Genomic DNA, 62,383 nt, shown 5'->3' with positions numbered 1-62,383 from the left:
CCGGGGTGGGTGGGTGGAACTCCAGGACCCATCATCCACCAGCCCGCATCAGGTTGGGGAAAGTGAGGGACGGGGGAGAGCCAGCTAGTAGCAGAACCTCCCCGGACAGGAGCAGTCTACCTTAGGGCCAAAGTTTTGGGGTCGTTTCCTGCCCGCTGGCCGGGCATTCGCTTGGGCACGGCCGATGGCCGAAGCCTTCCCGGCGGGGTGGGAGCTCCAGGACCCATTATCCCCAGTCGTATCAGCTGGGGGAAAGTATGGGGCGGGGGAGAGCCAGTTAGCGGCAGAGCCTCCCCGGACAGGAGCAGTCTACCTTGGCAGGCTACCTTCCAGCCAGCCTGGCTCTGCCCGTCCTCGTTCATGGCCCATGTCCGGAGAGAGGCTTCCCGGTGGAGTGGGACTGCAGACTCCATCGTCCGCAGCCCGCTTCAAAGTTCCAGCTGGGGGGGAAACCGTGGGGCGGGGCGGGGGAAAGCCAGCCCGAGGGCAGCCGCAGCCACGGATTCCCGGCTACGAGAGGAAACCCTTGGCGTAGAGCCTCCCCGGATAAGCGCAGTCTATCCTGCAATCTTATCTACGTGCCAGTTGATGCTCTGCGTCCCGGGGCCGCTTCTTGCCCCCTCCCGCTAGCCGGGCACCGCTGGGGGTCGGACTCCAGCCCCCATCATCCCCGGCCATCTATCAAGGCTCCAGCTGCTGGAAACTGCGAGGCGGGGGAGAGGGACTCCGGGCAGCGAGAGAACACCCTCCGTAGAGCCTCCCTGGATAAGCACAGTCTATCTTCTCCCTGCCCTGCCTGTCCCCGGGGCGCTCCCTGCCCCCCTCCCCTTTGGCCGGGCACAAAGAGAACTGGGAGAACTGGGATTTTGGCCACATTTCCCTGCCGGCTTCCTGGAGGTGGGTGGGACTCCAAGCCTCATCATCCCCAGCAGCCACCCAGGTTGCCCCTCGGGGGAAAAACAACGCTTAGCTGAGATCCGGGCAGTCACCCCCCCCCCACCCCTCGGAGAGCAGCTCTACCCCCTTTTTCCCTGCCGGCTTCTCGGAGAGGTGGGACTCCAGCTCCCATCATTCCCGGCCCGTACGATTGGATAAGCTGTAGGCGTCAAGGCTCCGGTCCTGGGCAGAGATTCCCAGGGTCGGGAAGGGGTTGCGTGGGGGGGGTCTCCAAAGGGGCTTTTCCCCCTTTTGCCTGGCTGCTTCCCGGATGGGTGGGACTCCAAGTCCCATCGTTCCCAGCCGGCATGCAGGCTGCACTCCGGGAAAGCTCTCGCCCCCTCCCCATTTGCAATCAGCCCCCTCCCCATCTGCAATCACCCCTCTCGCCCCCTCCCCATTTGCAATCAGCCCCCTCCCCATTTGCAATCAGCCCCCTCCCCACTTGCAATCACCCCCTTGCCCCCTCCCCACTTGCAATCAGCCCCCTCGCCCCCTCCCCACTTGTAATCAGCCCCCTCGCCCCCTCCCCACTTGCAATCAGCCCCCCTCACCCCCACCCCATTTGCAATCAGCCCCCTCCCCATCTGTAATCACCCCTCTCGCCCCCTCCCCATTTGCAATCAGCCCCCTCCCCACTTGCAATCAGCCCCCTCGCCCCCTCCCCACTTGCAATCAGCCCCCCTCACCCCCACCCCATTTGCAATCAGCCCCCTCCCCATCTGCAATCACCCCTCTCGCCCCCTCCCCATTTGCAATCAGCCCCCTCCCCATTTGCAATCAGCCCCCTCCCCACTTGCAATCACCCCCTTGCCCCCTCCCCACTTGCAATCAGCCCCCTCGCCCACTCCCCACTTGTAATCAGCCCCCTCGCCCCCTCCCCACTTGCAATCAGCCCCCCTCACCCCCACCCCATTTGCAATCAGCCCCCTCCCCATCTGTAATCACCCCTCTCGCCCCCTCCCCATTTGCAATCAGCCCCCTCCCCACTTGCAATCAGCCCCCTCGCCCCCTCCCCACTTGCAATCAGCCCCCCTCACCCCCACCCCATTTGCAATCAGCCCCCTCCCCATCTGCAATCACCCCTCTAGCCCCCTCCCCATTTGCAATCAGCCCCCTCCCCATTTGCAATCAGCCCCCCTCGCCCCCTCCCCATTTGCAATCAGCCCCCTCCCCACTTGCAATTACCCCCTAGCCCCCTCCCCACTTGCAATCACCCCCTCCCCACTTGCAATTACCCCTTAGCCCCCTCCCCACTTGCAATCACCCCCTCGCCCCCTCCCCATTTGCAATCAGCCCCCTCCCCATTTGCAATTAGCCCCCCTCGCCCCCTCCCCATTTGCAATCAGCCCCCTCCCCACTTGTAATCACCCCCTCGCCCCTCCCCACTTGCAATCACCCTCTAGCCCCCTCCCCATTTGCAAACACCCTACCATACTTAGAGGGCCAACCTCGACCCCCTTAATTGGGGGGGCTGAGCCCACCCTGTTCAATTCCCCCGCAGCACGTCTGGAGAGAGAGACCCAGGCCCATTGGAGGAGGGGGGGGTCGCCAGAGGTCCCCCAGCCTCCTTTCCCCCCTCCCTCCCTATTCCTCCTTTCCTTCCCCCTCCCACTCCCGCCTCTCCAGTCTTAAAAATGTCTGTGCCTCGCTTCCCGCTGGCCCCCATCGGAGGTAGCGTGGCCGAGCGGTCTAAGGCGCTGGATTTAGGCTCCAGTCCCTCCGGGGGCGTGGGTTCGAATCCCACCGCTGCCAGATGGTTTTCTTCCCCGAGGCTTTTGTTAGCGCGGAAGAGGCTTCTCCGGACACGGGAAAGAAAGAAGCGGGTCGGTCTCCACGGGTGAACACGTTTCGAAACGCCCCCCACACGTGTCTTTTTTACGGGAATCCAAGCGTGCAAAATCACCCTTATGTAGAACTTTTCGCAATATATTTTCCCAACCGGCGTTGGTGGTATAGTGGTGAGCATAGCTGCCTTCCAAGCAGTTGACCCGGGTTCGATTCCCGGCCAACGCAGCCTTCTTTTAATCCCCACCTCCTTTTTGCAATTAATTTTTCTTTGCAGAAAATATATATATATAGATATAGATATATTTCCCCCCCCCCCCCGCCCCAATTCTTCCCCTCCCCATCCGGCAGCGCGAGAGACGCCCCCTGCTGGCCTGTGGAATCCGAGCGAAAAAAAAACCATATTTTTCCGGGAAGCAACGTTCCCAAGCCAGGAAAAGGGGAAGGCAAATGCCCAAGAAATGGAAATAATTCTAATTATTTCTTGGCTTCTATTGCCGGCTAATTGAAGGGCGTGCAATAAGGTGGAGAAAAGTGTGCAGCCTTCTTTGGAAGAGGGATTTTCGGTTTTGTGGGACTGGCCTACCTCGCAGGGGTGTCGTGCCGCAGGATTTGCTGCACGGGGAGGATGGGAAGGGAAGGACCCCCGCTGGAAAGGTGCATAATAATAATAATAATAATAATAATAATAATAATAATAATAATAATAATAATAATAATAATAATAATAATAACCCCTCCGAGGAGCTCTACCTTGTCGTGGTGGAGGGGCTTGCGTGCTCTAGTGATCCTAAGGTGCAACCATATCCTGAACAGGTGCAACCATATCAGACAGACCTTAGGTGAAGGGCCAGACAAAATCTGCTCCACAACCCATTCAAACATGGTGAATACAGAAAAAATGAAATTTATGCCGGCTGAACCGTCGCCCGGATTAACAAGGGTTCCGTTGGATGCTATGGCTCCTGGGCATTCTATGCAAAATGAGTTACAGGGCTCAACTCCCTCTGCTAGGCAACCAGGGCATGGAGCTGACAAGCTACTGGAAGAAAAACCCCAAAAAGCGAAAAATCTGGACCAGGGAAGAAAACACCTCTATTATGAAAGCTTACTATCAGTCTGAGCCAGCAAAACATGGATTTCAAAAAAGAATGTATCAGATTTGGAAGATGAACCATACGGACTGTGACACCAGTGAACAAAGGTTAATGGACCAACGACGTGTAATCCTAAACCACAAATTTTTCACTACAGAAGAATTAATAGCAATAGAAGAGAAAGCAATTCATGGTCTGAGTACAACAACAAGGAGGAGTAACATCAAGAATGATTCCCAGACTCAAAAGCAAATTGAGGAAGAAAGGGAAGAAGAGGATACTGAAATGGATGAAGATAAAGAACAAGGAAGCACTAAAGAACAAACACCAACAGATAGTGCTCAATTAGCTGGAAAAATAAAGCACCAAATGGAAGATGATGAAAGAACACGTTTGCCAAAGCTGAACCAAGTGAACCGGAAAGAATTGAGAAATGTACTAAAAAAGGTCAATGAGGCTGTGCAAACTATTCGAACCACTACATTAGCCGAAACAAACCAACTGATGTATGCAGCAGCTGTCATAACCACCAAAGAACTGGGGTTGAAAATACAAAAGAACCAAAGAGGGAAGAAGGGGAAGCCTAAGTGGAAAATTCGGTTAGAATTGAAGATCAAAAAAGTACGTGGAGATTTGAGCAACTTGAAGAACCTAAGGCAAGGTCAGCTAAAGAACAAGCAGGTCAAAAGCAGCCTGGAAGCAAGATACGATCTGAGGAATAAGAAGATTGCAGTAGTAATTGAAGAGCTGAAGCAGAAGGTTGTTGCCATCGCTGAAAAGATTAAAAGGTATGAAAACCGAGTAACTCAGTTCAAGGAAAACTCACAGTTCAGAGCAAATCAGCACCAGTTTTATAAGAATTTAGAAAATGGAAACGGAGTAACAACAAATGAAAAGCCTGATAAAGAGAAAGCTCTGAAATTCTGGAAGAATTTGTGGGAAAACAACAAGAAGCACAACAGAAATGCAAAATGGATCAAACAGGTTGAGGACTCTATTAAAATGCATAAAATGGAACACGTGAAAATAACAAAAGCAATGGTGCAAAGACAGTCAAGAAAAGTGAAGAACTGGAGTGCACCTGGACCGGATGAGCTGCATGGCTTCTGGTTAAAGGCACTTACAAGTCTGCACAAAAGATTGGCAACCCAGATGAACCAGATCCTAAAAACACCTGAAAATGATGGATGGATGACAACTGGGAGGACATTTTTGATCCAAAAAGATAAAGAAAAAGGAAAGGACCCTGGAAACTATAGGCCAATCACCTGCTTGCCAACAACATACAAGCTTCTTACTGGTATCATTGCAAACCAAATCTATGGATACCTGGAAAGAAATTCTTGCTTCCTGTAGAACAGAAAGGATGCTGCAAAAACTCAAGAGGAACAAAGGATCAATTGCTGATCGACAAGCTAATCCTAAAGAACTCAAAGAAAAGACGAACCAACCTGTTCATGGCTTGGATAGACTATAAGAAAGCATTTGATTCAGTTCCCCATAGCTGGATCAAGAAATGCCTGGAAATATTAGGCATCAGCAGCAACATACAAAAATTCATGGAATCTTCAATGAACCTCTGGAAAACAAAACTTATGGCTAATGAAGAAGAACTGGGTGAAGTTGAAATTAAACGAGGCATTTTCCAGGGCGATTCCCTTTCACCCCTACTTTTTATACTCTCAATGCTACCACTGACAATCATTTTGAAGAAGATGAACTGTGGATACGAACTTGCAAAGAAAGGACTGAAAATCTCGCACTTGATGTACATGGATGATTTGAAGCTGTTTGGTAAAACAAAAGCTGAACTGAATTTATTAATTGAAAACACAAAAGAATTCAGCCAAGACATTGGTATGCAGTTTGGAATTGACAAATGTGCAACAATAGCAACCAAAGCAGGCAAGATCATAGAAGAGGATGGAATAGAACTAGAGAATGAAGAAATGATAAAGGCAGTAAAATCAGAAGAAGGCTACAAGTACTTGGGGATTTTAGAAGCCTCTGACTTAATGCATAATAAAGTCAAGGAATTAACTTCAGCCAAGTACATTCGACGAATTCGTAAGATATTAATGTCCAAACTGAGTGGAGGAAACATCATAAAAGCCATAAATACCTGGGTTATACCTGTGATTAGATACTCTGCAGGAATAATTGACTGGACCCAGATGGAGTTAGACAATTTGGACAGAAAAACAAGGAAGCTTATGACAATGAATCATGCCTTACACCCTAAAAGTGATGTTGACCGATTATATTTACCAAGAGCAGAGGGTGGTCGAGGACTCCTACAAGTAAAGCAGACTGTGGAAGAAGAAAAATGCAGCTTGAATGATTACATCCAGAAAAGTGAAGAACCAATGATTAAGGAAGTAAATAAAGGAGGCCTTTTAAAGACAACTAAAACAAAAGCAGAATATAAGAAAGAAGTAATTGAGCAGCGAGCTGAAAATTGGAAACACAAAGCTCTGCATGGCCAATACTTGAAAAGTATTGAAGGCAAAGCTGACCAGAAACTAACTTGGAACTGGTTAAGATCAGGAGTACTGAAAAAAGAAACAGAAAGCTTTATTTTGGTAGCTCAAGAACAAGCCCTAGCCACAAACTGCATGAAGGCAAAAATTCAACATGTTACCACCAACAGCAAATGCCGCCTCTGCAATGAGAAAGATGAGACAGTCGACCACCTGATCAGTGGGTGCAGCAAAATTTCACAAATTGACTACCTCCAACGCCATGACCGCGTTGCTAAGATCATTCACTGGAAATTGTGCCAGAAGTTTGGATTTGAGTACAGCAAAAACCACTGGGAACATCAGGTTGAGAAAGTTTTAGAGAATGAGAAACTCAAGATCTTGTGGGACTTTAGGATTCAGACTGACAGGCACTTGGTCCACAACACACCTGACATAACAAGAGTTGAAAAGAAAAAAGTATGGTTCATTGACATTGCAATACCTGGTGATGCACGGATTGAAGATAAGCAGCAAGCAAAAATCACAAAGTACCGGGACTTGCACATTGAAGTTGAGCGACTGTGGAAAAAGAAGTCGTGTGTTGTCCCGATTGCAATTGGAGCCCTCGGATCAATACCCAAAGGGCTACCCCGCTATTTAGAAATCCTAAATTTGCCGGACTTGAACATTTTGACTCTACAAAAAACCACCTTACTCGGAACAGCTTACATCCTCCGACGATACCTTAACAGTTCCTAGGTCCTTAGTTAGGACTCGAGCTGCTGAGCTATTAACCAGCCTCAAAGGCTGTGAATCTCACTAAAGATTAACCAATAAATAATAATAATATATTAATCATTTAAATCATCGTCTTCTTTTAAAGACCCCATAATTCCTTGCAGAGTGGAGTCTGGGCAACTGAATGGAGCTGAGTGTTTTAATGGCCGGATGCCTTTCTTATCACCAATGAGGAGTTTTGTTCAGCAGCTATATTCTCATTGCGCCCAGAGAGAGAGAAATATCTGCCTCTACCTACCTCACATTAATCATTTTAATGACCGTTCACAATTATGGTTACCGTTACAGTGACTGACAACCCTTTTTCACACTTAGTGACCGTTGCAGCAGCATCCGCGTGAGTCACACGATCCAAATTCGGGCACTTGGCAACGGGTTCATAATTAGGACGGTCGCAGTGTCAGGCGATTTCCCCCTTCTGCGGCCTTCGGACGAGCCAAGTCAGAAGAGGAAGCCAAGAATCGCTTAACAACCTCGTCGCTAACTGAACAAAACTGCGGTCGTTGGCTTAAACAACCGCTGTGGCAAGAGAGGTCGTAAAACGAGGCAAGAGTGAACAAATTCACTTCACGAAGGTCTCGCTTAGTAACAGAAACATTGGGCTCAATTGTGGTCGTAAGTCGAGGACTACCTGTACCTTGGGGGGGGGAAGGGGTCAACTGCTCCTGCCTCTGGAGGGTTGATCTTCTCAGCTCTTGCAAAAGTTGCTTCTCTGTGTAGACAAATCCATTCAGTTGGCGCTGCACACAGACCCAAGAATCTCCTGCAGTGTTTTTCGACAACTTGAAGACGGGTGGACTTCAACTCCCAGAATCCCCCAGGCAAGCATGCTGGGAGAAGGGGCGGGGTTAGGGCGGGACTTCCTTTTTCTTTTGCCCATTGGGTTCCTTGAAATACAGGAAGTCCTTAAACTTCACTATTCACTTAGGGACGGTTCAAAGTTACAATGACACTGAAAAATGTGACTTAGGATAAGTCCTCGCACTTATGACCGTCAGAGCTTTTCCAGCAATTTGGCTGTTTAGCAACATGTCCTGGGATCACATGGTCACTATTTGCAACCCAGCCATTTCTCAATGAGCGAAGTCAATAAGAGAAGGTGGATACATGATGCCTCGCTTAACGACCGTGGCAAAAAAGGTTGTAAAATCAGGTCATGCGATGCGTCATTTAATGACTGCTCTGCTTAACAAAGAATTTTTCGGTACCGGTGTTCGAGGCAGCCTGATTTGCACCCGTGACAGTCAGATGATTTAATGAGCCTGGTGGGCTTGCGGCCTTAATTTTACGACTCTGGGAATGACCCCAGGAAGTGAAACTGACCACAAAGGGTGCAAAAATGATGAAAACAGAACAGAACGGGAAATGAAAATGGCGGTGTTCGCCACCCATGGCAACTGTTAAGACGAGTGGGGAACAATGGGCCTTTTGTGACTCATGGACTTCAACTCCCAGAATTCCCGAGCCAACATGGGGAACGGTGGCCCCTTTATGACTCGTGGACTTCAACTCCCAGAATTCCTGAGCCAACATGGGGAACGGTGGCCCCTTTATGACTCGTGGACTTCAACTCCCAGAATTCCTGAGCCAGCTGGCTCAGGAATTCTGGGAGTTGAAGTCCACAAGTCATAAAAGGGACCATCATACCCCACCTGTTTTAAGAAGTCTGGACTTCAAGTCCCAGAATTCCCCAGCCAGTTTTCACAAACTTCCTGACTATAAGGGGGGGGCAGTGCCCCCCCCAGGGACAATCTATAACACAAGGGCCACCCGGGATACTTGTCACCCCCCCCCCCCAAAAAAAACTCTTGCAATCCTGAGGTCCCCAGTTCTGATCATACTGGAGCCAGCCCATTACAGTCGTAAAACAGGTCAATCGTGTCACCAATCGGATTTCCCTCCCCTTTTTGAGGCTGTTGTTAAGCGAACGTCATGGTCGTTAAGCGAACCAATGCTTCGTTATGCAGTATTACTGAAAAATGGAAGCGGCAGCTAGTTTTAGACAAAATTGTTGTAAAACGTGACAGGACCGCAAGCGGTAAATGCGACTCTTGTCCAATGCCTGGAGTGTGTGTCACATGACGACAAAGGCACACATACCCCCGAAACCGTTGGAAGTTCGGGTCTGGGTTAAGTCCCCCTTTTTTGAAGTCGGTCGTAACTTTGAACGGTCAGTAAGTGAGCGGTCGTTAAGTCGAGGGCCGCCTGTTTTTTTGAAAGAGAAAAACACACACACACCCTCCCCATTTGCACAATTTCAAACTTCGGAACGGACACTCACGAAGTCAACGGTTAGTAGAAAAGTTTTTATTTTTATTTATTTTTTTTTGTCCAGAAAATTACCAATTTTGCAGAGGGGGCGGGAGGGGGAAAAAAAGCAAGAATCTCAAACGCTCAACGAAAGAATGTCGCTGTGACAGCCTTGTTTCGCTTCCTTCTTCCCTCCATCGCCGGGAGGTGGGTTGACTACCATCCCGCTGCTGCATCAAAGCCTCTCAGCCCCCCCCTCCCGCCCTCTGAACCCCCCCCCCCCCCACTAGCGGGAAAGAAGCAAAAAGAACCAGGAAAAAAAATCTGGAATTTTTTTTTTTTTTTTTTTAAACATGCTATGCAGGACTCAAAAGAAAACTCAGAGCCGAAACCAGGCTTACAACCCCCCCCCGAGTTAAAAACAAGGTCAGTGTGAGAGTTTTGGGGGGCTCGGACGCCCCTCCCGCTCCCCACGAGTGGAAGTGAAGACACACAACGCAGCAAAGTCAAGAAACCTATAGTTTTTTTCCAACATAAATAAATCCCAACCGGATACAACAGAGAACCAAGCTTGGCCCATGGGGGAAAAATGGGGGGATGGGGGGGGGTTCCAGCAGGAATTGGGGTAACAAGCCCCTCCCTCCCTAAAACAGGTACAGGTTGTGCGGGTTTATTAGGAAATCTACGCAATCGTTTTACAAGGTTGGCTGTTTTTTTTTTTTTTTTTTCCTTTCTTGAAAGGGTTAAGAAACAGGCAGAAAAGAACAGTCGGAAGAATCGTCTCCAAAAGCAGGACCACCGAGAGGGGGCGCTGAATTAAGACACCCCCCCTCATGGCCGCCTCTATAAAAATCTTGAGTTTTCCTTTGGCAACTGGGCAGGTCAGCCGTTCCCTCCCCTCACCCCCAAGGACTCTCGAGTGTTCTGCCCTGCCGCCCCAAAATGTCCAGATTTCCCAACAAATCGTCGTCACCCTGCCGTCGCGCCCCAACTCCTCTCCGGCCGGACAGGAGCCCCTTCAGTTCTCTTCGTCGCTGTCGTCTGGACTGATGGCCGGGCTGGTGAGGCTGTAGGTCGGCGACGTGGGGCTGTAGCCGGGAGAGGTCGGGGAGTAGGTGGAGCCTTTGGGGGAGGTGGGCGAGTAGGTGGGCGAGGTCGGGCTGTACTTGGGGGAGGTGGGCGAGTAGGTGGGCGAAGTCGGGCTGTACTTGGGCGACGTCGGGGTGTAGACGGGCGACGTCGGCGAGTAGGTGGGGCTCGTCGGGCTGTATTTCGGCGTGGTCGGGCTGTAGGTGGGCGAAGTCGGGCTGTACTTGGGGCTGGTCGGGCTGTACTTGGGGCTAGTTGGGGTGTATTCTGGAGAGCTGGGGCTGTAGGACGGGCTGGTCGGGGTGTACTTGGGGCTGGTCGGGCTGTAGCTGGGCGAGCTGGGGCTGTAACTAGGCGACGACGGGGTGTAAGTGGGGGACTGTGGGGTGTAGCGGGGGCTGGAGGGGGAGTAGCTGGGCGAGGTGGGACTGTAGGAAGGGCTGGTCGGGGAGTAACTGGGAGATGTCGGGCTGTAGTTTGGAGACGTCGGGGTGTAATTAGGAGAAGTCGGGCTGTAGCTGGGCGAAGTCGGGCTGTAGCTCGGAGAAGTTGGGGTGTAGTTTGGAGAGGTTGGGCTGTAATTAGGGCTGGTGGGGCTGTAGCTAGGGGAGGTTGGGCTGTAGCTGGGAGAAGTCGGGCTGTAGCTGGGCGACGTTGGGCTGTAGCTAGGACTGGTTGGGCTGTAGCTGGGCGATGTCGGGCTGTAGCTAGGACTGGTTGGGCTGTAGCTGGGCGACGTTGGGCTGTAGCTGGGTGACGTTGGGCTGTAGCTGGGGCTGGTTGGAGAATAACTAGGCGACGTCGGGCTGTAGCTGGGGCTGGTCGGGCTGTAGCTGGGCGACGTTGGGCTGTAGCTGGGTGACGTCGGAGAGTAACTCGGGGAGGTGGGGCTGTAGCTGGGGCTGGTGGGGCTGTAATTCGGACTAGTTGGAGAGTACGAAGGAGAGGTAGGGCTGTAGGAAGGAGAGGTGGGGCTGTAGCTGGGGCTTTGCGGGGTGTACACCCCGGGCGAGCGTGGCTCGTAGGCGGGAGAGGTTGGGGAGTAGCTGGGAGACATGGCGCCCCCTGGAAAAGCAGAAGGAAAGCGACGTTAAGCCAGGATTCCACATCTTGAGGACGGCATCGGGAAGGAGAGCGGGACTGGGGTAGCCACGTACCTGGAGACGGAATATAAGGGCTGGAAGGTCCCGGAGAGCCGGGGGAGCCTGGGGTGGGCGACCAGGCAGGGGAATACCCGGGGCTGTAACCGCTGGCATCGGAAGCCGCACTGGGGGAGAAACTGGCGGCCCCGGGGGTCATTCCGCTCCCTGCAAAGAGGAGGGAAGAAAAGATGCAGTTGAGAGAGAAACCAGCCCCCTCATTTCCCTCTCATTTCTTTATTCCTTCCTTCCTCTCCCTTTTTCTCCTCCCTCCCTCCCTCTCCCCTTCCTTCCTTCCCCCTCTCTTCCCTTCCTTTTCTTTCTCCCTTCCCCTTTAATGAAAACCGCCCGCATTCTTCTTCTCCCTTTGCTCTGAACATCCTACAATGCTGATGTTGGCAGCCGGGAAGCCCCCTAGGGCCGACCCACCTCGGGCGAAACGGGGGTGGGGTGGGGGCTGCATATTTGAAGTGCCCTGTAGATGAAGTGCTGCTCTCAAACTTCAACACCCACAATGGAATTCTCCGCTGAGGAAGCCAAGATTTTTTTTTTAAAAAAAAACAACTCGGCGTGCCGAGTTTCGCCGAACCCGTTTTTTTTATTACAAACGGACCTACAGAAATCAGAGAAATTTCCCCCCCCCCCCCGAGGCGTATTTCCGTAATAAAAAAGAAGTTGGGATTTGGGATCAGGTTCTCCCTGGATCCAATCGATTCTGCCCTTGATTGTTTTTACAGAGCCCATCTGTAACAAACCACCATCGACGTAAACCGCTAAGCCAGGAAGGAGCAGTTTCTCTGCTGGAGGCCCGATACTTACCCACACTGGGTGACCAGGCGCCGTAGGCTGGCGTGGCACCTTGGTTCCACGGGGTTGTGGCCGGGGACACCCCGCCCATGGGGCTGGGCGCAGAGCCGAAGAACATGCCGGTAGCTGTAAGGGAAGGAAAGGAGGAGGGTGAGCTGGACCAGCGTATCCCCTGAGGAAGATGCTCGAGCGGTAAATAGGTTGGGTGCCAAAGATGCATCTCGGCTGGCCCCACATTTGTCTTCCAGATGTGGGGTGGAGGACAACCTGGGCCTTCCCTAAACCAGGGCCCTCCACCTGGGTCAAACCTGATGCTGAGAAACAGATTACAGTTAGTCCTCGACTTACAACAGTTCATTTAGTGACCATTTGAAGTTACAACGGCGCTGAAAAAAAGTGAGTTAGGACCGTTTTTGAGTTACAACCGTTGCAGCGTGTTCCTGTGATCAAAATTCAGACACCTGGCAACTGACTCTTATTTACGACGGCTGGGGTCACGTGATCCCCTTTTTTGCGACCTTCCGACAAGCAAAGTCAAGGGGGGGGGAAGCCGGATTCACTTAAGCACCCTGTGGCTAATTTAAACCACTGCAGTGATTCACTTAACAAATGTGGCAAGGAAGGTCGTAAAAGGGGACTTAACAAAAATGTCTCATTTAACAGCAGCAACGTTGGGCTCAATTGTGGTCGTAGGTTCGAGGACTGCCTCTGTACGGGTCAAGCCCGATTTGCAACCATTCGTTTAGTGGCCATTCCAAGTTCCACAGCTGCTGGGAAAAAAAGTGATTTTATGACCTGCTCTCGCACTTATGACCGTGGCAGCAATCCCTACGCTCACATGGTCAAAACATTTGTGGCCTTCCCAGCCGGCTTCCAACAAGCAACGTCCATGAGATTCGATTCAACAACCATGGGATTCACTTAACAACAGTGAATCATTTGGTTAATGTCTGGGGCAAAAAGGACTATCAAATTGGATGTAACTCACTTAACAACCGCTTTGCTTAACAACGGAAATTCTGGTTGTAGATTGAGGACTACCTGGATGGCTAGGGAATTCTCGGGAGTTGAAAGTGGGAACTCAATTCTCCCACCCACCCACCCACAATCCGAATGATAGGATTCCCAGCTCTTGCAATACGTGGGTGCCCCCTCCAGCCCCTCTCCTCCTCTTTCCCGGACCCCCAAGAGAGGCAACCAAGACTTACGGCCCCCGACGCCCAGCCCGGTGATGTTGGTGGGAATCTCCATGCCAAATTTGCATTTTTCAGCGTCCAAAAGCAGGTCGAAGCAACCGGTGCCCGCAGGGGCCAGCTGCCCCAGCATGATGTTCTCCGAGACCCCTTTCATGGGGTCGCTCTCGCCGTGGGCGGCCGCCTCCATCAAGACATCGACCTGGGGAAGGCAAGAAGAGCCCCGCGGGTGGGCTTTGAGCCATGGGAGCATGCCGGACCAAAACTCCCTTCCTCGGTCCCAGCTCGCAAATTTTTGGAGAGCAACTGTCGCAGTTGGGAGGGAAGGGTCAAACGAGGAATTAGCCTGGACTCACTATATCACAGTAGAAACACAAGAGGGCTAAATCTCAACCCTGTCGAATACCCTTAGAGGAGGGGTGTCGAATTCGATTTCATTGAGGGCCACGTCAGGGTTGTGTTTGACCTGGCTGGAGGGGTGGCATGACAGGCGTGGGCAGAGTGGATGTGGGTAACTCGACGTCGCTCGTGTCGGGGGCACCTGTGGTGGCCAAATGCTAAGGCAGGACTTCCCACAGACCCTCCCTCACTCTTCCATGATAATCTCCTTCCTTCCTTCTTTTTCCTCCCCTCTTCCTTCTGCTTTCTTCTCCCTTCTCCTTTCCTCCCTTCTATCTATCTATCTATCTATCTATCTATCTATCTATCTATCTATCTATTTATTGGTTCGATTTATATATGCCGCCCTTCTCTGGAGAATCAAGGCGGCTTACAATGCGTTAAGCAATAGCCTTCATACTTTTTGTATATACCTGCTTAGTAGGGCTTTCGGCCCCCCCTAAGCGGTGTCCTTTTTTATACAAAGTCAGTTTATTGCCCCCACAAACCGGGTCCTCATTTTACCTACCTCAGAAGGATGGAAGGCTGAGTCAACCTTGAGCCTGGTGAGATTTGAACTCGCAGTAATTGTAGGCAGCTGGCAGCTAAGTGCTACTTAACAGCACTTTAGTCCGCTGCACCACCAAGGCTTTTTCTCCCCCCTTTCTCCTTTCCTGTCCCTTCTTGCATGCTCAAATGCAAAAGGAGAAATGTTTCTCCTTGTTTGAATTTGTTTTTGCCCGCAAAAATGGAGCTCGGGGATGGGGGGGGGCATGCGGGCAGTCCCCTGAGCTCCGTTTTTGCTGGCAGAGGGCTGCAGGAGGCCCGAAAATGGAACCCGGGAAGGCTGCCCGCTCCGTTTTCGCTGGCAAGAGGCACCGCGGGCCACTCCTTTGCTGTTTTCAGGGCCTAAGCACCCCGCGGTACGGATACGGCCCCGCGGGCCTTGAAAGTTTGACACCCCCTGTCTTAGAGCCTTCTCTGGTCTTTCCAGGCAGGAGATGCGACTCTGGGATGATTCCTGTATCGTAGGCAGAAAGCAATAAAGTAGAGGGTTCGAACTCTACGCAGGCGGATCTGGTCATTCAAACTCACCGTCTCTTCGAAGGAGCATTTCATGAGCGGCCCCGTGTCCTGGCGGTTGACGCCGTGACGCGTGATGGCCATCAAGTGCCCGCGGCAGGTCATGGTGTCGCAGAGCAGGGCCAAGTGGCGGTAGTTGACGTAGGAGCCGTCGAAGGAGATGACGTGGTACAGCTCCCGTTCCAGGGCCTTCCTCACCGCCTCAATTCCCAGCACCTGTTTTAACGAGGGAAGACGGATTTTCAGGGTCGCCTGGCGCTCTACAGGAAAACACCCCCATTATCCCAACCCCAAGGAAACGCCTTGCCCGCTCGGGGCTCACCGTGAAAATCTCCACGATGTCGTTGGAGGTGGTGCGCACGGGGTCCACGTCTTTCTCGCTCAGCACGCGCATGAGGCTCACGCCGTCCGTTTCCAGGATCCACTCCTGGAGGGCTTTGAACTCGCCGTCTTCCGTGATTATGATTTTCTTCTTGTTGTCGGTCTGGGGCAGGTGCATGTACACCTGAGGGAGGAGGAGAAGGCGGCTGGTGAATTAACAAGGCCAGCAACCCTGGTGGGATGGGGGAAAAGATAGGGATTTTGGGGGGGAAGGGGAAGCCGCCGTTAGGAGAGGCCTCCCGCCCTCACCTTGCTGATTTGCTCAATGCCTTGAAGGGTCATGTCCGTCAGCATGTTGGATTCGATGCAGCGCAGGAAAACGTCGTCGTCCATCTTGTCCACCACCTCTTCCTCCTAAGCCACCAGAGAAGAAAGGCCGTTTTCTCATGGACTACACATCCAGTACAAGAAGGCAGGGGGGGGGGGGTCTCCAACTTTGGCAATTCTGGGAGTCGAAGTCCACAAGTCGTATAGTTGCCAAGGTGGAAGGCCCCTGGTGTAAGGGCTGCGACAACCCCAGTGTAGGGCAGAAGACCAGCAGAGCGCATCCATGAACCCCAATTAGCACGTGGACAGACTCAACCACAGTTTCAGCTGTGTAACTGACAGTATCCCAGACCGAGCCAAGTCCAAACACACTAGGGAATTCATGGAACTGGGACAAATTAGCCATCAACAGGCACACAGGGATAAACCAGGTTTACACATCATTCCAAAGAGACAATAAAATCTACAGCATGTAATGTAAGAACTGTAACGGTCACTCTGTAGGACAATCAGGCAGAAGGTTAGCAAAGCACATCCATGAACACCAACTAGAAGACACAACGAAGACACTCGCACAACGCACATGGGCAGACTCCACCATAATTTCTACTGTGAGCATGCTAGACCAAACAAAATCCAAAAACCCCTAGGGAATTCCTGGAACTCAGACAAATCAGCCATCAACAGACACACAGGGATAAACCACGTTTACACACCATTCAAAAGAGACAATAAAGTCTACAGCATGTAATGTAAGGACTGTAACAGCCACACTGTAGGACAAATCAGGCAGAAGATTAGCAAAGCACATTCATGTACACCAGTTGGAGGACACAATGAAGACACCACACATAGACAACCTGGAAACCTGGTTCCAGACTATGTAGGTCTGTTGGCACTGCCATGGACAGTGGAATCAAGGCTGCCTTTGACTCAAGACCATCTGCCCCAAGATGACCTGGAAGTCACGAATGCCCACCCACCCATCTGAAATGTGTGAGCTGGCCAAGGCTACTCTGAGGAGGTATCTGCTTCCTTCAGCCTGGCAATCGTACCCGCTTCCCGTCAACTCCAATCCCCAGAGGTTTAATGATAAGAGGACTGCCTTCCCCACCTCCTGCATCTTGTTCTCGTCGCTGTTCATGATTCGAATGCGCAGCACCAGCTTCTCAGCGTTGTCGTCGTTGAAGATGCAGTTGAGGTCATCTCCAAAGCCTACGGGAGGAGAAGGGTTGTTCATGGGCTGCCGGTTGACCAGGGGAGGCAAAGGACAGAGCGAACTCCGGCCATCCACCCAACCCCATCTCACCGGCATTGATCTTCTCGGCGATCTGTTCCATGGTGAGCTTTCGGTCCGTCATGTGTTTGCGGTCTAACTCCACCCTCAGCAGCCAAGGGGAGATGCGGGTGACGTCGAAGTCGGGCATCTCATAGTAAACGTTCACCCATTCCTGGTCCTCAGCCACCACAGTGTTCTGAGGGTTGGGGTCGTAGTAGATGGCCGTGTTGGCCGTCACCTTGCGAAGGGTGGTATGCTCCAAGCGGCAAAGGATGTCCTGGGATGGAGACACGGGAAGACGGTGAGGCTGGAGAGTCAAACCTTGGAAGCTACTTTCTTGGGGAGGTCTACAACGGACGTGTGGCCACCCATTTCCAGTTGGCTCTCAAGAGATCATCATCATCTTCTTCTTTTAATGACTCCATAATCCCTTGCAGGGTGGAATCCGGGCAACTAAATGGAGCCGAGTGTTTACTGGCCGGATGCCTTTCCAGTCACCAATGCGGAGTTTATTCCACCCCCACCCCCCAGAAGATATATTCTCATTGTGGCCACAGAGAAATATCTGCCTCTACCTAGGATCGAACTCACAGCTTGCTGATTGTGAGGCGAGAGCTTCATCTTGATGGAGGGAGAAAATGTGGAGGGCCCAACCCACCATCTTCAGGCTAAGAGTTGGGAGAGAGACCTCCAGGATGGGGGTGCAGGAACCTTCTGAGATTCCCTCATACTCCACAGCCAAGGCCAACTTCACTCCCATCCCTTCTTCCCTCTCCTCACCTTGGCCCTCTCAGCGTCCCGGGCGGACTGTCCCAGGAGGAAGACGGTCAGAGAAGGGGTCTTGGGTTTTTTGGAAATGTTGATCAGTTCCTTCAGCCGAGGCACCCCCAGGGTCACGTTTTTGGCAGAGACCCCAGCATAGTGGAAAGTGTTGAGGGTCATCTGGGTGGCAGGTTCTCCCAGGGACTGGGCGGCCAAGGCCCCCACCATCTCACCAGGATGGGCCTGTGGAAAACACATGACAGCTAGGAATATCGCCTGGACTTTAGACCAAACATTGACGGCTCGTTGGTTTGGAAAGTCAAAAGGAGGGCTGTGAAAATATCTACAGACCCCTCGCATCCTGGACATAAATTGTTTCAACTTCTACCCTCAAAACGACGTTAATAGTATAGGGCATTGCACACCAGAACAACTAGACACAGGGACAGGTTTTTCCTCCGAACGCCTTCCCTCTGCTAAACAACGAATTCCCACAACGCTGTCAAACCCTTTACTAAGACTGCATTCCTATTCTTCTTCTCATCCTGTTTAAGAGGACTGGACAACCACTTGTCTGAAACTATTCTGACATTACCTATGTATCTAGAATAGGATAGGGTCTTCTCCCTGAGCAGGGGGTTGGACTAGAAGATCTCCAAGGTCCCAGCTCTATTTTGATCGATTTAAAACCAACATCAGGCCATCTTGGAGGAGCTGAACTACTTAAAAATGGAGGAGAATAGCTTCCTAACCCCTTGTGGATTCAATTACAGGAAAGGGAGCAAGAAAAGCCAAGAGAAATGATGAATCTCGGCCTCGTCCCAAGGAGATTCCGGCCGTCTTCTGACCCGTTTTAAAAGCCAGGGCAAAATTTTCCACCCTTAAAAGCAACTCAAGAATTGTTTATTTCCCATCCTGAAAAACCCGAGCTGGGGCAGAGCAAGGAATCCTGGGCCATTTTTGGGGGTCCCAGTGGGCCCACTCCTTGGCTAGGCTAGGCTCACCCCCACCCCCCCAAGGGAGAGGTTTTGCCTCCCCTCCCTTCCTCCCCCACTGTTTCCACAGCTGCTCAAATTGGAAAGAAGAACGTGCAAAAAAAAAAAGGGGGGAAGTTTATAGACTTTCAAGGCAGAACTTAAAAGTAGATCCCGGGAACTGAAAACAGCTGGGTTTCACTTCTTCCTACTGCCTTTTTTTGATGGACAGGTGAGTTTCCTTTTCTTGTGTGTGTGTGTATGTGTGTGTGTCTTGGTCTGTAACTCACAATAGCCTGGTTGAACTTGGATTCGATTTCTCCCAGCAGCCAGTCGAAGGCTTCTCCGCTCAGCCGGAATTCCTCAATCATACGACGGCTGCAGAGGGTGGAACGTAGGTGGATGTTGAACAGCAAGGTAGCGTTTTCCTGGGCCTGCTTGCTCAGTGGGTCGTCGCCATTCACAATCACCAGTTTCTTGCTCAGCTCCTTCACGCCTGGGAAGGAAGGAAGGAAGGAAGATGACAGATTTTTTTTTTTTTAAATTATTTAGAAAATTTAAAATACAGTCAGTCCTCGACTTACAACCGTTCGTTTAGTGACCAAAGTTACAACGGCACTGGGGAAAAAAAAGTGATCTAGGACCGTTTTTCGCACTTAACGACTGTGGGCACGTGATCAAAATTCGGGCGCTTGGCAAAGCGACTCGTATTTATGACGGTTGCCGCATCCCGGGGTCAGGTGATCCCGTTTTGCGACCTTCTTGACAAACAAAAGACTATGGGGAAAGCCAGATTCGCTGAAGGACCGTGTTAACAACTGCCGTGATTTGCTTAACAACGGTGGCAGGAAAGGTCGTAAAACGGAGCAAAGCTCACTGAAGAAATATTTCCCTTAACAACAGAAACTTTGGGGCTCAATTGAGGCCGTAAGACGAGGGACAGCTGTAGAGCCGCCACCTCCCTCACAGCGGCTCTAGGCAGCTTACAGATGATTAAAAACACAAAGTAGAGACCATAAAAAATAAGTAAAAAAATAAAGTAAAGCAATAATAAAATTATAACCCACCCACCCCCTCGGTGACAACACACACTCAAATTGGCCATTTCAAGGCCTCCATCCCAACTCTGGCTTCTCCAGGTTTCAGGGCCTTACAAAAGAGTGCTAGAGCGGTGGCCAGTCTTAACTCCTGCAGGGTTGTTGTTCCAAAGGGAGGGAGCCACCACAGAAAAGGCCCTTCTTCTGGGTCCCGCCCAGTGGTGGGCTGCTAACAACCGGTTTGCCGGAAAATGGGAGCAAGGTGGCACATCACCATGCGTGCAGCATCGAAAAACCGGTGATTATATAGGATGTGATGGGGCGGGAGGGCGGGGCCAGATGCTGGAAACTACTGGTTCGCCCGAATTGGCAGCAGCCCACCACTCCTTAGGGGAAGAGATCCGCAACATTCCTTGCCTCCCCTGCTCTAGTGGGTCGGATGGATTCCCACGAGGAGCAAAACCCAGCTGCTCCTGCCCCCCCTTCTTCTGAGGTGCCCAACCTGAATGATCTGCCAGCTCAGAAAAACCAGAGATGCCCCCCCTCACTGGTTTCCCAGGGTCCAAAACTCCTCCTTTTTCGGCCAAGGGAAGTGTTGCTTTCTTCTCCCCCCCCCAACTCACCTTCCACCACCTTGATGGGGTGCAGGTCGGAGGGGAGACGCGTATTGATGTGGAAAATTTTCTGGGCGTTCCAGATCATACGCAGCAGGTTGCAGGGGAGGACGACCTGCAAGGGGAGGGAAAGGAACGCAGGTTAATATCGCTTTTCTAAAGCCTTGGTAAGGACCACCCTTGTTGGAATCCTGCATCCAGTTTGGGTCCCCACGTTACCAAAAAAAAAAAAAAAAAAGACGTCGAGACTCTGGAAAAAGTGCAGAGAGAGGAGCAACTACCGTGTTTCCCAGAGATGGGTTTCAGCAGGTTCTGACCGAACTGGTAGCGGAAATTTTGAATAGTTCGGAGATCCGGTAGTAAAAATTCTGACTGGCCCCGCCCCCATCTATTCTCTGCCTCCCGAGTCCCAGCTGATCGGGAGGAAATGGGGATTTTGCAGTAACCTTCCCCTGCCACGCCCACCAAGCCACGCCCACATAAGCGGTAGTAAAAAAAATTTGAAACCCACCACCGGTGTTTCCCCAAAAATATGACCTACCCCGGAAGTAAGTCCTAGCTTGATTTTTTTACACATGCACCCAAAATAAGCCCTAATTAAGACCCCGCCCACTCCAGGGTGCATGAGTAAAAATTAAGCTAGGGTGGGGATGAGGGAAGAGGGTGGAGCTGCCCTACTAACCTTCCGACAGTTGCATCCAGATGTTACACACACCCCCAACATCTGCCTTGCCGGACCATTTCTTCTGCATCCAGCATGGCTTTCCTGAAGGCCCCTGCAGCCGATAACAGAGCTCCGGATCGATTCAGAACTGTGATCGGCTGCAGAGGCCTTCAGGTTAAGCCTTGCCGGCCTTAGAAGAAGTTCCTGAAGGCCTCCGACAGTGAAAAGGACGCCTAGGGGTGATGCACACACACCGAAAATAAGACCTGGTGCCTTTTTTTTTTGATGGCCAAAAAAGAAAAAAAAGAAATGCATATAAGACAGGGTCTTATTTTTGGGGAAACACAGTAGGATGATTAAGGGGCTGGAGGCTAAAACATACAAAGAACGGTTGCGGGAATTGTGGGTGTCTAGTTTAACGAAAAGGAGGACTAGGAGCCTTGGTGGCGCAGCAGACTAACGTGCTGTTAAGTAGCACTTTATCTGCCAGCTGCCTGCAATTACTGCAAGTTCGAATCTCACCAGGCTCAAGGTTGACTCAGCCTTCCATCCTTTCGAGGTAGGTAAAATGAGGACCCGGATTGTGGGGGCAATAAGCTGACTTTGTATAAAATAGAACACCGCTTAGGGGGGGCCAAAAAGCCCTACTAAGCAGGTCTATACAAAAGTATGAAGGCTATTGCTTAACGCATTGTAAGCCGCCCTGAGTCTCCGGAGAAGGGCGGCATATAAATCGAACCAATAAATAAATAAATAAACAAACAAACAAACATGATAGCGGTCTTCCGACCAAAAGTAGAAAGAGTGACTAAGTTGATAAAAGGCTTGGAGACAAAGAAAAAGAAAAGAAAGGAAAAAAAACTAGTTGCAGGAATTTTGGTATGGCTAGAACAACTCAGGGTGACACGATAACCAAAATTCCAATATTTGAAGGGCTGCCCCAAAGAAGAGGGGGTCTGCCTATTTTCAAAGGGGTCAGCCTGTTGTCCAAAGCACCCGAAGGCAGGACAAGAAGCAACGGATGGAAACTAATCAAGGAGAGAAGCAATTTAGAAATAAAGGAAAAATTTCCTGACAGTGAGGACCATGAACCAGTGGAACTGCCTGCCTCCAGAAATTGTGGGTTGCTCCATCACTGGAGGCTTTTTAAGAAGAGACTGGACTACCATTTACCTGAAATGGCAGAGGTATCTCCTGCTTGAGCAGAGGGTTGTACTAGAAGGCTTCCAAGGTCCCTTCCAACTGTTATTCTGATAACACCTGTCCCCTAGCATCCCGTGGACCAAGGTAACGTCCACAGGTGCCTCTTTCTGTGACGCATTCCATAGAAACCCCAAATGGCACAGAGAAACGGACTTGTTCCTCAGTCGTGTGAATGGGGGGAGGCCAGCAAGGAGCCTGGCCATCCACGCACTCTCTTCTGCCAATCAAGGGGAATGTGGTAAAAAGAGGGAGCCCTGGGGATGTAGGCGCCGCAGGAGTGGAGCTGGGGCAGGTGAGCGGCCACAGCCTCACCTTGCTGTCTCCTGTGGGGAAGATGACCCTCAACACGTCCCGGTCCTCCCTCATCTTCTCAAACTCCCTCTCCAGCTCGTTCTGGATGTGGGCGTTGCTGAGGATGTCCTTCACCATCTCCTCCTGCAGGGTGCGGCGCAGAGCCCGCTCGTTGGTGTAATCAAACTTGAACCTGGAAAGAGGGAAGTCAAACGGAGGATGGATATATATATATATATATATATATATATATATATATATATATATATATATATATATATATATATATATATGTGTGTGTATAGTTAATATTTCGGGTTTCTTCCCGTGTAATTGTGAACATATCCCTAAATGGGTAGAAGCGACGTTTTGACAGAATCTCATCTGCCATCATCAGGCTTATGTGAAGGGACTTTGGGCGGTCAATCACCAGGAGACGGTGAGTTCTAGTCCTACTCGAGGCACCAAAGCCAACCGGGTGACTTTAGGCCAATGATCTGGAGATGGTGAATTCTAGTCCTGCCCTTAGGCATGAAAGCTGGCTTGCAAGTCTTTGGGCCAACCACCAGGAGATGGTGAGTTCTAGTCCCGCCGTAGGCGTGAAAACTGGTTTTTTTTTTTGGGGGGGGGCTTTATGCCAATCCCCCTCTCTCAGCCCCACCTCTCCTCACAGGGTTGTTGTTGGGGGAAAAAATAGGAGGAGAAAGGATAGTTGGATCTGTTCGCCACCTTGAATCTATCTATATAAAAATGGCTGTATTTGTGTGTGTTATGTTCCAGCATAACTCTGGAATGCCTTGAGCAATTTCAATCAAACTCGGTACACAGATGACTTACTCTCTGGAAAGAAATACTTTGGGGGTAAGACATCCCTAACACCCCTCGGGGTGTGTGTGTTTGTTTGTTTGTTTGTCTGTGTGTGTATGTTCCAGCATAACTCTGGAATGCCTGGGCTGCTGAAATGAAAACAAATGAACTATATCTATAGTGTCAAATCACAGTACTTTTGACAGCGATAGTGTGCATTTTGGATTCAAGTTCTGTTAAGATACAGCCTGTTGTGCCTTAAAATGGCTTCTACTGTACAGCACAGTGGAGTTGCCATTGTAACTGCTTCATAGTACTCCACAAGGGGACTCCCTCTGGTAAGGAGGATTGGGATAAATAAATACCCGGGCAACGCTAGTTATTTATAGAAATGAATCTTGAGCAGCTTTCTCCAAAAGGAAAATCAGCGCCCCTTGCAAAGAAACACAGGAGACCCCAGCAAATACAGAGTGACACCTCCCCCCCTCCCCTGGCCACCCCTCAGCTCAAAGGACTCACTTCTTCTCAAAAGCTTTGTTGGAAGGCTTGAGGGTAGCCAGATTCTGGAACTCCACGCTCTCTCCGGCCAGCCCATCCTCGCCGTAACGCAGCTGCACCACCTGGTTGATGGAGTTGCGGACGGTGGCGTCGTACTTCACCATGACCGACTCCATGGATTTGATCAGCCGACGCTGGATGTAACCTGGTAAGAAGTGGAGAAGATCAGAGTAACAGAATAAGAGAGTTGGAAGGGACCTTGGAGCTCTTCTAGTCCAACCCCCTGCTCAAGCAGGAAACCCTGTATCGTTTCAGTCAAATGGCTGTGCAGTCTTTTCTTAAAAGTCTCCAGTGATGGAGCCCCCACAACTTCTGGTGGCAAGCTGTTCCACCGGTTAATTATCCTCACTGTTAGGAAGTTTTTCCTTAATTCCAGGCTGCTTCTCTGCTTGATGAGTTTTTCCATCCGTTGCTTCTTGTCCTGCCTTCGGGTGCTTTGGAAATTGAATTGGCCCCCTCTTCTTTGTGGCAGCCCTTCAAATATTGAAGAGTCCAGGAAGGTTCTGAATTTGAGACTTGGTGTAGAGGGATTGTCTCCCTTGCCACACTTTATGACCATATGGCCGGAGAATGTCACCGAGCTATTCTTTCTGAAGCAACTCAACCCTCATTTAAACTCACCCGTTTCAGCCGTTTTGACGGCCGTGTCGATCAGCCCTTCTCGGCCTCCCATGGCGTGGAAGAAGAACTCGGTGGGGGTCAGGCCGGCCAAGTATGAATTCTCCACAAAGCCCCTGCTCTCCGGCCCGTAGTCGTCTTTGATGAAGTGGGGCAGGGTGCGATGCTTGAAGCCGAAGGGGATGCGCTTCCCCTCCACATTCTGCTGTCCCACCACGGCGATAACCTGGGGGGCAGGAAGAGAACGGCTGAGTCAGCCCAGACTTCTGGGGAACCACGCCTCCCCCAAGTCTTGAGTTGGTTTTTATATCCTGCCTTTATATTATTATTATTATTATTATTATTATTATTATTATTATTATTATTATTATTATTATTATTATTATTTCTTTTATTCATTAAACATGAAACTCAGTCAATTGAACATTTAAAGATGCGTCATAAATACCATTGATTGGTGCTAATGGTTGATGCAGGTTGCTGTCAGCATCCTGGGTATCAACCAAGTATCTTAAAATATATGATGTTCCGATTATTATTATTATTATTATTTATAAATAAGGCTTAACATATCCAGTGTTCCTTCTTCCTATTTTCCCCACAACCACCACCCTGTGAGGCGGGGGATTGTTGTTATGGGGAAAATAGGAAGAAGGAACACTGGATATGTTAAACCTTATTTATGGGTTAGACTGAGACAGAGACTGGCCCAAAGTCCCCCAGCCAGCTTTCATATCTAAGGCAAGACTAGAACTCCCAGCCGGCTTTCATGGCTAAAGTGGAACTAGAACTCCCAGTCTCCTGGTGATTGGCCCAAAGTCACCCAGCCAGCTTTCATGCCCAAGGCAGGCCTTGAACTCCCAGTCTCCTAGTGACTGCCCCAAAGTCACCCAGCTAGCTTTTCATGCCTAAAGTGGAACTAGAACTCACTGCCTCCCACTTTCTAATCTGGTGCCTTAACCCCAAACTGGCTCTCAAAATCAATTGCCTGCACAGGGACGTGAACCCTGGACCCTCAGATTAAAACTCTGATGCTTTACCGACTATTAAGCTGTCCAGAGTTATGGGAGGTGAGTCCCACCTGAGAGATGTTGATCTTGGAGCCTTTGGCCCCCGAGACCACCATGGACTTGAAGTTGTTGTACTCCGAGAGGGACTTCTGGGCAGAGGAGCCGGTCTTGTCTCGGGCGTCGTTCAGGATGCGGTTGACCTGGTTCTCAAAGGTCTGGCGCAGGGTGTTGCCAGGGGTGGGCTCCAGCTCGTTGTTGTGGGCTTTCTCGATGACCTGGAGAATGGAAGAGACGGCAAGGGTTCAAGGCAGGCCCAAGGACACAGGCCTAGCTTTTCAAGACTGACGCCTCCCTCCCTCCTTGCTTTCTTCTTCTTTCCACCTGTTTCCTTCCTTCCTCTCTCCCTTCCTTCCCCTTCCCTCCTTCCTCCCTCCCTCCTTACCATCTCCTCCCTCCTACCCTCCATCTTCTCCTTCACTTTCTCATCTCTATTCCTTCCTTCCTTCCTTCCATCCATCCCTTCCGTTCTCCCTCCCTCCCTCCCTCCCTTTCCTTTTAAAACACCCATCTCCCTTACAAAGGTAGATTTTTTTCCTCCTCCCCTTCCAACCTCAAATTTCCCCCGTGTTCCTGTCCCAACTCCTCCATATTCTGCTGCTCTCTACTGAAGATTTCCCCCACTATTCTGATTTTAACTTGCTGGGATAATTTATCCCCCTTTTAAACCACCCTGAAAAACTTTTTCAAAGTTTGTGGAAACGTGGGCCAGCCAGCTCCCTCTCGTCTCAAGCTCCAAGTACCCAAGAGAAGAGAATATCTGTAGCTCAGGGCTGAACTGAGGGGGTCCTTGGCAGTCTCTGAGCTGGGTTTGTTTTCTCGCAGACGTTTTATGACCCAACTAGGTAGCATCATCAGAAGGGACTGGGGTTTAAAACCAACACCGATGTTTCCTAGTTGGGTCACGAAATGTCTGCAAGAAAACCACCAAGCTCGGGGAGCGCCAGGAACCCCACAAAGAACAAGTGGGGTTTCCCTTGTGGGTGACCGAGCCCCAGGTCCTGGCATCCCACCCGTGTCTTATCGGCATCCCAGATCCGGGTATCTGTGCGGCTTCCTCCCTTACCTCTATCACATCCTGCTTGGCTTTCTTGATAGTGTTCTGGATGTCCTGGTAGGTCTTGGCATCAGCGATGGAGTCCCCGATACCAATGGTGTGCCCTGGGAAAGAAGAGGAAGAGAGATTTGGAAAAAAAACAAAACAACCCACCAGTCATTCGCCTCCTCCAAATGCTGTTCGCAAAAGCCACGTATCCCTAAAAAAAAGGCTAAGAGCTTTAGCCGGGCCTGGCCTAATTTTTCCCCCCCTTTTTTTTCTTTTAATACGTAAATTTTAATCTGTTTTTTAAATGATTGGAGTGTTTTAAATCTGTCTGGGCCAAATTTGTTTAATTTGGTTTTATTCTGTTTTTTTAAATTTTGTATTTATGTATTTTATTGTTTGGCTGTTCACCGCCCTGAGTCCTTCAGGAGTAGGGCGGTATATAAATGAAATAAAGACAAAGACTTGCTCACATGCTCCTGGGCCTTTCAAAAATATGTAAAGGCCTGTTCCTGCCATCTTGCTTGGGGCCTCACAGAAGAGCATGCAGCTGTGGGGGGCTGGTTAGCGCCCGGAAAGCCCTTCCCCCTGACTTTTGATTAAATGTCACTGTTAAAATTGCAACTATCCTTGCCTCTATTTTAAATTTAGTTTTTATATTGATGCATAGATAGGTACCGTGTTTCCCTGAAAATAAGACCCTGTCTTATATTTTTTTTGAACCCAGAAATAAGCGCTTGGCCTTATTTTCGGGAAGGTCTTATTATTTTGGGGCCTGTGGAACAAGATGGGGCTCCTCTTGCCGCCTTACCTGATTTCCAACTCTGCGTTTAAATATTTTCGGGGAGGACTTATTTTTGGGGGGAGGCTTGTTTTAGCACATGCACTCAAAAGCCTGATTGGGCTTATTATCAGGGGATGTCTTATTTTCGGGGAAACAGGATAGATAGATAGATAGATAGATAGATAGATAGATAGATAGATAGATAGATAAATAGATATAGATAGGAATAGAAAGATAGATAGGAATAGAAAGATAGATAGATAGATAGATAGATAGATAGATAGATAGATAGATAATAGAGAATAGGCAGGTAGGCAGGCAACAGGTAGGTAGATAGGTAGAGATTGAATTAGGTGATAGAGATTGGATGGATGGGTAGATATATAGATTGATAAATAATAAATAGATGATAGATTATAGATATAGACAGGTAGATGATAGATGGTAGAGATAATATAGATGATAGATGATGATAGATTAGACAGGTAGGTAGGCAGATAGTAGGCAGTTAGGTAGATATTGAATTAGACGATGGATATATAGAAATTGAAAGGTGATAAAGAGATTGAAATATAGACAAATAGACAGACAGCACATGGATAAAGACAGATAGACAGGTAGGTAGATGGACAGATAGATATTGAATTAGACGATAGATGGATGGATAATTTCTTTTTTGATTCTCAGCAAAATATCCCATGTGATGGGAAAACACCCGATGGCACCCCATGGCTTTGCTGACTCCCCCAAAAGCAGCCCTCTTTTCTGAGGAACCGACCTCAAGGGCCATCCACCCCTGATGCTGAGGGGGAGGGCAAAGTCCCAGCCACCCCTGCCAGCCTCACCTTCGATCAGCAGCCAGTTGTTGATGACCGTCTGGATGTTGCTGTAGAAGAGGCGGGTGACGTCGTGGCCCATCTCCAGGTAGGAGATGTGGACCAGGGAGCCGGCCGAGGTGCCCAGGGACTTCTTGCACAGGATGCCCATGATCAGCTCTCCGTTCTCCACAATGACCTGGAGATCGGGAGGAGGAAGGTGGAGTCGGTCTCGCCCTCGATCCAAAGGCTGAAGGATCTCAGGATCCCAAACTCCACCACCCAAACTAAGCCTGGGAGGAAGGGTAGGCCCCCGGGGGTCCTCCCTCATCGCTGGTGGGGCCAAACGCTTCTGTAACAGGCTGGGTGTTCTGTAGATGTGACAGAATTAGTCCAATCCCCCATCTCTTCTTGAAAGCTTCCAGTGATGAAGCTCCCACAACTTCTGAAGGCAAATTCTGTTCCATTGGTTGATTTCTCTCACTGTCAGAAAATTTCTCCTCACTTCCAGGTTGAATCTCTCCTGTCACCCATCTCCTCCCACTTATGACTGTAAGACTGTAACCTTGTATTGACTGTTTCCTAATATGAGTTGATTGCTTATTTGTACCCTATGACTATCATTAAGTGTTGTACCTGATGATTCTTGACAAATGAATCTTTTCTTTTATGTACACTGAGAGCGTAGGCACTAAGACAAATTGCATTGTGTGTCCAATCACACTTGGCCAATAAAGAATTCCATTCCATTCCATTCCATTCCATTCCATTCTTCTATTCTATTCTATTCTATTCTATTCTATTCTATTCTATTCTATTCTATTCTATTCTATTCTAGTTCAGTTTCCATCCATTATTTCTTTGTCTGGCCTTCGGGTAGTTTGGAAAATAGCTTGACCCCCTTCCTCCTCTCTGTGGCAGCCCCTCAAATATTGGAAGGCTGCTATCCTGTCTCCCCTGGTCCTTCTCTTCACTGGACTAGCCAGGCTCAGTTCCTGCAACCGTTCATCGTATGTTTTAGCCTCCAGTCCCCTCATCATCCTGGTTGCTCTTCTCTGCACTCTTTCTAGAGTCTCAGCATCTTTTTTACAGTGTGGTGACCAAAACTGGATGCAGTACTCTAGGTGTGGTCTTACTAAGGCTTTATAGAGTGGTGTTAATACCTCCCTTGATCTTGATTGTATCCCTCTGTTGATGCAGTTTAGGATTGCGTTGGCTTTTTTGGCTGCCGCTGCACACGGCTGGCTCCTATTTAGCTGGTTGTCCACTTGTTCTGCCCCAGCTACGGACCCCAAAGAACGCAGCACACACACACTCTATACAAAGCTTATTTTACTCAAATAACTCAGTCTTTATCAAACAAAGGCTGTTAATAAACTTTCTTAACAGCCTACAAGAAACCAAAGACAAAGTAATCACAATCTTACTAGGGTTGGCAGAAAGCCCAGAAGCAATTTGCAGAGAACTAAGATCAAGACGCGAAGGAGAGGGAACGAAGTTGTTCCCTGCAAATTGCTTCAGTTGGTGTTCCTCCTTAAATAGGCTAGAGGAGTGGCCAATTAGCCCCAAGCCTTACTCTCGAGGAGACCTCCTCCTGAGGAGCCACTCCTGCCTTTTGGCAGCTCTGCGTGCCCATGCATCGAGAAGAGGCTCCTCCTCTTCTTCCTCTTCACTTAAAGGAGCTTCTGGAGGTTCTGAAGGCCCTGGCTGAATCCCCGCCTCTGGCACCACATCTTCTCCAGCCTCCTCACTGTCCGACTTGAGGGCCAGCTGCAGAGGCTGCTGGCGCAGCACCACACCAGCCTCCTCGCTGTTGGAATCAGCTAGTAGTTGCACAGGCCACTGATGGGCCACAACACCACTAAGACTCCAAGATCCCTCTCCCAGTCACTGCTATTAAGCCTGGTTTCCCCCAGTTTATATGTGTGGTTTTGGTTTTTCTTGCCTAAGTGTAAGACTTGATTTTTCTCTACGTTGAATTACATTTTGCTAGATGGGGGGGCCCAGGGTTCGAGTCTTTCTCGAGATTTGTTTCACCCCGGGGGAAGCAAATCTCCGTAGAGACGTGCACCCCCTTCCCAGCAGGAAGCAACTGGGGTACCTACCTTGGTGTCTCCTGGTGAGATGTGCTTGTAGGGGCCGCTGTCTTCATCGTCCGGATGGGTGCTGTGTGTCCGGACACAGTTGATGTGTCCTGGAATGATGAGGGAGAAGATTTGCTTCCCAGTCCAGAGTGGGCGAGGCTTCAGGATGGCCGGCTGGGGCACTTTGCCATCCCAGGTGGAGAGGAACATCAGCAGGTTCATCACTTCCCCCTGGGGGTGGGGGGTGGGGGAAGGGGCAGGAAGGAAAGAGGAGACAGAGGTCACAATCCACATCCTCCTGTACGGCCAGAGAGTAGCAAATTACAGGCAGTTCCAAAGGTGCAACCGGACTTTCTGGAGGTTTTTTTTTTCTTTGAAGACATTTCGCTTCTCATCCAAGGAGCTTCTTCAGCTCTGACTGGAGGGCAAAGGCAGGGAATAGATTTATACTCCTTGCAGACAAGCTGGACATTTGCATCCCTTTTAGAGAGTCCTTGAGGCCACCTGGAGTTTCTCTGCGTCCTCAGGATCTCCGAGTCTTCTTGGAACTGCTAAGACTGGAGGTAGAAGGTGACATAGCCTTCCCCACTCTGTTGAGAGAGGGCTGCTCAATTTGGACATCGATGGCCTCTTTGACCCCTCTTTCAAACCTCTCTGTCCAAAATGTGGACTTCGCTGTCTTCCAAAGAGTGGCCCCTTGTTTTTTAAACGCAGGTGGACCTGCTGAATCTAATCCCGATGGCTTTGTTCTGCTATGTTGTGCCATGCGTTTGTGGAGTGGCTGTTTTGTTTCCCCATCATCTATCATCTGTCTTCCAGGCTACCATACAGTCTTTTCAACAGTTCCAAGAAGGCTCCACACCCCATTTGCGCCACTCAGGTGACCCCGATGACACAGAGAAACCTCCCGGTGTCTCTAAAAAGGATGCCAATGACCAGCTGTCTGCAAGGAGTATAAATCCTTCCGTTCCCCACCCTCCAATCAGAGCTGAAGAAGCTTCTTGGAAGAGAAGCAAAACATCTTCAAAAGAAAAACCAGGAAGTGCAGTTGTGTCTCGGAGGGGAGGGGGAAGCACCTTTGGACAACCATGACCTGGATGACTGAGAATCTCTATAGGCAACTACAGGTGGTCCTCGACTTACAACAGTTCATTTAGTGACCATTCAAAGTTACGACGGCACTGAAAAAAGTGAGTTATGACTGTTTTTCACACTTGTGACCATGCGATCAAAATTCAGATGCTTGCCAACAGACTCTCGTTTATGACAGCCGCTGTGTCCCGTGGGGGGGGGGGTCACGTGATCCCCTTTTGCGACCTTTTGACCAGCCAATGGGCAAGCTGGAATCACTTTTAACGACTGTGTGACTCCATTTAACTGAACTGATTCGCTTTAACAACTGTGGCGTAAAAATGGGGGCAAAATTAACAACCGTCTCCCTGAGCCACGGAGATTTGGGGCTCAATTGTGGTTCTTAAATCGAGGACTAGCTGCAATCAAGAATAAGAAAGCCGACCTCTGGTTCCTGAGCCCTTTTTGCTCAAGAAATGGACTCACCCTCTCCAGGAAGACATCCCTCTTGGTGAACTTGCGGACGGCCGTCAGCGTGTCTTGCACGATGCCCATGACGGGCCTGTTGGACTGGGGCGTGACGATCATACGAGGCACCATGGCCAGTTCTTGGATCTCCGCCCGGGTCTCCAACGACTGGGGAAGGTGGAGGTTCATTTCGTCGCCGTCGAAGTCGGCATTGTATGGGGTGGTCACACTGATGGGGCAAAAGAGAGAAAATCCCGGTCAGGGCACGGGGGTGGGGGTTTTGGCCCCTTTGCAAGCTGAGGCCCCGGAAGGAGAGCTAAACTGGGCTTAAACCCGGCTTCGTATGTAGGAGCTGAGGTGATACTGTGGTCCCTTCACAACTCAAAGGCAGAAGACGCAACTCCATCCGCATCAAGGCCATTGCGACAAGCCACACAGCTCAAGTGGTGGTGGTGTGTTGAGGTTGAACTCTGGGGTCTTTGGTGCTCTCTGAGCTGGGATGTTTTCTTGCAGACGTTTCAGGGCCCGACTAGGTAACGTCATCAGTGCTAAATGGCGGTAGGGTTTTCTCCGTTTCTATATAGAGACTTGCACCTTGGTGGAAATTTTCTGCAGGAAACTATACTAGCAACTGAGGCAATCAATCAAACAAACAACAGCTTTGGGCCAATCACCAGGAGACGGTGAGTTCTAGTTCTGCCTTAGGCATGAAGATCAATTGGGTGTCTTTGGGCCAATCATCAGGAGACCGTGAGTTCTAGTCCAGCCTTTGGCACAAATATATATATATTTGTGCCGGTTCTATTTCCTTAATTATCAACAGTAACATAGTTTCTGGTCTCAATATTATTACTTTCCCCATCATTTCAAATATCATTTTCTCCAATTGTTGCCAAAACTTTTTAACTTTATCACATTTGCACCACATATGTTCATAAGTCCCTGAGAAAGAATTAATTAGAATTTTGATTATAATGGGCAGAATTATAATAGCCAGATATTGGAAATTAGATGTGAATTTTAGAATAGAAGAATGGTATTGTGAAATGTGGAAATTAGCTTTAAACGATAAAATGACATGCGATATTAAAATCAGAAATGGTGACTATAAAGAAGATATTTTCTGGAAAATTTGGAAACCATTCGTGGACTATGCGCTGGGAAAATTGGATGCTTCGGTACCTGTACCCCGAAAATGTGGATTTTGGCGATCATGAGGATATATCCGAAGAACCAAATCTTCCTTTCTTATGTATAGCACAGGGTGAAGTATTGTATATGTTGTTTGTAATGTTATTTTAATAATAAAAAATTAAAAAAACAAACAAATAATATATATATAGGTCTTTGGTTATTCGGGTCTTCTCCCACGTAAAATTGGAAGTGTCTTGGCACTTCCAATTTTACGTGGGAGAAGACCCGAATAACCAAAGACCTATATATATATATATATATATATTTGTGCCAAAGGCCCAACACACCTAACAGGGTTGTTGTGGGAAAAATAGAAGGAGGAGGAAGGTGTGTTAAATATATTTGCCAGCTTGAGTCATTGTAAGAACAATCAAGGTGGGATAATAAACAGCTAAATAAATGCAAACAACTTATTTCCCCCACCCTGAAAACGGCTCAGAAGGGAAGAGGAAGGGTCCAAAGCCTCCGAGCCAAAGGAACAACAAAGCCAACCTGAGGTTGAGCCGGAAAGTGGACCACGGCAGGATACGGACTCGGTGGCCCATCATGGACATTTTGTGCAGCGTGGGTTGCCGGTTGAAAATGACTATGTCTCCGTCGCACATGTGTCGCTCCACCTGGGAGCAGGGAAGGAAGTCATCAGCGGTTTAACCAGAGAGAGGAAAAACCCAGGTGAGCCCAGGGCAAAGGAGACCCCTCCCCCCCTCCCAAAAACCAACCCCAATTCTGTGCTTGGGAAGCAAAAGGACAAGATAAACCAACAATTTGCCAAGTTTTGCAGAATGATTTTTTTTTGGTCCTTCTTTAACAAGGGTGTGTACAGCTAGTCCTTGACTTAGGACCACTTTAGCAACTTTTCAAAGGGACAATTCAGCACTGAAAGGAGTGACTTATGACCGGCTGCCCACACTGTTGACCGTCGTAGCATCCCGACAGTCACGTGATCAAAATTTGGGCGCTTGGCAATAATGTCATGACGATTGCAACATCCCATCACATGACAAACACCCCCTCCCCCACTTTGTGACCTTCCCGGCCAGCTTCCAACCAGCGGAGTCAAGTGGCGGCAAAGCTGGATTCGCTTAACGACCGTGTTGAGTCACTGCCGTGATTTGTTTAACCACCTGGGCACATTTGAGACTTGCTTAGCGACGGACATTCCGTTCCCAATGGCGGTCATCAGTCGAGGACTATCTACAGGTCGTCCTCGACTTATGACCGCAATTGAGCCCAAGGCTTCTGTTGTTTAAGTGAGACATTTGTTAAGGGAGTTTTGCCCCGTTTTACGACCTTTCTCGCCACAGTGGCTAAAGTGAGTCAACTGCAGTTGATAAGCCTGCAGTAAATCCGGTTGTTAAGTGAATCTCGCTTCCCCCCCACCCCACATGGCCTTTTGCTTGTCAGGAGGTCGCAAAAGCGTGATCACGTGACTTCAGGACATTAAGTGCGAACCAATTGCCAAGTGTCTGAATTTCAATCGCAGGGGCTGCTGCAACGGTCATAACTGTGAACAAGGGTCAAAGCTGTAACTGAATTGTCACTAAAGGAACTGTTGTAAGTCAGGCGCTGTCTGTGTAGCATTTCCTGCAGTTTTTACACGCTGCCCAACCCGAGTTGGCATGGAAGATAATCCACCCTGCCCCTTTTTAAGATCGGTCTCACTGTTTTCCTTGGCTGCCATCTCGGTTCACCCCCAAATTAAGGCCACTTCTTCTGCCCCACTGGGACCAGTTCTCCCCCTCCCCCCCCCGGACACGCACTCCCCTTTTCCAGCCAGACTGACCTTGTACCCAATCTGCAGGTGAAGGTCGCTGGATTTCGGGTGGAAGCGGAGATCAATCCTGTCTCCGTTGTGCCGGATGATGTATTTGGCTCCGGGATACTGACTGTTCCCTCGGCTCACCAGCTCCTGCAGTCTGGGGGAGGGGGAGGGGGGGTGGGATTAGGGGGAAGGGCAGCCAAGAGGGTCAAAGAGACACCCCTGGGTCACCAGGGGTGGGTGAGGGTGGGTAGTTTGCCAGCCCGGCCTCGTCTCTCACCTGTCGATGTTGAAAGGCGCCACGATCTCGGCGAAGGTCATATTGGCGGCGATGGAGCGTGGCACGCCCACCTGGTCGATGGAGAGGTTGGGATCGGGCGTGATGACCGTCCGGGCGGAGAAATCCACCCGTTTGCCCATCAGGTTCCCTCGCACGCGGCCTTCCTTTCCTTTCAGGCGCTGTTTCAAGGACTTCAGAGGACGCCCGGATTTTTGCATCGCCTGCGGAAGTCGGAAAAAGGGAGGGAGGGGGGCAATCAGGCCTCTGGCACGCAGAGAAAAAAAAAAAGGATCCCCGGGGCTTTGGGGAAGGGGGATCAACATGGCAGCGTGTGGGATTTTAGACACCCCCCCTCCTCTCTCTCTTTACCTTCACGGCCCCGTCCTAGATTGGGGGGAGGGGGTCTCATCCTGCAATTGAGGAACTCGACTGCCCATCGTCCCCCCCGTGGAAATCAGCTCGGTCCCCACTTTTTTGACACTCTTCCAAAAAAGGCCCCGGAGACATGGTTTCGACAACGGGGCCCGGAGACCCCAGGGTGATATGGTGGGATTGTGGGTTTAGGACTTTTGATTGGGTTTTACAGTTACTCCCCTCCATCACCAGGAGTGAGTTGGGCAGCCTTATAATTTTTCCTTAATAATGATTTAATTTAATTTAATTTAATTTAATTTCCAATTTATATACCGCCCTTCTCCCTGAGGACTCAGGGCGGTGTACAGCCAAGATAAAAAACATAGAATACAAATATTAAAACATTTAAAAATATATATAAATTTTGGCCCGAAAGTTAAAAAAAATCATAAACTAATTAAAAGAATTTAAAAATTTCTTCTTAAGCCAACCCGGCTTGCTGGAAAAGATGGGTTTTCAGGGAACGACGGAAGGCATTGAGGTCATGGATTCTCCTTATCTCCGGGGGCAACTGATTCCAGAGGGTGGGAGCCCCCCCTACATTGTTTGGCTGATGGCACCCTGAGGAGGCCCTCTCTGTGGGAGCGCACGGGACGATGGGAGGTCGTCAGTAGCAGCAGGCGGTCTCGCAGATAGCTAGGCCCTATGCCATGGAGCGCTTTAAAGGTGATAACCAATTTAAGGGAAACACCTTCACAATGTTGAAATTCAGAGGGTCAACTCAATTAACAGCTTAAGATCACAACGCTTCCTATCTAGACCAGGGGTCTCCAACCTTGGCAACTTTAAGGCTTGTGGACTTCAACTCCTAGAATTCCTCAGCCAGCAAAGCTGGAGGAAGGAAGGGTTAAGTCCAAAGATGCAGTCTTTTGCCCTAAAAGCAATGTTTTTTTCTCAACCTCAAAGATGGATGGACTTCAACTCCCAGGATTCCCCCAGACAGCTTTTTTTTTTCTTTCCACTTTGCTTAAGTCAAGATATATTATGTCGACCGCATTCCGTCTATTAAGAAAATTACCCAGTCCAAAAAAAAAAAAAAAAATGCGATAAAGGAAGCCACATTTCCTTCTGATTCTATCCAGGCTGAATTCTGGTAAGCCCTTTGCTGGGTTGGGGAATTCTGGGAATTTGAGCTCCACCTATCTTTCACTGGCTGAGATAAGAGAAACGCTCGCTTAGGCTAAGCTAGCATTGCCCCCCAATCTACTGCCCTCCAGATGGGCTAGGTCCGTGATGGCGAACCTGTGGCATGGGTGGCACACAGTGCCTTCTCTGCGGACACGCCAACCATCGCCACAGCCCAGCTCCAATGTGCATGCGTGTGCCTCCCGCTGGCCAGCTTGTCTTTGGGTCTGTGCCGTGCATGCACAGGGTGCATTTGAGGGGGGGGCACTCGCATAGCATTTGGGGGGTTCACACATGCCCCCCTGCACCCCGTTTTGGGCCTGGAAAGCTTCCTGCACCAACCTGCAAGCCAAGACGGGGCGTGGGGGGGGGGAGGGCGGGGTGCACGCTTTGGGCACTCAGCACCAAAAAGGTTAACCATCATTGGGCTAGATACAACCCCAAGGGGGGGGGGGCACACGCTGGCTGGGGAATCCTGGCAGCTGAAGTCCACCCATTTTCCAAGTGGTGGTGATGGAGAAGCCGTGTTCTAAAATATGATGGCCAGGATTTGGGGGGGGGGCGACGGGGGGGAAGGAAAGGTCCTTAGGGCTGTTCCTACCCATTCTTCAGGCACTTACGCGGGGCAGCCCGGGCAGCTCATTGTCCACCATGGTGGCCACGTGGAACTGGAGGAGCTTGACGTCTTCTGCGATGACGTGAGCGGCCGCCCCGTTCTGCTCGTTCCGCCGCAACTGGTTGTTGATTTTGACAATGTCGGCCAGCTTGTGAGTCAAGTCGTCCTAGGGGAAAGGAAGGAGGGAAGGGGCTGGGGGTCAGCGTCTGGCAGCCCTATGGTCCCCCTGGAAGCTTGGATGGACGCTAAGCCGGCGTCCAGGCCTGCTGTGAATTCGGGTCTGGGTTCAAATCAAGCCTCCCCACCCCCCTTCCTAGAGCCGCCTGCAGCCACCTGATTCCTAGCCGAGCCTTGCATGACGACGGCCGGTCTGACGGAGAGCGGAGGGACAGGGAGCACGGTGCATATCATCCACTCCGGCCGGGCGTATTTGGGATCCATGCCCAGGATGAAGCATTCCTCGTCCGAGATCCGCTTGAAGATCTCGTGGACCCGTTCGGGGCTGAGCAGGATCTTTTTCTCTTGGGAGTCCTCGTTCACGTGCTTCCACTCGGCGTACAGCTCCAGGCCCGAGCGGCGGATCCTCGGCTGGTAGCGCCCGCAGCCCCCGTGGCCCTTAAGGGAGGGAAGAAGTCATCACTGGGGGGGAGGGGAGAAAGGAAACCCGGGTGCAAAAAAAACCCTTTCTCTGGGACAGTATAATTTTTTTTTTATCCCACCCTTGTTTACAAAGTAACTCAAGAGGATGGACGAAGCGAATACTCCTTCTTTTCTTCCTGTTTTTCCCGAGTTTGGTCCAATGGGGAAGGCACCAGGCTAGAAATTGGGAGACGGTGAGTTCTAGTCCTGCCTTAGGCACGAAAGACAGCTGGGTGACTTTGGGCCAACCACCAGGAGAATGGGAATTCTAGTTCCGCCTTAAGCATGAAAGGCACCTGAATGACTTTGGGCAAACCACCAGGTGAATGGGAACTCTGGTCCTGCCTTAGGCACGAAAGCCAGCTGGGTGACTTTGGGCCAGTCCCTCTCTCTCAGCCCAACCCACCTCAACTCACAGGGTTGTTGTTGAGGGGAAAATAGGAGGAGGAAAGCGGGTTAGGTCTGTGCACTGCTTTGAGTTATTTATAAAAACAATACGGCCCCCGACCTCCGAACCTTCCGCACCAACCTTTTTCACCGACTTCCCTGATCTGTTGTGGATTTTAACTTGGGGACTGGGGATTTTGAATTGGTTTTAATATTATTTAACTCTTATTTATTGTCGGGTTGTTTTTATTGTTGTGAGCTGCCCCGAGTCCTATGGGAGAAGGGAGGCATATAAATCTGACAATAAATAAATAAATAAATAAATAAATAAATAAATAAATAAATAAATAAAGAAAGAAAGAAAGAAAGAAAGAAAGAAAGAAAGAAAGAAAGAAAGAAGGAAAGAAAGGAAGGAAGGAAAAATAGGAGCCTGGATAGCTCAACAGACAGAGCTCTGTAATTTAACATCAGCTGTCTGCAATTAAAGTAAGATCAAATCTCGCCAGGCTCAAGGTTGACTCAGCCTTCCATCCTTTCTAAGGTAGGTGAAATGAGGACCCAGTTGTGGGGGCAATAAGCTGACTTTGTATAAAATATACAAAAGAATGAAGGCTATTGCTTAACGCACTGTAAGCCGCCCTGAGTCTTCGGAGAAGGGCGGCATATAAATCAAATTAAAAAAAAATAAAAATAAAAATAAAAATAAAAATGTAAAAAAAAAAGGCAGCTGGAGAGCCTTCAGCGTAGAACTGAAATCAATCCCAAAAGCCGTGCTCCAATTCTCCTGAAATTTATATTTTCCCTCGAGACAATATTTCTCTAGTTTTTCTTCTTCTTCTGGGCAAGCACTTCTATTTTCATCCAAATAAGTCTTAAAAGGGTTAGCCAAGAGAACGTTAGCAAACCAACGTGTGACCCAAGCTGAAATTCACTTACCTATTAATACCTAATTGTGTGTTACCACAACCTTTGCTTTGAGTTTAACAGGAAACCCCAATCAAGCCGGGTAGATTTGAGGAAGAATTCAGACCCAATTAATTTGTAAAAAGCTCCTTTAGACTAAGAGGCTTCTGGGGACCTCTTGGTTTCTCTTAAGTGGGCATCAGTTACATTAATTCAGAAGAAAACTAAGGCACAATCAGCAGAATTGCCCTTGGGTGACCTGCAAGGAAATTTTGATGGGAAAAATTAAAAACTAGCTCTTGTTTCTGAGTTGACAAACACGGAGCATCCGTTTTTCAAAACGGAAATGGCAAGTGGGGCACGGCACGCGCGCACAGTGTGATGAAATCCCCTTTGGAAGATTAGCGGGTTAAAGTATCACAGGTGTTAAACGTCTGCGTTATTAATTTCCCGGTGGAAATTCAGACCTTGGGAAGGGAAACAGCTGTTTTCTCGGGCAACAGGCAGACGGAATCCGAGACGATTATTTCTGATTGAGACTTGACTGACAAATATTGATATTTTCGTATTTTATTATCGAGGGAAAAGGTGCCCGGTTTAATAACTAACTTCCATAAAGGGGCTCCGGCAATGGCAATGCTGTACAAAACCATGCCAACGCTGAAAATCAGAGTGAATCAATTTAATTTTCGGTCAAACAAAGCAAAAACAATATGAAAGGCGGCTGGGCTGACTTTGGGCCAATCCCCAGGAGATTGGGAGTTCTAGTCCCGCTTTAGGCATGAAAGCGCCAGCTGGGTAACTTTGAGCCAGTTCTTCTGTCTCAACCCAGCCCACCTCACAGGGTTGTTGTTGCGGGGAAAATAGGAGGAGGAAAGTATGCTGGATATATTTGCTGTTAAAGGAATAAAGTCGGGGTATAAATAATCAGGCATTGATTTTCAGGATAGATTAGGAAATGCTGATTGAAAGAGTGTTCGAAAGAGTGATTGACAGTGTCAACAGAAATTATTCCTTGCTAAGCCTTGATTTTGTACCTGGGCACAAAAGATATTGTACCACAAGAAGAATACAAATAGATTTTCTTTGTATGGGATTGACATTGTCATTTTGAGATTTTCTGCCCATAGCTTATCCCATCTGTCCAATTCTATATTGTGACCTATATTTCTTGCCCAATTTATCATGTTTTCTTTCACCGTTTCCTCCTCTAATTTATACTTTATTAAATATCCATAAATTTTTGATATCATTTTCTCATCCTTGCCTTTTAATATTTTATCCAATTCGTCCGGTCTGCCGTAAATCTTGATTCTATTTGGAGATATGGCCACCAATCAGTAATTATACCCCGTCTTTCCAATTCTTGTCTCGTATATAGGTCTCCTTCGCTATTCAGCAGCTCTTGGTATTTCCTCATATTTCCTATTTCTATAGTATTTGGGTAGATTAGTGCTTCCATGGGCGACCACCATCGCGGGATTCTATACAATCTATACAAAATATTTTATAGATGGCATCTCCCACTGGCACGTTTGGCTAAAATGTTTCCAAGTACATCACCAATGTGTTGGAAATGCAAGACACAAAAGGGGACATACTACCATCTCTGGTGGTCGTGCAGGAAGGCACAACACTACTGGCAGGAGATTAAGAGAATAATTGAAGAAATAACAAGGCAAAAAGTAGAAATGAAACCAGAATTTTTCCTATTTGGAATGACTACACCACAATACATTAGAGAGATAAAATATCTTACCATCCACATTTTGACAGCGGCACGTATAGTGTACGCTCAAAATTGGAAATCCGAACTATTACCAACAGAAGAAAAAATAATCGCAAAAATAACTGAATGTGCGGAGATGGACAAGCTCACTAAGGAGCTTCAAGAAAAAGAGGATACCGATTATTATTTAGTTTGGCAAAGATGGTACCTATGGCTAGAGGGAAGGATAGGGCCAACAACATAGGACATCAGGAGAACTCAAATTAAGAACCATAGAACTAGTCACATGAGAAGAGTTGTATGATGGTATAAACAAATGGTTAACATGACTGTAGAAAGATACAGCTCAAAATGTATCAAGTATATCAAAGTGAAAGCAAACTAATCTGAAAACTGTAAGACAAAGGAAAAATAAGGGAAATAGAAATTAACCACTGATGCGAGAGTTTCTTAAGAGCTAGTCGACAGACTTCTTGTCTCTTTTTTGTTCTAGTATTGTGTTAATGTATATGTGTTTGTATGTATTTGTGTTTTACGTTTGTTCATAATGTTCCATATATATATATATATATATATTATATATATATAATCCAGGGAAGAGCAACTAAGATGATAAAAGGCCGAGAGACTAAAATATGGACCGGTTTGGCCGGTCCAAAGAAAATAAAGGTTTGGGGGGGGGGGGGGAGACGACGACACGTAATAGCATCTTCCAGAAGAGTGGGGTCTAAGTAGTCTCCAAAGCACCTGAGGGCAGGGCAGGACAAGAATCAATGGAAGGAAACTAACCAAGGAGAGAAGCAACCTGGAACTGAGGAGAAACTTCCCTTTCAGCTCTATTCTGATTGATTGATGTCAGGACCGAAACCCCCGCAAAAGGTTACCAAGCCAAATGGGGAAAATTCCTGAGTGAAGACTCATTAATTAATTAATTTATGAGCCAGGTACTCAAGCACCATGTTGAACAATTCCACAATTGTGTGTCTTATTCAGGAAGCTAAGGCGTGAGTGAGCAAATTCTGTAATTCCTGGGGTGTGTGTGTGTGTGTTCCAATCAAAACCATGATTTTAAACTTGGTTCAAGGTATTTTCAAATAATCCAAAGAGCAGCTTTGCTAGGATGGTTTGGTACAGCTGCCATAAAACACTGATACCCAAATTCTAGAGACTGTCGTCGTACTCTGACAGGTTAATGTTTTGCTTTCATCAGCCTGTAGTTCTTCTCTACAGATTCCGGGTATTTATGCCATGAAGTTCTATAGCATTTCTGCTTTGTGTTCTTTGAAGCCGTAGCATATTTTTCCAAATAGATAACAGGCTTGAGTAGATTTGAAATTTTTCTATGGATAGAATAAGAGTCTCTTTTCGGGGGTTTTGTGTGTGTGCGCGTGTGACTAAAGCAACTTCCCTTCCTCACCACGTTGGGGCTTCTCACCTTTTCCTTGGTGAGGTCCTCGTCGCCTTCGGGCTGCTCCACCCCAAATTTGTTATCCATCTCCTCTCCCCCCTCGCAGATGTTCTTGCCTTTGCAGAGATCGTAGACGTGGGTTAAGCGCTTCTTCGGCTGGCCTTTGGACTTGGTCAAGATATCCTTGATTTTCGGATTGTTCTGCCAGGAAAAGAAGGGAAAACATACAGGGAATGATGCCCCCTGCCCCACAAGATGGGGCAGGGGGCACGGAGCACCCCACCACCACTGGGGTTCGGCAATCTCTGCCTTTATTCCTTTCTAAAAATGTATTGGCTGCCTGTCTTTATAAGAAGGTAACTCTGATGCTTTTTGGCTTACAAGCCTTAAAAAGATGGAAAAATATACAAAATGTAAAAGATAAATAAAATACAGGTAGTTCTCGACTTACAACAGTTTGCAAAGTCACTGACCAGTGACTGAGGGCAGTTTTTCACACTTGCAACTGTGGCAACTGACTCGTATTTATGACAGTCGCAGCGTCCCGGGGTTTTAAAAAAAAATATTTCAAAAAATATATATTTTAGAAAATGTATAGTCAGTCCTCGATTTACTATAGTAAGTGTTTAGTGACCAAAGTTACAACGGCACTGGAAAAAAGTGACTTAGGACCGTTTTTCACACTTAACGACCGTCGTGGCATCCCCGTGATCAAAATTCAGGCGCTTGGCAAGTGACTCGTATTTATGACGGTTGCCACGTCCGGCAAGCAAAGTCCATGGGGAAGCTGAATTTGCTTAACTGCGTGACTCACTTACGACAACAGGGATTCGTTTAACAACGGTGGCAAGTGAGTTCGTAAAATGGGGCTTAAAACTCGCTTAGCCACGGAAATGTTGGGCTGAACTGTGGTCATTAAGGGCTAAACATCCTGGCTTCAACCTTTTTTTGCTCAGGGTTCAGCTGCCATGTTGGGGGGGGGTGTCTCGTTACTCACCGAGTCGACCAGCAGTTTGGAGCAGAAGAAACAAACGCAGCGAAGGACTTTCATGGTTTTTCCTAAAAAGCCGACGTGGAAAACTGGCTTGGCCAGTTCGATGTGGCCGAAATGGCCAGGACATTCAGTCATGTTGCCTGCCAGACAGAAACAGAGGGCGGTGATCATCATCATCGTCTTTTAATGATCCCGTAATCCCTCGCGGGGTGGAGTCTGGGCAACTAAATGGAGCTGAGTGTTTTACTGGCCGGATGCCCTTCCTGTTGCCAGTGTGGAGTTTTGTTCAGCAGGTATATTCACATTGTGCCCAGAGAGAGAAATATCTGCCTCTACCTAGGATCGAACTCACGGCCTCCTGATTGTGACGCGAGAGCGCCACCTCTAGGCCACGGCACCACTCTCAAACAGGAGGCAGTGATGTCCTCAGCCATATCGGCCCACCGCACAGATGGGGTCCTCACCTGCGCACGTCTGGCACCGCCCAGTCCTTTCGATGACCCCCTGGCGAGGATCCATCAGCCCCCCGAGTTTGGGGCGACCGCCTTCCGTGGTCTCTGGGTACTTGATGCCTGCTTCGGTCACCGACATCCGTTTCTAGAAATTGCAAGCAAAAAGCGGGTGAGTGTCAGATGCTGGGAAGGACGGTTCTTTGGTTAAAAAGTGTGAACGTGCCACAATATAGTGGCAACCCCAACGAGGCAGAGAAGAAATTAATATTTGGGGGAGACGGGGGGGGGGGGGGGGAAGAAAAGATTACAAGTGAAAAGGCAGATCATGTTTATTCAAGTTGGCCTAGTGGTTAAGGAAGCAGGTTAAAAACTGGGAGTTCTAGTCCTGCCTTAGGTATGAAAACCAGCTGGGTGATTTTGGATCAATCGCCAGGCAAGAGTTTTTTTTAGTCCTACCTTAGGTGCGAAAGCTACCTGGGTGACTTTGGGCCAATCACCAGGCAACAGGGAATTCTAGTCCCACATTAGACATGAAAGCCATCTGGGTGATCTTGAGCCAGTCCCTCTCTCTCTCTCTCATCCCAGCCCACCTCAGAATTGTTGTGGGGAAAATGGGAGGAAAGTATGTTGGATATATTTGCCGTCTTATAGAAATAATAAAAGTGGCTTATAAATAAAATAAAAAGAGAGGTAGAAATAAGAATTAAGGGGGAATATTAGTAGTTATAATTTCTATATAAATTGAAAATACCAGTAAGTAATAATTAAATTTCTGATTAGATTAGTCATCTCTTTTAAATCAGATTTACTGCCAAAGGGATTGCCATTTTTTTTTCACCGCCCCATAAGATTTTTTCAAATTGTCAAAACTGCATGTTTAACAAGATAATATTCATTTTCCTAACTCAGGAGGGGGAAAAAAAAGGATTTACCCATTTCATTGGCAGAAAGATGTGTTTGACAGTCTCGGCTGCCCCACACAGAGGGGCTTTTGAAAAAAAGAGAAGGGGAGTTTGAAAATCTGACTTGGCAGAATTTTGAACAAATAGACATAAAGATTGAACAAAACGAAACCTAAGAAGCAATAGTGTGGAATAAAAAAAAAGTTTGAGCCTGCAGAATACTTTCAAATCAGATGACTGGGTTTTATTTACTTATTAAATTTATACGCTGCCCATCTCACTGCTGCAGCGACTTTGGGTGCTTACAATGTAACAAAAAGGTAAAAAAAATAATACAAAATGATGGGGATTCCATAAGAAACCAAGCTTGTAGTTACTGGGCAACTATGGGCCAGTTCCTCTCTCTCTCTCTCTCTCTCTCTCAGCCCAGCCCACCTCACAGGGTTGTTGTGGGGAAAAGGATTAGGAATAATCTCTGTTTTGAGTGACCTATAAAGTAATAAAGGCGGGATAAAAATTCAGTAAACCACTCTGAATTTCCAGCAAGCAAACTCTTTGTAGATTCCCAAGGCTGCCAACTTGCCTGCCCCCAGTCATGCTGGATAACAAGACGAGCGGCATATAAATTTGATAAACAAAATTTACTTAAAAGTTTCTTATAAAGTATTAACAGTGAAATGATAAAACCAATCAATCAACCAAAATGACAACCTTCTCCATGTTGCCAACCGCTTGCTCAGAGTCACTATGGATAGTCAGATGAGCAGCATATAAAATAATTTTCGTTGTTTTGGAATAACCCACAATTGGAAGACACAACTAAAGTTGGTGGCAGAAGCTTTTAAAAGGCAGAACTAGGCAAGGATCAAGGATTTTTAGAAAGCCCCTCTCTTAAAAAAAATCAGGATTAAAAGAAATGGGGGGCGGGGGGAGGGAGAGCAAGAGAGACCCCCAATCCACAGGGAAGCCACTTCCAAAAAGGAAGGCCACGGACACCTGATGCTTTTTTTGTTTTGGAAAAGAGCCATTTGCACTTGGAAAAACTGCAAACTTCCAAAAAAAGGGGGGCGGCATTTGGGAGAACAGAGTGATCACAGCCCCCCTCTTCTAAGTAACTCAAGACCCTCCCCCAAATGCATTTTTTGTTTTCACAAAGAAGCATTTGCACTTTCCAAAAAAAAATAAAAGTGCGAAAACCTCCAGAAAAAGAGGGCAGGGGGCTGCTCGGGAGTTATAGAAAACCCCTAAATAATCCAAGACATCCCCCCCCACACACACATCTCAAATTCCCAAAATTCAGGACACACACCCTATTTTTTTTTCCTTTGCAAAAACTTGCGAAGCCCCCCAGAAAGGGTGGTGGAGAAAGGAGAGTTGGGGTCAAGAGAAGTCCTAAAGTCACTGAAGACCCTTCCTACTGTCCTCCTCTCCCCCCCTCCCAATTTCTCTTTTCTTACAAAGAAGCGCTGACAACTTGGGAAAAGTTGCAAACTGTCCCCAAGAAAGAGAAGTGAGAAGGAGGGGAAGGAGGGGGCGCTTGAGAAAGTGGTGGGGTCGGACAAGCCCCCCCCCTTAAATAACTGAACACACTTCCTACTCTCTCCCCCCCACCCCAATTTCTCTTTTCTTACAAAGAAGCGCTGACAACTTGGGAAAAGTTGCAAACTGTCCCCAAGAAAGAAAAGTGGGGGGGAAGGAGGGGGCGCTTGAGAAAGTGGCGGGGTCAGAGAAGCCCCCCCCTTAAATAACTGAACACCCTTCCTACTCTCTCCCCCCCACCCCAATTTCTCTTTTCTTGCAAAGAAGCGCTGACAACTTGGGAAAAGTTGCAAACTGTCCCCAAGAAAGAAAAGTGGGGGCGCTTGAGAAAGTGGCGGGGTCGGAGAACCCCTCCCTCCTCCCTTAAATAACTGAAGACCCTTCCTCCCCATTTTTTTTCTTTTCTTGCAAAGCAGCAAAAACTTGCAAACTGTGTCTCCCCCCCCACTTTCTTGGGATTCTGGAGGGGGGGTTGATAGAAACCACCCTAAGTAGCCCAAGATCCCCCCCTCCCCCTCCCCCAATTCCGATGGAAAAGCAAAACTTTGGATCCCACCCACTCCCACCCCAAACGTTGGGGCCACCCACCATCTCATCCGGGCTGAGGATGCCGAATTGCACGCGCTTGATGGTGCGCAGCGGGCACGCGCTGTCCCCGGAGGGCGCGCCCCCGTGCATCTTGGCGGCGGGCCCCCCCTTTTTTTTTCCCGTCCGCTGCCGCCGCTTTTTTTTTTGCTTTCTTTCTTTCCCTTCCTTTTCCCCGGAGTCACGTGACGACGACGCTGCTGCTCTGCCTCCGCCTTAGTCCGTCACCAGCCCGGAAGAAGCCACAAGCAGCCGCCGGTCTTTTTCCCCCCCAACAGTCCGGTTTTGTTTTGTTTTTTTACGCCGCCGGCCCGAATTCGACCCCCGGGAAGCGTCCCCCGCGTCTCGCAACGCCGGCAAGAAGGAAGATCGGCGTGCAGAAACGCGAGATTCCCGACACGCGACCACGTCCGGCCGCTGCTCCCCTCCCTCCTGTCCTCTCCCTCCGCGCTCTCCGGCGCGACTGAGCGAAGCTGCTCCGTCGCCGCCTTTATATAGCCTCGCTCCCCCGACACGGGGCTACAGGAGTACAACGGCAAGGGCGGTGACGCCGAAAGGGGCGGGGCTGCGGCTGCGTCGTCTCCGAGCGGGAGGGGGCGTGGCTAGGGCCCGAGGGAAAACATAAAGACGAGGCGGCGCCGGAGAGGGAGGAAAGATCGAACCAAATCTGGGGGGGGGGGAAAGAAATGTAATTTTTATTTTATTTTTTTGTAAACGCCTGTTGAACAGAGATCCGAAATGTGCACAAGGCAACTCGGACTAGGAAAGTAATTAGGTTACTCTGAAATGCTCGGATAAAAGGTTATTTGGCCTGCATGCTGGAATTACTTGGGGTTTTTCAAACAAACTCTGTTCGGTGGCCGTAATGCAATGGAAGCATTTTTTTTTTTTTTGGAAAGACAGCAAGTTATTTCAGGAAGGAATAACGACCCAGAAAGCTTATTCTATAGCCCAAGCCTTCTCATTAGGACTTGCTCTCAAATTAGATGAATATACAATTTTCTTAATTATTCTGTTCCTCCACCCCCCTTTTTTTCTAATGGTACAGTCTTTACGGAAGAAGGCTCCTTTCCCGAAGTTTTTCGACGCACCTCATTGACTATTCATGAGCTGCGAAAGGCGGGGAAACAAAGCCGCTCCTTGAGGGGAGGGGTGTGTGGCCACATGCCGAACTTTTCCGAAAATGGCCGAAGGGGCCCCGAGGGTGGAGAGTCGGGTGCCTCACAGAGCCAGCTTTTATCGAGCGCGAAGTCGAAGGCGGGTGGAACGCTCCGGGCGGCGGCCTGCAAGGCCTCGCGCTCGCGTGATTCTCTCGGCCCGGAGAGGCGCGCGCTCGGCCGGCCGACCCCGTTTAGGAAAGCGCGCTGCTTCGGGGCCTACTTCCACAATTGAATCGGGCCTTGGCGGAAAGGCTCCCAAGAGCCTCTTGGGGGTAACGGAGGGCTACAATTTAGCGGAATTGCGGGAAGAAGGTGGACGGAGCGGGTGAATTAATCTCCCAGAAGAAGTTGATGGGAGTTGTGAGGGGGACGATTTTATTTGCGGAGGGGCGACTTGGGGGTCAGGGCTGCTGTGGAGGCGGTGGTCTTCTGAGAGGAAAGTGGGGGGAAACTCCGTCCTGGGGTGAAGATTAAGGGGTGTTGTCTGAGGAAAGCCTGAGGGGAGGGGATTTTGGGGGGCAGGGAGGACGTAAATAATGGGGGGGCTCAAATGTGGGGCTGGGGGGAAGGGGAATCGATACCTGGGGGGCATGAGGGGTGAGAGAAAAAAATTGGAGGGAATAGAGAAATGGGGGGGTTAATAAAGAGTTGGGGGGCAGGAAGGGAGGCTGGGGGGGCTCAATATGGGGAGGGGGAGATTGAAAGGGGGGCAGAGAAGGACTTTCTGGCCTGGAGTGCCAGATTGGGGGGGTGCCTTGCCCCCTCCCTAGGCCAAAAAAAAAGAGGGGGTTCCCCCCCATCCTATGGGGCAGGCTTTCCACCACATGGGGTTCTTATGGGGCTGCTTTTTTAGGCCTGTTTTCAACCCCAAGGCAATAAAATCTGGATGAGGGGAAAAGAAAAATATATATATATATATATTCTTTTCTCCTTATCCAGATTTTATTGCCTTGGGGTTGAAAACAGGCCTAAAAAAAGCAGCCCCATAGGAATATATATATATTTTTATTGTTGTATTTTGTTCCCCTGCGGGGAAAAAAAATAAAAGTCAATGCTCTTTTCCCCCTTCCCCCCTCTTCTTTCCCCTTCTCGGTTATCTTTATTTTCATTTTGTTCTTCTTCGCAGGATTATAATCTTAATAAAGAAGAATGAAAAACAACAACAACATGGAGCGCGAAATTAACGATATTATTTTGTATTTTACAGGGCTGAAAAAAAGTGGGAAGCCAATGCTTATTTTTTTTCCCTGTTTCCCTTTCTTGGTTATCTTTATCTTCATTTTATTGTTCTTTACAGAATTATAAAGAAGGATTTAAAAAGCAACAACATGGAGGGCGAAATTAAAAATATTATTTTGTATTTTACAGTGCTGAAAAAAATGGGAAGCTGATACTTGTTTTTTTTTTTTTGTCTTCTCAATCACTTCTTCCTCTTTTGTTCCCTGTTGTCTTTATTTTTTAATGTGTATTTTACAGGATTAGAATCTCAATAAATAAATTTATTTTAAAAAAAGCAAAACCTGGAAAGGGGGAGGAAATAGGTTGCCAGAAGCTCTCTGTGTGTTTGTGTCTCCAAATAACAATTTTTTAAACTAGACATATCAATCTACCGTATTTTCTTTGTTTTCTTTTTAGCTTGTTTTATTCTATTATTTTACTTTTGTTTAAACTTCCTCTTTATTTTATTTTATTTTATTTTATTTTTAATTTGATTTATATGCCGCCCTTCTCTGGAGACTCAGGGCGGCTTACAATGCATTAAGCAATAGCCTTCATACTTTTGTATATTTATACAAAGTCAGCTTATTGCCTCCACAAACTGGGTCCTCAATTTACCTACCTTAGAAAGGATGGAAGGCTGAGTCAACCTTGAGGCTGGTGAGATTCGAACTTACAGTAATTACGGACAGCTGGTGTTAATCACAATGCTATTAGTCTGCTGAGCCACCAGGCCCTTTTTTTTGGTTGAGAGCTGCCTAAAATAGCCCCATTTAAGGGCCAAGCGGCAAATGTTTATTAATAAAATTTACTGGCTGCCCATCTTACTATAGGGTAACTCTGGGTGGCTTACAGTCATAAAAATGTATCTTATACCTGTACATTAAAATATAAATTGAAAACATTAAAGTCTTATGGACATGTGAGTGGAGGTGATATATGTTAATCACACCTCCACTGTGCTATTATTAAATTTAATAATTTAATTATTTAATTTACTGACCCTTTACTTTCTGTATTTAAATACAGGTAGTCCTCAACTTACGACCACAATGGGCCCCAAATTTTCTGTTGCTAAGCAAGACATCTGTTTAGTGAGTTTTGCCCCAATTTACGACTTTTCTTGCCACAGCTGTTAAGTGAATGACTGCAGTTGATAAGTTAGCAACCTGATTGTTAAGTGAATCTCGCTTCCCCGTCGACTTTCCTTGTTGGAAGTTCGCAAAAAGAGGATTACTGCAACCGTCATAAAATCTGAACCAGTTGCCAAAGCGTCTGGATTTTTATCACGTGATCATGGGGGGGATGCTGCTGTAACTTTGAGAGGTCACTAAATGAGCTGTCGTAAGTCAAGGACTACCTGCATTTATTTTATTTTATTTTATTTTATTTTATTTCTGGCAGAAGGGGAAGGAATTGGGATATGCCAAAAATGGGATATTCAGAGAAAAGAATCTGAAAGAGTGCTGGTAGTCCAAGAAACGGATGGAAAAATCAAAATAAGATATTGTCCGCACAGCTCAGGCTGATGTTTGCATTCCTAGCGCTGGCTTCTTGTTCCTAGGCTGTGTTGTTCGGCAGAAGTTTGGAGGAAAATGAGAAGACGGTGCACAGATAAAATATATAAAATATACAGATATGGAGGGTTCCAGGAAAACTGCTAAGCTAAATTGTCTTGTGGTTTGGTTTGATTTTGCTGCTGTGTGAACGTGGGTTGTTGTGGGTTGTTAAATTGCAGGCCACTTGTCTTCCTCTCAAGCAGCTTGTGGTCGACAGGTAAATCCCATTATTCCTTTTACTGGAATAATTCTTATTTTTCTCACACAGCTCTGTGTTTGTCATGAATTAAGACAATTAAAAGGTTTAAAACATTGGATGTTAAAAACTAATCAGTTTTGTAATGTTCTGTTTATGTGTGGATCCTGTATATGAGGGGGCCCTTGTTGTGCTCTGAGCTTGGTCTTTTTGCAGATGTTTTCCTCAAACTGATCACGTCATTGCAGTGAGCACTGATGATGTTCCCTAGTTGGGTCATGAAACGTCTGCAAGAAAAACCACCAAGACCAGAGAGCACCCAGGATCCCTCATTTCAACCCTGAGCTACCATTACTCTCCTTTCTCAGCAATCCTGTTTATTTCTGATTTTCTATGTCCACCTCGGCAGAAAGGCAGCATCTGTTAGCTAGGATCAAACCTAGTTTCAGAAGTCACAGGAATTCCAGAAGATGTTTTAACACCTGGGGCAGGCAGGCAGTGGCGATGTACCTCTGGATTGAAGGCTTCTCCGATGCAGCCGTGAAATTGCAAAGAAGAATTTGAATTAAGGGCATTTTTGCTCACTTATTTCAAATAACTAGGATCCGCAGTGTGTAAAAAAAACTTTTTTCCCCCCAGAAGCCGTGATCCAAACAGCAAGCACGCCAAATGTGACGGCAAATGTCATAAATATTTCTCTGTGTCATCAGACCCTAAGGAAGCTATTAACCATCTTAATTGAATTAAGATTTGGGTAGAATAGCCATGTAGCCTTGATTCCCTGTTTATTGAGGGATTCTGGAAACGAGTGGCTAAATTTGAAAAACATTGATTTAGACCAGGGGTGTCTCACCTTGGCAGCCTTAAAGGTGTGGACTTCAACTCCCAGAATTCCCCAGCCAGTGCTGACTAGGGAATTCTGGGTGTCCACAAGTCTTAAAATTGCTACGGTTGGACATCCTTGGTTTAGACAATAATAGAATATTTCCTTGGATACATCCTGTTCCAATGGCCCTTGAAGGCAGTTAATAGTTGAACTAGACCAGAACCATAAGCACGAGGGGAAAATCTTTAATTAAAGCAATATTTTTATTGCAATTACAAGCTTTCCAGTCTCAAAAAGACTAATTTATTTATTATTTATTAATTCAATTTGTATGCCGCCCCTCTCCGAAGACTCAGGGCGGCTCACAATGCATTTAAAATCATCATAAAAAACATCTAAGAATTAAAAACATTAAAATTAATCTGCCACTTAAGTGAAAAAAAGCAAAATAAAGAATATTGTTTTTTGCTACATGGTCATTCTTAACGACCGCAACGGGGAACCAAACAAGGCACGCCCAATTTTATGACCTCACTGCAGTTGCTAATTGAATCAAGGGGTCACTAAGCGAATCTGGCTCTCCCCCCCCAAGACTTTACCAGCTGGGAAGGTTGCAAAGGACGATCCCCATGATGTGGTTACGTACAAATTGCCCAAGTTTTGATCACACTGTTGCGGAGATGCCGCAACGGTCGCAAATGCGAGGACCTGACAAATCACCTTTTTTTTCCGGTGCCATGATAGCTGGTCACTGAATGAATGGTTGTAAGTCGAGGACTTACCTAAGCCTGGACAGTTCCTTCTCTCTTTCCTTACCTTTTTATCATTTTGAGCAGGTTATTCCTTTGTTGCTGCAAACCCAGCTTGGCTGCAAAGCTCTGCCTCTGGAAAAACTCAACCTTGCACTATAAATTATGGCCCGGAGAGGCGAGTTCCAGTTCTGCCTTAGAGACACAAACCGAGTGGGCCGGTCACTTGCTCTCAGCCCTAATAGAAGCAAGTCACTTCGCCAAGCAAATAACAGTACAACATTAGAGTCGGAAGGGATCTTGGAGGTCTTCTAGTCTAACCCCTTGGCTCAAACAGGAAACCTTATATCAGTGATGGCTAACCTTTTTTATTTATTTATTTATTATTTAAATTTCTATACCGCCCTTCTCCAGAATAGGACTCAGGGCGGTGAACAGCCAGAGTAAAAAACAATACATACAAAATTTAAAAACAATTTAAAATAATTAAATATTATTGGCCGTAAATTAAAATAACCCAATTTAAAATCAATTTAAAATTAGCTCAGGCCAGCCCCGCTAGTTGCCATTACATGCCAAAAGCGGGGGGGGGGAGGGTGTCACACGCATGTGCCCACACACATAATTCTATGCACACACCCCCCCCCCATGCGTATGCACGTGTGACCCCCCTGCATTCCCCCTGCTTTTGGCACGCCACGGCACAGGAGGCCTGTTTTTTCGCCCTTCCCAGGCTCCAGACGCTTTCTAGGAGCCTGGGGAGGGCAAAAACAGCCTTCCCCACCTCCGTGGAGGCCTTCCGGAGGCTGAAACCAGACCGTTTGCTGACTTCCGGTGGGACCGGAAGGCCCGTAAATCAGCTGGCCGGTGCATACATGCACGCCAGAGCTGAGCTCTCCTGCCCACCAATATGGCTCCGTGGGCCACGCGTGCCATAGGTTCAGCATCACGGCCCTATATATTATATTACTATGGTACAGTCACCCCCTGAATCTTGATTTAATTTGTAAATACGTACAACTACAAGCCTCAATCCATAAAAGGATTTTTTTTTTGGCCTTGGCAAAGCCGTCAAATTTGAGCAAATCGTCATTCACCCTCTGGAAAAAAGGAGATGGATGGATGGATGACTTAAGTTATCATCAATGACTCCGTGTAAGATGAATGGGAAGGCTGCGTTTGATTTTGGGGTTCAAATCCGCCATTAATGTTGCCCAAATGTATTTGGGGGGGGCGGCAGAGCTGCCACCAGCGGGACAGTTCAGAAATGTAAAATCATAATGACATAAAATTATGGTTGAGGTGGGCCCGAAATTGTAACTATCAAAACGTCGTTTGTATCATTGAAAGCTCTGTTAATTGTGTTTTTCTTTTAAGACAAAAGATGTTAATGTACGAGTTTTTTTTTTCTTTTCTAAACTAAAACCTCAGTATTTACATTAAATTGCCCTTTTGGCAATAATAAATAAGTGGGTTTTTGGGTTGCCGTTTGGGCACGCGGTCTCTAAAACGTTCGCCATCACTGCCCTTATAACATCTCAAGTCAAATGGCTGCCCAGGGATGAAAGCACCCCCAACTTCTGGTGGCAAGCTGTTCCACCGGTTAATTTGGCAGAGAAATTTCCTCCTTAATGCCAGGTTGCTTCTCTCCTTTGCTTAAGTTTCCATCCGTTGCTTCTTGTCCTGCTTTCTGGGGCTTTGGAGAACGGGTGGAAGCCCCCCCCCCACCTTTGGGGCAGCCCCTCAAATATTGGAACTCGGCTCTCAGGTCTTTCTTTTCATTAAAACAAGCCAAACCCCCAAAATGCAGAGACTAAAGCCAGGAAGAAAGAAAATATAAAAATATGACCAAAGCCCAGAAGTTGCAAAAAATAAAATAAATAAAAAAGAGGCAGCCAAGGCAGGGAAAGAAGCCAAAGCAAGCCAGCCTTGAACTCAAAAGCACCTGGGAGTTGGAGAAGCCTGCGTGTTTGCAAAGCGTGAGGATCGTGCCAAGAAGATACGTGCTTAAAAAAAAATACAACAACAACAACAACAAGGCTGGGGCTGGTCACGTGCTTCCTCCGGGCCTGGGCCGCTGCTTTGGGTCTCCGCTAGAGGGCGCGAGCAGCTTATGGACTCAGCCGGTTTTGCTCAATCGCTCGCGGCCATCCCACCCAGCCTGGGATGCCTGCCAGCCGGCTAAGCTCGGTCCTTCCTGGCTGCAAATGGCTGCGGGGCCTCGGCCTGGCCTTGCCTGCGAACGGGTGCAGCGTTCGATTGCAAACTTCAGAGGATCTGAACGCTCCCTAGGATCAGAATTAGAACTGGATGGGACCTTGGAGGTCATGTAGTCCAGCCCCCCCCTCCACTCAAGCAGGAGACCCCCTATTCCGTTTCAGACAAGTCTCTTCTTTTAAACACCTCCGGTGTTGCAGCAGGACTCGCAACTTCTTGGTGGCAAGCTGTCCCGCTGGCTAATTGTCCTCACTGTTAGGGAGTTGCTTCTTCATTCCGGGTTGCTCCAGGTTCACACAATTCAGCAGGACTGGAACTCGGTGCAAGGCGCTTGCCTTCTTACAATCTCCCCCTCCTCTGTTTGCAAAACACCCCCCCCCAAAAAAAAATTTGGAATCTCTTCCTCAGTTGGAAGACTCCACCTCCACTCTAGAATAGAATTTAGAATTAGAATTAGGAATAGAGTAGAGTAGAATTAGAATGGAGTGGAGTAGAGTAAGAATAGAATAGGAGTGGAGTGGAGTAGAACAGAGTAGAGTAGAATTAGAATGCAGTAGAGTCGAATAGAATAGAGTAGAATTAGAGTGGAGTGGAGTAGAGTAGAGTAGAGTAGAATTAGAATGGAGTGGAGTGGAGTAGAACAGAGTAGAGTAGAATTAGAATGCAGTAGAGTAGAATAGAATAGAGTAGAGTAGAATTAGAAGGGAGTGGAGTAGAGTAGAGTAGAATTAGAATGGAGTGGAGTGGAGTAAGAATAGGAGTGGAGTAGAACAGAGTAGAGTAGAATTAGAATGCAGTAGAGTAGAATAGAGTAGAGTAGAATTAGAAGGGAGTGGAGTAGAGTAGAGTAGAGTAGAATTAGAATGGAGTGGAGTAGAGTAAGAATAGAATAGGAGTGGAGTGGAGTGGAGTAGAACAGAGTAGAGTAGAATTAGAATGCAGTAGAGTCGAATAGAATAGAGTAGAATTAGAGTGGAGTGGAGAGGAGTAGAGTAGAGTAGAGTAGAGTAGAGTAGAATTAGAAGGGAGTGGAGGAGTAGAGTAGAGTAGAACAGAGTAGAGTAGAATTAATAGAATAGAATAGAATAGAATAGAATAGAATAGAATAGAATAGAATAACTGGAAGGGAACCTTGGAGGTCATCTAGTCCAACCCCCTGCTCAGGCAGGAGATCCTACACTATTTCAGACAAATGGTTGTCCAATCTCTTCCTTAAAAAAACCTCCAGTGTTGGAGCATTCACAACTTCGGGAGGGGCTCCTTTGGGACGGGCCCCAAAGGGGGGGGTGGTCAGGGGACACCCTCCCACCCTCCCCAGATTTGGAAGTCTAAATAGCGATGCCATCTGGTTGTGGCCGAGGTCTCCCGCCTGGAAGTGCCTCTGATTACATTTGCATGTTAATGAGCTGCTGCGGGGAACCAGGCCCCTCCCTTCCCCCCTCCCCCCTCCCTTCCCCCCCTCCCCCCCTCCCTCCCTTCCCCCCTCCCCTCCTTCTCTCCCTCCCCCCCCCTTCTCCCATTGAAATCTGTACCCTAATCAACCCCCAAAATCCATTTCTAAATTTGCTTCCGGCCGTGGGACCAAGAGGGAGGGATGCCAACCAGCCAAGTTTCTGGTCCTCGTGAAGGAGAGACCACCCGATAAGAGAAGACTTTGGGGGGGGGAAGGAAAAGGGAAGGGAGAAGGGAAGGCTGGCTGGAAAACTCCTGCCTCCTGTTGTTCTCCGAAATCTCGGCCGGACGGTTGCTGAGTCACAACTTTGGAATTTAGAAAAATAATCAGCCCTTTGCGGTAGATTCTGCCAGGCCGGAGAGAAGGACGGCTTGGAAGGAACCGACCTGCCAGGAATTGGGAAATTCAGGAAAAAAAATATATATAATAACCCATGATGTATCGGTTCCTTTGGCAGAACTGAGAGGAAAAAAAAAGGCACCAATTTTGGGGCCGATAAAAGACCGAGAAATTGTAGGCCCAATGATAATAATTAAATTAAAAGAAAATAAATTTTTACTTAATATTATTTTTCATTATTATTATTATTATTATTAACTTTTATTCCTTAAACACGAAACTCCGTCAACTGAATATATTTCTGAAGGTTCAGTTGACAAGAGTTTCATGTTGAATAAATAAAACGTCATCATAATAATAATAGAAATAATAATAAAGTGATTTAAAATAATGACAACATCATAAATAAAACTGAGTCTCGGGTTTAATGAATAAAATAATCGTAATAATAATCGCTTAACCCGTACAAATCGTCTTTTTAGCTGCGTGTACAGAAATCTTAAATTCTCCACTGTTTCTCAAATTTAATTGACTTTGGATGTGGGGGGGGGGAGCTCAATTTACAGGATTCTTGTTCATTCCTGCAATCCGTCTGGATTAGTGTCTCTCAAATCTTGGCCGCTTTAAGAAGAGTGGACTTCAACTCCCAGAATTCCCCAGCCAGCGTGGAATTCTGGGAGTTGAAGTCCACCCGTCTTAAAGTGGCCAGATATTCGGAGGCGGGATCTGAGGCTCAAACCTCTCCGTCAAATTAGTTTTTTTGGAAATCAACGAACCGGATGGAGACCGAGGAAACCCCCCCTCTACTCAGAGCCCCCACACATCCCCTTCCTCAACATACCCATTGTAAATGCAAAGCAGAAACACAAATGCTAATCTGCCGGGGGGGGGGGTGTTTCTCGCTCCTGGCTTCTAGGCATGGATCGAAAGCATCAATGCTCTTTTTCCATTCCAAAAGTCAGCGGGTCTTGGGAGTTAACCGTGCCATCCAGATGTCCGGCGGCCTGGCCTGGGGGCGCCGCTCGCCAGGGACACCTTGGCAGACGGCGGCTTCGTGGCCCAGCCAAGGTTTTTGGGAAACCAAAAATGTCCTGTTTCTTTTGTGGATCCGTCGGCTTGTTAGCGATCTCTATTCTTTCACCGACCGCCAAGATTTTGCTCGGAAAATTCAGTTACGGCTCTCCTGGCACCACAAGTTGTGCCCCGTTTTGTGGGACGGGACTTCCCAGCTGCCACAGGGCCTCTGGCGCTCTTCTTCCTAGCCTCCTCATCTTGGTTGGTGCCTGCTTTGACCAACTGCCCCCTTAATCTACTGGATCCCACTCTGATGTACAACCTGACGGTTGGTGCTTGCTTTGAGCAACTGCCCCCTTAATCTACTGGATCCCTCTCTGATGTACAACCTGCCGGTTGGTGCTTGCTTTGACCAACTGCCCCCTTAATCTACTGGATCTCTCTCTGATGTACAATCTGCTGGTCGGTGCCCGCTTTGACCAACTGCCTCCTTAATCTACTGGATCCCTCTCTGATGTATAATCGGCTGGTCGGTGCCCGCTTTGACCAACTGCCTCCTTAATCTACTGGATCCCTCTCTGATGTATAATCGGCTGGTCGGTGCCTGCTTTGACCAACTGCCCCCTTAATCTACTGGATCCCTCTCTGATGTACAACCTGCTGGTTGGTGCTTGCTTTGAACAACTGCCTCCTTAATCTATTGGATCTCTCTCTGATGTACAATCTGCTGGTCGGTGCCCGCTTTGACCAACTGCCTCCTTAATCTACTGGATCTCTCTCTGATGTACAATCTGCTGGTCGGTGCCCGCTTTGACCAACTGCCTCCTTAATCTACTGGATCTCTCTCTGATGTACAATCTGCTGGTTGGTGCCCGCTTTGACCAACTGCCTCCTTAATCTACTGGATCCCTCTCTGATGTACAATCTGCTGGTCGGTGCCCGCTTTGACCAACTGCCTCCTTAATCTACTGGATCTTTCTCTGATGTACAATCTGCTGGTCGGTGCCCGCTTTGACCAACTGCCTCCTTAATCTACTGGATCTCTCTCTGATGTACAATCTGCTGGTTGGTGCCCGCTTTGACCAACTGCCTCCTTAATCTACTGGATCCCTCTCTGATGTATAATCTGCTGGTCGGTGCCCGCTTTGACCAACTGCCCCCTTAATCTACTGGATCTCTCTCTGATGTACAATCTGCTGGTCGGTGCCTGCTTTGACCAACTGCCTCCTTAATCTACTGGATCCCACTCTGATGTACAATCTGCCGGTTGGTGCCTGCTTTGACCAACTGCCTCCTTAATCTACTGGATCTCTCTCTGATGTACAATCTGCTGGTTGGTGCCCGCTTTGACCAACTGCCTCCTTAATCTACTGGATCCCTCTCTGATGTACAACCTGCCAGTTGGTGCCCGCTTTGACCAATTGCCCCCTTAATCTACTGGATCCCACTCTGATGTACAATCTGTTGGTTGGTGCCCACTTTGACCAACTGCCTCCTTAATCTACTGGATCACGCTCTGATGTACAACCTGCCGGTTGGTGCTTGCTTTGACCAACTGCCTCCTTAATCTACTGGCTCCGTCTCTGACGTACAACCTGCCGGTTGGTGCCCGATTTGACCCACTGCCTCTTTAATCTACTGGATCCTTCTGCTGTATAGTTGGTGCCTGCTTTGACCCACCGGCTCCTGAATCTACTCCTTCCCTCTGTCCTGTACAATCTGCCGGTTGGTGCCCGCTTTGACCAATTCCCTCCTTGGTCTATCTGATCCTCCTGCTGTACAGTTGGTGCCCACTTTGTCCCAGCGCCTCCTTTAATCTACTCGGTCCCTCTGTGCCGTACAACATGGCGGTTGGTACCCACTTTGACCCATCGCCTCCGTGGCATACTTGGTCCCTCTCTGCGGTATGATGGGTCCCTCCTCCTCGTCGGCCGGATGACAGCTGATGTTCTGGGCGGTGATGATGACGATGCTGATCACGATGACGCTGGCCCCTGTGATGTCAAAGGGCGTGACGGCCTCCCGTAGGACGTAGTACTGGACGACCAGCGTCACCACCACTTCGGAGTGCAAGACGGCGCACACCAACGCCGGGTGTGCCTTCGTGACAGCATAGCTGGCGCACAAGAAGGAGAACAAGGCCAGGATGCTGATGGACGCCACGTACATCCAGGAGTAATGATCGAGCGGCAACACCGGTTCCTGGAAGAGGAACATCATCGGGAAGCAAAAAAGTGTTCCCACCACACCGAAGAGGAACGCCACGGTCACCAGCTTAGTCGGGAAGTCCAGCGTTCGGAAAATGACCAGCCCCAAGGCCAACGCCACGCCTCCCAAGCAGGCCAAGGCGTAGCCGAACGTGTCGTAGATCTGGGTGCTTTTGTCCAAACTCAACAGGTCTGGCACCACCATGATGAGCAAGCCCAGCGCGTTGCCCACCAGCCCGACCCAATCGTAGCCGGTCAGCCGGGTGTTCTCGATACAGAAGGCCAGCAGGACGGAGGAGATGGTCGAGGAGCCCTTGCGCACGGTGGCCGCGTTGCCGCTGGGCACCATCATGAAGGAGCTGTAGGCGCAGCCGATGGAGATGACGTTGACCAAGGCGTGGAACAGGGTACGCTGACGTACCTCCGGAGGCCCGAAACACAGCACCTTCTGGTAGCACAGGTACCCGGCGAAGAGCAGGTGGAGACAGCAGCGGAAGAACAGGATCTCCAGCGGCGGCATCCCTGAAGCCTCGTTGACGATGCGGGTTAAGGGGGCCACAAAGCCGGCGGGCACGCCGCCCCCAAACAGGGCCACCAGCAATCCTTTCATGGTCTCAGAGAGGCGGGTAACGATGCCAGGCGGGGCGGTGAGGAAGTGGAGCTGGAGAGCAGGGCGGCGGGGAGAAGCGCAAGAGATCGGACACCGTCCAAGTGGCTTTCCCGGAGGGTCCCAGGTCCAAGGCCATGGGGGGCATCTCTGGGGAGCGATGGGCTCCGGGGCCCTTCCAGAACGGGAACCCAGCCTGCAGGAGAAGGAAGAAGACACTGGAGGTTTTGAAGAAGAGATCATACACAATTGTCGGAAATGGTATAAGGTCTTTTGTTTGCGCGAGGGTTGGACTAGAACCGGGGTCAGCAACCTGCGGCTCCGGAGCCACATGCGGCTCTTTGGGCCCTCTGCTGTGGCTCACTGTCACGTGATCCCACCACTGGCTGGTGCCGCCCCTCGCCCTCCGCTCCCAGTCACTCCTCGCCTGGCCTGAGAAGATAAGGGTGATGGTGGGGGATGAAGAAGCGGCCAGGGCAGAGACAGAGAGATAGAGAGAGAGAGAGAGAGAGGGAGACATAGAGAGATACAGAGAGAGAGGGAGGGAGGGAGGGAGGGGAGAGAGAGAGATGTCAAAAGGATTTTGTGGTTCCCGGTGTTTTTTAACAGCTCTCTGTTCTCTGTCCTAATGACCGGCTGGGTAGGTGTGGCTAGGGGAAGGTCATGTGACTGGTGGAAGTGAGTGACATCGAGTTGGCCACGCCCACCCAGGTTTTGTGGCTCCCGGTGTTTTCTTTTCTGTGGGAAACGGGTCCAAATGGCTCTTTTGAGTATTTAAGGTTGTAGACCCATGGACTTGAAGACCTTCGAGGCCATCTTGACTTTCACACTTACAACTGTTGCAACATCCCCACGGTCACGGGATCAAAATTTGCACACCTGTCAACTGACTCGTATTTATGACGGTCGCAGCGTCCCGGGGTCGTGTGATCCCCTTTTGCGACCTTCTAACCAGCAAAGACAATGGGGAGGCCCAGATTCACTTAGTTTTACTAAGTCAACAACTGCAGTGATTCACTTAACAACTCTGGCATTTTTCTAATCAATTACATTTTCTAATCAATTGCACTTTGTAGTCAATGACATTTTTCTAATCAATTACGCTTTCTAGTCAATGATATTTTTCTAATCAATTACATTTTCTAGTCAGTGACATTTTTCTAATCAATTACATTGCTAGTCAATGACATTTTTCTAATCAATGACATTTTTAGTCAATGACATTTTTCTAATCAATTACGCTTTCTAGTCAATGACATTTTTCTAATCAATTACATTTCTAGTCAATGACATTTTTCTAATCAATTACATTCCTAGTCAATGACATTTTTCTAATCAATTATGCTTTCTAGTCAATGACATTTTTCTAATCAATTACATTTCTTGTCAATGACATTTTTCTAATCAATTACATTCCTAGTCAATGACATTTTTCTAATCAATTACATTCCTAGTCAATGACATTTTTCTAATCAATTATGCTTTCTAGTCAATGACATTTTTCTAATCAATTACATTTTCTAGTCAATGACATTTTTCTAATCAATGACATTTTCTAGTCAATGACATTTTTCTAATCAATTACATTTCTAGTCAATGACATTTTTCTAATCAATTACACTTTCTAGTCAATGACATTTTTCTAATCAATTACGCTTTCTAGTCAATGACATTTTTCTAGCCGATGTGTGCTGTTCCGAGTTTTCTGCTCCTGCTATGGGAGGAAAGAACTGATTTCCCTGAGGACTAGAAACTTGGCATTCTTTTTGAAAGCCAGCCAGGGTTCCCAGTGTAGCGAGAAAGTGACCAGCTAACCAAGGCAGCGCACGGCCAGGATACGATACAATCTGGGTGTCACTTTCCATCCTATCACTCCTGTCTCCCTACAGCCTGTGCCACATTTTTTTCCCCTCTTAAACAAGTTAAAGATAAACCAACATTCGTAGTGTATCTCGGCCTGTCTTTGGAAGTGTGGTTGTTTTTTTAAAATCCGCGTTAATTCAGGTTTTTACAGGACATGCAGGTTAAATGGCGGAGAAGGGGGATTCTGGAGAGCGAGGGGCATGGGGAGGGGGAAGGAAGACCCCCTACCTTGGGGGAAGCGGG

General features: G+C 48.3%; 2 protein-coding genes and 2 non-coding genes across 6 annotated transcripts in view; 2 read left to right on the top strand and 2 right to left on the bottom strand.

Moving 5' to 3' along the window:
- The first annotated feature begins 2,609 nt into the window (after positions 1-2,609).
- TRNAL-UAG (transfer RNA leucine (anticodon UAG)) lies at positions 2,610-2,691 on the top strand. The gene has a single exon. It is a non-coding gene; the product is annotated as a tRNA-Leu (tRNA).
- Positions 2,692-2,880: 189 nt separating this feature from the next.
- On the top strand, positions 2,881-2,952 carry TRNAG-UCC (transfer RNA glycine (anticodon UCC)). Its single transcript has one exon. It is a non-coding gene; the product is annotated as a tRNA-Gly (tRNA).
- Positions 2,953-9,659: 6,707 nt separating this feature from the next.
- On the bottom strand, positions 9,660-47,183 carry POLR2A (RNA polymerase II subunit A). Of its 3 annotated transcripts, XM_070954459.1 has the most exons (30): positions 46,736-47,183; positions 43,719-43,851; positions 43,258-43,394; positions 42,288-42,461; positions 37,528-37,809; positions 37,199-37,360; positions 35,040-35,260; positions 34,784-34,916; positions 33,493-33,617; positions 31,825-32,035; positions 30,289-30,498; positions 28,214-28,382; positions 26,609-26,703; positions 25,557-25,760; positions 24,479-24,701; positions 23,819-24,002; positions 22,514-22,685; positions 21,017-21,271; positions 20,344-20,449; positions 18,974-19,179; positions 17,728-17,952; positions 16,978-17,224; positions 16,783-16,883; positions 15,651-15,755; positions 15,343-15,525; positions 15,033-15,236; positions 13,575-13,761; positions 12,379-12,492; positions 11,578-11,727; positions 9,660-11,485 (listed from the first exon to the last, which is right to left on the bottom strand). In XM_070954459.1, exons 1-30 carry the CDS (start codon positions 46,823-46,825, stop codon positions 10,350-10,352), a joined length of 6,144 nt encoding a protein of 2,047 aa, XP_070810560.1. In that variant the 5' UTR covers positions 46,826-47,183; the 3' UTR covers positions 9,660-10,349. The 3 variants fall into 3 exon arrangements, with proteins under 3 accessions (XP_070810560.1, XP_070810561.1, XP_070810562.1); XM_070954460.1 differs by lacking the exon at positions 21,017-21,271; XM_070954461.1 differs by lacking the exons at positions 37,199-37,360; positions 37,528-37,809; positions 42,288-42,461; ... (1 more) ...; positions 43,719-43,851; positions 46,736-47,183 and adding an exon at positions 35,409-35,438.
- A 12,092-nt stretch (positions 47,184-59,275) lies between these two features.
- The window catches only part of SLC35G6 (solute carrier family 35 member G6), a 3,218-nt gene continuing 110 nt past the window's right edge, over positions 59,276-62,383 (bottom strand). The window contains 2 exon segments of the mRNA XM_070954527.1: positions 59,276-60,295; positions 60,297-60,473. Of these exon segments, the coding sequence (XP_070810628.1) occupies positions 59,276-60,295; positions 60,297-60,473 (1,197 nt within the window).

Source organism: Pituophis catenifer, unplaced genomic scaffold (genome assembly GCF_029215685.1).
Source record: "Pituophis catenifer annectens isolate HBS135680 unplaced genomic scaffold, rPitCat1.0.hap2 SCAF_15, whole genome shotgun sequence".
NCBI lineage: Eukaryota > Metazoa > Chordata > Lepidosauria > Squamata > Colubridae > Pituophis > Pituophis catenifer.
This window is presented reverse-complemented; position numbering and strand designations above follow the sequence as displayed.

What these genes read in the sequence shown, in the direction of transcription:
- POLR2A (XM_070954459.1), bottom strand. Translation starts at nt 46,825, where the DNA reads ATGCACGGGGGCGCGCCCTCCGGGGACAGCGCGTGCCCGCTGCGCACC. An exon ending in ACTTTCCGGCTCAACCTCAG is followed by an intron (nt 32,036 to 33,492) that starts GTTGGCTTTGTT and finishes TTGCCCCATCAG; the next exon opens with TGTGACCACCCCATACAATG. An exon ending in GCATTGAGCAAATCAGCAAG is followed by an intron (nt 15,526 to 15,650) that starts GTGAGGGCGGGA and finishes CTCCTCCCTCAG; the next exon opens with GTGTACATGCACCTGCCCCA.